Genomic DNA, 72,089 nt, shown 5'->3' on the forward strand with positions numbered 1-72,089 from the left:
CCTGATGAAGCTAGTTGTAATTACTGGCAAAACGTCGTACTCCAATTGTAAATGTTGTGGCTTGGCTCTCCAAAGTACCAGTGACGAATTGGCTTGTTCTGTTTCCGTGACAACCCTTACTAGTTGGCTGTGTCGAGTGGTGGCGGGTTTTAACGACACGTTTATATATGTATGCGATCTAATCCAAAAAACACCTCTATGGATGATATTGGGCGTGAAAGCCTACATGTTAAACCAAAATTTAAAATATATACAAAATAACAATAATTTCTAGTTTTCCTCATTCACATCGTGATTCGTATGAACAGACATGAGATGATTGAGACATGTTAAATCATAAACGTATTTATTAATATATATATACAGATAGTCCTCGACTGCAATGTCCTTGTCCACGTACAAACAGAGTTAGGATAGCAGCCTCCTTTAAAAGCCAGAGTAGATTTATACGCTGTAGAAGACAGTTGACGAATCCTCGTTGCTTGATTCCTCCTCGGATCCCTTCAGCAGTGAGTCGTCACCAGTCTTCTCTGCCTGCTCATTCTCCATGTGGCACGGCTGGGGTGGGTGCAATACGCCAGGAGACTCCTTATGCAGCGAGCAGCGAAGCAGGCCCATCTCTGCCTGCTCATCCTCAACGTGGAATTGAGGAGATGGCGGTGAGCTGGGGGCATCGGTGAGGAGGGTGTTACGGAGACGGCCCAGCTCTGCCTGCTGCAGAATCGTCTGTACGACGAAGCGCTCGCGGCGCCTGCAGGCGCGCACATGGGATGGCGTGTCCGGGATGATGTATGCAATGCAGGCCTTCGTGAGTAACACCACGTGCTGCACACGTCCACACACAGGTAAAGGATTTTCAGTTTCAGGATTTGCATGTAAAGGGTGCTTACTAAATATAATATGGCAGCATCTTAAAGTGCTTTACATCTCAGGTCAACTATTCCGGGGACCTGAAGCCCAGGGATATTATATTGTTACGTCGTTTTTCCCAATTAAATTAAGTCATTTGAGTAATTTTTGAACATTTGGCAAATTATACCGAGACACTTTTTTTGAATTACTTAATGGGTTTTTTACGTTCACTATGCAGCAGGCAACATTTATGATGTGCAGTTAATGCACCCACAGTATTCACCTGGGCAGCCGCAAATTACCGCAACAATCAGCAAACACACTCGGCCATGTCACCACTACAAAGATTCCCTGTGTAGCCTTTCACAGACTGAGACAAGTGCATCTATGAAGGGTGGCACAGTGCCTGTGGGGGTGGTGTGCACCTTTATCTCGCCAGTGATGATTTTCACACACTTCATCAAGTACTCATTTTAAGACAGAATCAACTTAAGGGAAGCTCAACACTGGTTCTAATATTTTCCACTGTTGTTGGCTGTGGCCAGAAATAGTACTCCGGTCACACAGGATTGGTAGCGCAGTTCACAAACAACTACGCAGCCGCTCCCCTTCCCACACGCACACATGCTTACGTGTGACAAATTGCATCAACAACATGAATCGTCTGCTGCATGATGAAAGTGAGTATTGTATTACCACTATTATTTGTGATCTCAGAAATACTGTGCAATTGTGAGGTGTAATAGCATTACTGGCATTATCTGTAATGACCCATTGACAATGATCACGGTTTGCTCTGCTGACCTTAACAACTGCTCACAGATGAGTCTATACGATGGTGCAGTAGTGTAAGGCTTTGCACACTAGACTTGCAATCCAGAGGTCACGGGTGTGAATTGATCTTTGATCGTGGGAGTGTAAACAACGGTGAAAGGTTTTTTTTTTACATTCCACTGCCTCTATCCACCAAGCAGTGTAAGTGGAATACATCCAGTCAATTGGTCGGCTGAGTTTGGTGCTGTTCAGTGCGGGAACTCCCAGCTCTTCCCAAGACGTCTGTCCAGTGTGGAAGAGCAGTTCAAATACATCTTAAGGGTCTCTCTTGAGCTCCCTATAGCAGGAGCCCTTTTGCCATCAGTGACATGAGCAAGTAATTGGAGGGCTGTACCTTTATCTTTCAATGGGTTTATGAATGTGTGTGTGTGTGCATGTTGATGTGTACCTGCATGGCAATGACGAAGGCCAGCTTTGCCGTCAGTACTTTCCAGTACTGCTTGGTGACGGAGTAGGCTTGGGGATGATCCGGCGGGTAGCGATGACCTGGATACCTACACACATACAACCACAAGCACGCATGGACTATATTGAGCAAAGTGCCTCGAAAGTAGAGTTGGCGCTAAATTGAACAAGTATGGTTGTGCACAAACGGTATATGCGTTCACAGCCCTTTAAAAAATCCGCTTCTGAAAGAGGGCCTTCCCACAACGTGCAGCTTGTGGGGGCTCTATTGACCATGGTTCACGCTGGTCCGTACCAGGTTGGTGAAGGTAGGGAGTACAGATAATGGGAGAACAATATAGCACAACTATTAATTTTTCTGATCTACCCACTGCTGACAACCTAGCTCCAAAGTCGCCTACTGCACCTGCATTGTGCATGGTGTTCATCAATCTAAGCACGAACAAGGCTCAAGCCTGCTTGACTTCCGGAATCTAAGATTAGCTGTATTCGTGGTGATTTGGTCATAGTCAAGTAAGGTTATATTAAATATCGATCAATATGGTTATATTGATTATAGTTGTGTATGCCAGCAATTCAAAAACGTTACAGAAAAGGGTTGGTAGATCGCATCAATTTCCTAACTAACTGTGCTGTGAGGTGACCAGAAGATGGCTGTAGAGCAAGTGGTTTCATGTCTGTGTGGACCTTTAAGCTTCATTTCATTATCATGGGTTCTCCAGGACCTCTTATTGCATCCCACATGCATAAGACCACCTTAAACTGGAATCCCAATGCACGGTCTTCCTGAAAAGGGATCTTGAGACTCAATTAAGCAGTCGTGGATCGATAGATAGATAAATAAATAAAATTACTCTTTAGCAAGGTAACAATGAGCTGTAATTTATATCAATCTATTATTATATTTCTCTAAGTGGGACTTTGGTTGTGAAGCCATCCCACCCGTACCCACTGCTCCCCCCCTCCAATTCCCCCCCCACCCCCTTTACTGTCCCCACCCACCATGCACACTCTTCCCCCAACCCTACCACAACCCCTTACTACCCAACTAAGCCAAACCCTGTGTCCACGGTAAGGGGCAGGGCATAAACAGAGGTGGGGCCTAGGGGAAGTGTGGGTCTTAAAAGGAAAGTCACGGAGTGAAAAGAGGAAGAAAACGAGCATAATCAGGAAGGGGCGGAGCCAGGAGGACGCCACACCCAGACATCAGTGCATCACATTCGCAGGGACGGCACCCCCGATAGCTGGGCATGACACTGAATGGCACAAACCTGCAGGTTGTGTGGATTGCCGGATCAAACCAGGCTGGCAGGATGTTGGGATAATTTTGCTCCTTGAAGTTGCTGATCTTGAAAATTGAAAAGCTGTCCTCCGTGTACCCATGCATTGTAGGCGAACCTGTGCCATACTCTGCTGAGTATCCATAATAATACACCAGGCGTGGGATGATGTCCGTTGTGAATGCCAAGATGCATGACTGTGGAATTAGCATACGGAGGCACAGCGATAGCGGTCACTTAGCATGCAATGATTTGACCAAGGCTTCTGAACATCTTACCTTGGCAATTACATTAATTTTCACAAATACAATTTGGGGGGTTGCTGCCAGAGTGAAATGGTTACCATATAAGGACTTGCAATCTGGCAGTCGTCAGTTCATTCTCCTGACACAACAGTTGAAGCAATGGATCATTTTCTTAAATCTCCCCCACCTCTGTCCAATTAGCAATATAAATGGGTTCATCACTGTTTTAGCGCAGGTAATTCCACATCTTACAACATGTCTGGTCATCATGGAAGAGTAGGCCAAATACCGTGTAGAGGGGTTCTCTAGAGCTACCTTTAGTTGAGGCCCTTCTGCCAGCAGTGACATGAGCAAGCAATGGCAAGGCTTTACCTTTTGCGATTTTGGGAGAGAGTGGATAGGAGCGGTGGTGCAGTGATTCGTGCACTGCACTTTGAATTCAGCACACATGCAATTGACTTCCAGCTACGACTAACATCAGTGACGAGTGATACCCGAACCGCTCCTGGTCCCCCACTACACCTCTTCTCAAACCTGCCAGGACCAGAATGGTGAAGTATGGTAAAAAGAACCCACACGGCTAACATGACATGTTATGTCACTCATAAGATGGGATATTGAGCGAGAAAGCGAGCGGACAATCTGGCGACTTACATTGGTGATTACAGAGAGGGTGGCAACGATACTCAAAATGTCGGCCCAGGCTCCAATTCCTCTTGCTCGTGAAACCACAGGCCTCCTCATCTTTGTTACGAGCTTCCACGCGTCGACCCGCACTTCGATGATGTTGTTGAGCAGTGCGAGCAATGGCGCAAGTGGAAATGATGCCACGAAGAGAGTGACAAACCCGAATTGGATAACTGGGGTATATTTTGAGAATGGGTAGGGGGACAAGGATAGGATAATGAGTGAAACAGGATATAGACATACACTCTTAATGCTGTTATGTTGTGATTACTTTAAGCAAACAAAACATGTTTTCAATGCATTGAATGTGTTTTAGTCAAAGGAGACCCCAAAATATGGTCACATTTTCGTGTCATTTGTTCACAAAATTATCGTGTCCATTACATTGGCCACTGAGATGCGACCAGCCACTACCATCTTTAATGCTAAGCTCTGGTTCACCTGGGTTTCTTTTGCACCATTTTCCACCACTAGGTGGCTATAATAACTAGATCACATCCTGTATTGAGGACTCCATTAACCGTACCACACATTTTTAGGCATATGCACTGTGGCTGAAATGCCAACAAATCACAGCAGTTAACCACAGTGGACATGATGCACAAGAGTTTTAAATAAATAGTAAGGGGGAAAAACGTCAATCCAAGCTGACCAATGTAGCTGCATTGGTTAGCAGACAAGAGGAGCAAATATGTGCTCCTATTGTTTCTAAAACTTAACTCCGTACATATGCACATACGCGCATGCTCAAAGACAATTGTGTTACAGTATATCCATAGATTGGTGCCTATGGCCAAATCACCCAGTATGCGTCAGATTTAATCAGATCCCAGAAGTTAAGGAGAGCTGAGCCTGAAAATTGGTTGGATGGGTGACCATGCAATAGTTATTGTGGGGTTGTGAGCAGCAGAGGACAGTGCAGCAAATTACATTGTTGTATTGTACATCTAAGCTCTTACATCTGTGCTCCCTGCCTTCAACAACCCGAAGTGTGGGTAATTTCCCTCCCACAACAATGTCCGACAGATACACAGGGGCCGTACACACGTGCCTATATAGTCAAATGATACCCAATTGTGTGTTTTTTGTTATAATAAAGTAAAACGCGTTGACTCCGTAGTGTGATCCTCTGAGCTCATTGTACCCATCTCGAGGTATTCATCAAAGAGTCCAAGTGGGCTCTGGGGCTGTAGTTCCAAGTGTTTGCTGGAAGAAGTGTTTGATAACTGGATAAGACCATCAATGAGAAGCCAGTTTAATCATGGTTCGGTGACAGAAAACCCAGAGTTTCACGGTTTAACCCAACATCCGAGCAGCACCACATCAGATCTCTAGACTCCTCAGCTCAGGCATACAGATATGGTCAACATATGCGTACATTAACTAATTTCTGAAATTATGAATTACATCCAAATTAAATGTAGTGTGTGCATTACTAGGACGTACCTAAAGGTGCCAGGTTGGGTTCATCCACCTTGGGGATGCTCTGCTCCACGCAGCCTCCTGCTTCCGTGCAGTCCATCCTCTTGATGTCCGAATTCTGGCTGTTGTTACTGCTGCAATTGGTGACACTGGTGGTGGTCTTCTTTCTTTTAATGGACTTAGGTCTACTTCGCTTTTCCTTCTTCTTCTGCTGCAAGGTCATCAACACTTTCATGCTCGTAATAGGATCGAGAGCAGCGTATGGTTTATTCTCACTGACTGGTGAAGCAGTTTGTTGACGTGGAACTAGGCCAAAGCATTCAAGAAATTTGGATTTCATGTCATTTATCTTAACGCCGCTATCTTTTGTCGAAGTGTAATCATGTTCAGGCTTCGGTCTGTACAAAAACTGTGCGTGAAGACTTTCATGAGTTTTCAGGATTTCAATAGGACTTAAAAATCCGCAGACTGAGCACATCTCATAGGGCGATGGTGGATTCAACACCGCATTGGCAAAACTGCCGTTATTCACCAAACCTGGTGCACCCTTTATCATATAATCCTTTTCATGGGTCTTCATGTGCCTTTTTAATTTTCCTGGCTGATTAAACCTTTGTCCACATATGCCGCTCCATTGCTCACGGGTCTCCTTATGCGTTCTTACGTGGGCTTCTAGGCACCATGCCAGTTGGAATTTTTTCCCACAGACGTCACAAGAGAAAAGTTTTTTCGCTCTTGTAACTCTACCGGATTGAGGTGGGGTTGAGACGGGTGCTGGTGAAGTGCCATCGATGGTGAAGGCAATTCTCCCAGCACCACCATGACTCGCAGCGGAGTTGCTCTCGCACATCTGAAACAAAAGACAAAGGTCACGCGCATGACACCCGTGTCACGAGTGTACTCACAAAGGCATACTTAAGGTGACATAAGATTCATATATACTACAACTCATTATACCAGAACTCCACAATATTGCAGTTCCTATCATGTACGATTTTACCCTCTTATCCACCCAAGTAATATTTTGTTTCTAAACAACAATGACTAACTACCTCCATTTTTCTAATGTTACCCACCAAATAGGTCTTTCTGTATATACACACCAACAATATAATGATTGCCCCACACGTTCATTCCACTATTCACAACACTCTGACTCGCAATCTCCATGTAAGATTGTAATATCATTTCTGTATGAGGGCCCGTTAAGAAGTTTTGGGAATGGACACTTTTTTACAAACAACTACGTAAAATAGTCTTCATTAAAAGTACAGGATAGTACTACTAATGGTACTTATAAGGGAACGTCATTATCTCTCATGCTAATTATTACAATGTTAACTAGTTACCCAGGAAAGCTTAATTGCGTCTAAGTACTGCATTTTCAGAAAGGTCCCATTGCATTGAGATGTTTGCGTGAGTGGAACCCAGAGAGACCCCACCTTGCATATTGGGAAATAACACAACTCCACACAGATGGATTCAACCCACAAGCTCAAAGCATTCCCTGTTCAACAAAGTACTCAGTGTAATGTTTAATATAATTTATTTGGTAATATACAGTATCGTAATTGTATAGTGAATCTACAGCAGTGAGGTATACAGTAGGGTTGGTAAAATAATACATAGTGTAATATTACAAGTCTAATATTATTATAATCTAACGTATAGGGTAGTGTATAGTAACGCAGTGTATAATTCAATGTTGGGGTCTGTCTATGGCAGTTTATAATAAAAAATATTATTTGGAGGCATATCATAATATTTTTTGCGACATAGAAGTGTAATGTATAATAACTTATTGTTAGTAGCTCAGCTTAGTGGAGAATATATTGAGTACATTGATTATATTGATGTAGTTTATATTTAGTTCTTTCACATCGGTTTATTGTATGATAGTTGGGTAGTTGCAGTTCTTTAGCGTCAATATACTAAATGCCTCTGTTGATATGTAAACTCTGACTTTAACATAGCTACTTCTGTCACCAGTTACATGCTAATTCCTCACATTAACATCATGCTAATCTCACAGTTACATGCTAATTTCTGACTTTAACATCCTGCTAATCTATCACATTAACACAGCTACTTCAATGCTAAATTCTTCTGTTGATATGTAAACTCCTTTGTCAAGGAGCTCTGCTCCTCCCACCCAGCTTAAAATATGCTGCCAAGCTTAGCAGTGTTCATTGGAGCGCTGTCTTTCCGACAGTTCTGTTTCTTCACCTGAGGAAGGCTACTTGTGTTGTGGCCGAAACGTCGTGAGAATTTTATTAATTAATTTTAATTATTTTATTATTTCCCTTCTACGTGACTTTACCGAAAGAACCAAGAAGATGAATCCCTGCAGTCACGAAAGCTTTAAATCGAAATTTATTCAAATCAAGTTGTTTTATTTTTACCACAGTACTTTATGGAATCCTCAAGAATGAATGCATTTTTATAAGTATTAAACTATACTTGAAGATGTGTGAGAATGTAATTCTGCAGATGCAAGCACAGGCTAACTCGTATCTGCATATACAAGTTTCTGGGCCTCCTCACTTCACCAAACCCGCATTGACCGGCATGGTGAAGTATGGTTAAACAACTCCCACGAACGACATGGTGTGGGGGAGGCCTCTATCAAAACGCTGGATCGACAAAGGGCTGATACATGTCACGACATTGTACGTTAAGATCGTTCTCTAGTCAGCACAAGCCGTCTATGTGGACAATAGAGGGCACGACACACGTGTACACGATGTTTGTGTGCGTATATTCAGCGTGTGTATCACGTAATAATTATATAAGGTCGCGATTATGCTCAAAACGAACCAAATTTATAACATCACGAATAACTTTGGAGGTCTCCAGAGCCTGAACAATATTTGAAGTAGACACTGACCCTTGTCACGAGTTCTTATGAACTATAAACTAAACTATAAACTATTTCTATTTTACCAGGTAAGGCCCACTGAGCTATATAACTCTTATCAGAAGCGACCTGGACACAAATGATAGCTCAACAAAAGTGGCTTATCATGTGGACATTTATAGCAGCCAAGTACTCTGAACTCACGTTTCTAAATGTGGAGGGGAAAACCGAAGGACCAGGAGAAGAATCTACGTGACCATAGGGGAAAAAAATAAACAAATACAGAGCAGGCGTCAGGGTCTGGATGGAACCTCCACACTGCTGTAGGCCTGGCGAGGTAGTTAACATCTCGACACCGCGGCGCCCCTTATTAAAAGCTTAGCCATGTCTAGCAAGGTTATTGACTCATTTCACTCGACTCACGGCACCACAAGTAATGTATTAAACAAATAAAACAATAATAAAGTAGAGAGGCGCTACTTACATTTAACAATGTTGTTGTTAACTTTAAAAGGAGCGCGCTTCTCTCTGGCTTGCATTCCGGCGATCGCGGTCTCCTTTGCGATTGGTCAGCGCAGGCGTCACCCAGGGTGACACTCCACGTCCCCTTTGTTATTGCACGCCCCCACGTAGGCTCGAGACTCCTCCTCCCACTTCCTGGATAAGCCACGCCTGTCGCGGCTGTGCCCCGCCCACTGTCGTGCAAGCCACGCCCCCGCGGATCGGGCCAAGCTCACCCCACGGTGAAAGCCCCACATCCACAATCGGAATCTTTATTTACAGGCAGTCCTCGACTTACGAACGCCCAAATTACAAACAGCCGCACTTCAGAACCAACTGGCATGAAATATAAATTATTTTATATCGCCTGAAAACGTGAACTCGCGCTTGTGAGTGAGTCCGCATGCGTGAGTGTGAGGAGGGGGCACAGGTGGTGCATCAGCCAGTCATCTCAGTCATCTCAGTCAGTCGACCAGTGGCACCCTTGGGTCTGCCCCGTGACCTCATGCCAGCGGGCGTTCGACACTTGACGTGGCCTCAAGGTGCACATGGCCTGGCACAAGCGTTGTGGTGATGTCACCGACACTTAGTGGCGAATGGCGGTTGTTGTTGTGAGACAGTGAGAGAGTGTGAGGTCGACTCAGCCTCAGATGAGTTCCTGGTGCGGTGTGGAGTGAACATCGCTACTGGGGGAGACAAAGGCGACCGTGGAGGCGAATCCTCCAGGTGCTCACCGACACACTCACTATGCAACTCACCAACATCACCAACCCAATCACCTCTCAAATCACACCTGGCAGCATCTGCACGCCACGTTGGTGGCCGGCAGGTGGCAGCATCTACACGCCGTATTCTTGGTTATGTCGGTAATGTCACGTCGATAGAAAATACAAATAATTAAATAAAATTGAAAATAATAAAAGCTTTTATTATTATTATTTTAAAAATAATAAAAGCTTTTATTATTTTCAATTTATCATTTGTATTTTTAAATGTAAAATAATAAAAAAATTTTTTATTATTAAATTCGATTATTTTATTTTCAAATCTACGTGACTTTACCAAAAGAACCGAGAATATTTTTCGATTTAAAGCTTTCGTGACTGCAAGGATTCATCTTCTTTGGTTCTTTCGGTAAAGTCACGTAGAATGAGAATAAAATAATAAATTGATAAAATAAAATAACAATAAAATTCTCACGACGTTTCGGCCTCAACACAAGCGCCTTCATCAGGTGAAGGGACGAGACTGTCTAGAGAACAGCGCTGGAGCGAACAAAGCCAAGCTCAGATCGCGACCTTTAAGCTGTGTGAGAAGAAACAGAGCGCCTTGACAAAGGAATTATCATAGAATTTAGCATTGAAATAGCTGAGTGATTAGCTTGTGACTGGTCACAGAAATGGCTATGTTAAAGTCAAAGCCTACACATCTGAGCTATTAACAGTAACTGGGTAAACACTACACTAAATAATGAATACTATATACAACATGGAGTATAACAGCGCCTCGCAGCTGTCTCTCTACCCCTCCTCTGTTCCGACCATGGATGAACTCGTCCGTCTGAACGGGGCTCGTAGCTGTCCGTGGTGCTAAAGTTAAGGGTAAGAATCCACCAATTTTTTCGCCATATAGCATTGTGATATATAACGACTTATTGTGTGGTAGCTTAGCTGATTGGAGAATATATATAGTTTATTAATAACATTGAGGTAATTTATATTTTAGTTTTTTATTGGTTTACTATGTAGTATTCATTATGTAGTGTAGTATATACCCAGTTACTGTGAATAGCTCAGATGTGTAGGCTTTGACTTTAACATAGCCATTTCTGTGACCAGTCACAAGCTAATCACTCAGCTATTTCAATGCTAAATTCTATGATAATTCCTTTGTCAAGGTGCTCTGTTTCTTCTCACACAGTTTAAAGGTCGCGATCTGAGCTTGGCTTTGTTCGCTCCAGCGCTGTCCTCCAGACAGTCTCGTCCCTTCACCTGATGAAGGCCGCTTGTGTTGTGGCCGAAACGTCGTGATAATTTTATTGTGTCATTTTATTTTATCAATTTATTATTTTATTCTCATTCTACGTGACTTTACCGAAAGAACCAAGATTATGGCGTGTAGATGCTGCCATCTGCCGGCCACCAACGTGGCGTGTAGATTCTGCCAATTGAAAAATGAAAATAATAAATTGAAAATAATAAGCAAAAATCCAGATTCATATTCTTGGTTCTTTCGGTAAAGTCATGTAGATTTAAAAATAATCAAATAAATTTAAAACAAAATAAATCGAAATAATAAAAGCTTTTATTATTTTCAATTTATTACTTTTATTTGTAATTTTTAAATTGGCATAATCTACACGCCATATTCTTGGTTCTTTCGGTAAAGTCACGTAGATTTGAAAATAAAAAAATTAAATGAAAAATCATGAATTGTTATTATTAAATTTTGATTTAAAGCTTTCGTGACTGCAGGGATTCATATTATTGGTTCTTTCAGTAAAGTCACGTAGAAGGGAAACAATAAAATAATTAAAAATATTTTTAAAAATATTGTTAAAAATTGTACTTTTCTTTTATTATTTATATTTTCTATCTACGTGACTTTACCCAAAGAACCAAGAAAATGGCGTGTAGATTCTGCCAATTTAAAAATACAAAAAAATAAATGGAAAATAATAAAAGCTTTTATTATTGTCAATTTATTATTTTAAAATCAAAATTTTGTTTCATTTTTTTATCTCTGTGACTTTACCGAAAGAACCAAGAATATGAATGTGGGTTTTTTGCTTTTATTATTTTCAATTTCACACTTTTGATTTGATTTGATTTTTTTTTCTATCAACGTGACTTTACCGATAGAACCAAGAATATGGCGTGTAGATGCTGCCAATTTAAAAATTAGAATAGATTGAAAATAATAATCAAAAATCCAGATTCATATTCTTGGTTCTTTCGGTAAAGCCATGTAGGTTGGAAATAAAAATAATAAAATTAAATAAAAAATACAAAAAATAAATGGAAAATAATGAAAGCTTTTATTATTTTCAATTTATTTTAATTTGTAATTTTTTTTTAAATTGGCAGAATATACACGCCATATTCTTGGTTCTTTTGGTAAAGTAACGTAGATTTGAAAATTAAAATAATAGAATTAAATGAAAAAATACTAAATCATGAATTGTTAGTTTTTTACTTTTCTATATTATTTATATTTTACCCAAAGAACCAAGAATATGGCGTGTAGATGCTGCCATCTGCCAACGTTTGTGGCCACCAGATGGCAGCATCTACACGCCAGATAATTGCTTCCTTCGGTAAAGTTATAATAAAATTAAAATAATAAATTGAAAATAATAAAAGCTTTTCTTATTTTCAATTTATTATAAAATAATAAAAGCTTTTATTATTTTAAATTTATTATTTGTATTTTATTTTTTTATATTTTAAAATTTCAAGTAATAAATTGAAAATAATAAAAGCTTTTATTAGTTTCAATATATAATTTATATTTTTCAATTGAATTGAATTATTTTTATTTTCAAATCTACGTGACTTTACCTGAAGAACCAAGAATATGGCGTGTAGATTCTGCCAATTTAAAAAACTTAAACAATAAATTGAAAATAATAAAAGCTTTTATTAGTTTCAATATATAATTTATATTTTTTAATTAAATTGAATTATTTTTATTTCAAATCTACGTTACTTTACCTGACGAACCAAGAATATGGCGTGTAGATTCTGCCAATTTAAAAACTTAATTAATAAATTGAAAATAATAAAAGCTTTCATTATTTAAAATTTATTTTTTGTATTTTTAATTAAAAAAAATAAATTGTATGTTATTATTTTAGTTTTATTTCTATCTACGTGACTTTACCGAAGCAACCAAGAATATGAATCTGGGTTTTTGCTTATTATTTTCAATTTCTTATTTTTATTAGTAACTTTTTAATTTGGCAGAATCTACACGCCACGTTGGTGGCCGGCAGGTGGCAGCAAAATAAAAATAATAAAATAATGATTTGTAAATAATCAAAGCTTTTATTATTTTCAATTTATTATTGTATTTCTTTTCATAACAAATTGAAATTTTATTATAATAAAAGCTTTAAGTATAGCTTTTATTATAATATTAATATAATATTACAATCAAAGTTTTTATTATAATAAAAGCTTTTATTATTTTAGGATTCTCCTCCACGGCGGCCTTTGTCTCCCCCAGTAGCGATGTTTACGACACACCGCACCAGGTACTCATCTGAGGCTGAGTCGACCTCACACTCTCTTACTGTCTCAAAACAACCGCCATTCGCCACTAAGTGGTGGTGACGTCACCACGACGCTTGTGCCAGGCCATGTGCACCTTGAGGCCACGTGAAGTGTCGATCGCCGGCTGGCAGGAGGTCACGGGGCAGACCCAGGTGCCAATGGTCGACTGACTGACATGACTGAGATGACTGGCTGATGCACCACCTGTGCCCCCTACTGTGCCAACTTGCTGAGCTTTAGCCACCCGACGCTCCGCTCGTTTTTCTGAGCGTCGCTCCTCCGCCCTCCGTTGTTGTTGGAGGGCGACTGCCTCCAACTGCCCAGTAGCGTCCTTCACAAGCCTCCTCCACAGAGGCTGATCTTGACACCGCTGGTACCAGTCATCGGCAAGTCCACTCAGCTCCACATCCTCCTGTACCACATCACTCCATCTCTTCTCAAGTCCGTGCCACGCCCGTTTAGCTCCATCAATCCGGCCGAACAAAAGCTGTTTGGGCATGCGGTGATTGGGCATGCGGGCTACATGCCCAGCCAACACAGCCTTGCCTGCTGGAGGAGCTCGCCGATGGGACTTTGTCCAGATCTTTCGAGAATTTGTGAGCTCCTCACACAATCCAGCCTGGTTAAACCTAGGATTGATCGTAGGCAGGCCAGCCTAAATGTTTCTAACCGGTGAAGATGCTGCATTAGGGGGGTCCACGTTTCGCAAGCGTAGAGAAGGGAGGGAATGACTGTGGCCGAGAAGACCCGAAGCTTCATGCGGAGCGACAGACCAGGTAGCTTCCACACGTTACACAACCGATGAAAAGATAATGCCGCTCGACTAATTCGGAGTGAGACCTCTTTTGTTAAACCGGAACCGATCATGAGCACACTGCCCAGGTATGGGAAACTCTCCACTCTCTTCCCAACTGCCCCATCACCGATTGGGAGTTGTGGGGGTGGAGTGCCCGATGGCACAAAATACCCAGGCAGGTGCTTCTTTTGGTGGGGCTGATGGTAAGGCCCCACCTCTTAGTGGCACACTCCAGTTTCAGCAGCAGCGCCTCCAACTCTTCCTCTGAATGAGCAGCAATTACCAGGTCGTCGGAATACATAATGTGGTTGACCAATAGGGAGCCATCCCTTGACCGCACCCGGGCATCGATCAGCCTCCCATTATATCTGTACCAGACGTAAATTGCTCTGGTACAGCTACTGAAGGCTTCACGAACTATGTGGTCGAAATAGATGTTAAATAATGTTGGAGCCAGAGGACATCCCTGTCGCAGGGAATGGCTCTGACTCCCGGCTACGTAGTTTTACCCGGGCCTGCTCACCATCATGAAGGTACTTAATGAGTGTGAGCAGAGGGTCAGGGACTCTGAAAGCACGAAGAAAAACCCAGAGCCCAGGCCTACTGATGGTATCATAGGCCTTGACCAGGTCAATAAAGCAGAGATGTAGGTCTTGTTGGAATTCCCTCCACCTCTGCTGTAGCAGACGGACAGAAAATATGACATCTGTGCAGGACCGCCCTTTCCTGAAACCGCATTGGGGCTCCGCAAGCCTCTGCTCAGCGTACCTAGCAAGGCGATGTTGAATAATCCTTACCAGGACCTTTCCCGGCACACTGAGTGAGATGCCCCTGTAGTTGTTACAGTCTGTGCGGTCCCCCTTCATAAAGAGGGGGGCCACCAGGGCATCCTTCCAATCCTGCGGAACCCATCCAGTGGCCCAGACTGTTGTTATGATGTCATGTAGGGCAGTCTACGCACAAACGCAACCCTCCCTCAGCATTTCGCTTGGGAGATCATCTCTGCTCGGTGCCTTTCCTGGTCTCAGACTCTGGATCGCCCTCAGTACTTCCTCAATGGATGGTACCTCAGCCAGCCACTCACAGGGGGTGACTTCCTCCTCTAATATTTGAGGCACCGCATCCTCAGCAGAGTCATCCCCACTTTGTCCCATGATGTTTTCCAGGCTGAGGGATTCCCCCTCCCCCAGGACCTCACAGAAATGCTCAGCAAATCTGCAAACCTGTCCCTGGGGGTCGGAGATTGGATCACCCTTCGTTTCCCTAATGGTGGTGTAGTGGGTATAAATTGACGAATACACTTCTGATGAGGCAACACGATATTTATTGTCTTCCTTACAAGTCTCTAACACAAAGGGTATATCGGTCCCTTTACCCGATACCTGGGGAGGTATGGCCTCCGGATTATGTGGGCCCTATCACTAGGTACCCCGTTACCCTTCGTCCTCCGGCTGGGACCCTAGGAGAGGCTATTTGACCTGACCGTACCCGGTCCGTGGGTCCTGACCACTGGCCTCACTGAGCTCCGGCCCTTAGAAGGACAACGGAGCTTGGGGTCCAGAGTCCTATCTTCAGCCCAGGTCTTCGTTCTTCAGCTTGCAGATGACTGAGCCAAACCTCTGAGAGGTCCGGCTTATGGTTCGTGGCTTGCTCCGCCCTAGCCACGCTTCCCTTCTAGAACGTTCTGGAAGGTGACATCATCCCCCGGTTCCCCCCTCCCGGGGCCCCGGGGAATGTGTCCCAGGATCCGTTTGCTAGGGTTTGTCGTTGGCCCCTTTTTGGGCCATGGACATTAGCCCTGGCGTGATAGCGCTTCCGCCCCCTATTGACGATAAGGGGAAGCTACCAGCCCACAGAGTGGTGAGTGACGATTACCCCTACAATGGTAATAGGTGTGGCGCTGTAGGTTACTTTTTTAATGGAGTTAAATAGGGATTTGTGATCGCGGGCCACTGAGGCAGACTCCATCTCCTCAGCAACCCGCGACCACCACCCATCCTTGCAGCGCCTCACGGCTCTCCGAACCTCCGAGCGAAGGCTGCGGTAAGCCTCCTCATTCTCTGACGTGGGATGCTGTAGACGATTAGAGTGGGCCTGTCGCTTTTTCTCAACCATCCTGAACACCTCCTCTGTCAGCCAGGGTCTCTGGGGAGGTCTGGACCGCGTACACAAAGCAGTCATTGCAGCTGCATGAGTCACAGACCTAAACCTCGCCCATTTACCCTCGACATCAGGAGGAGTGGGGGACGATGCTGTCCACTCACACTCACTCACAGCGCGAGGCCGACTCATTACATCTCGCGGAGGATCGCGCTGCTGAACAAAAAAAGTTCCGCGGTTTCAGTTTGCAAGTGCGAGTTCGCGTTTTAAGGCGATGGGGGCCGTCCATAAATGACGTCACGCACCTGGGGAGGGGGGGGTCAGACATTTGTGACGATGTGTGACGAGGAGGGGGGGGGTTTAAGAAATGTGACGTCACATCAAAATGTGCAACTTTAAATAAATATAGACAACACGTTCTACTTAGGTAAATAGATTTTTTAATGTTTTCTCCGACAACAACTGAGTGCAGCACCACATTAAATACGCACTACAATGACAATAGTCTAAAGCGATTTGAGTCATGTTTAATTTTCAAAATGTAAATATGATTTTGGGGGGGGGGGCAGAGCTTTGTGACGTCATATTTGAGGGGGGGGGTCTGACTTTTTGTGACGCCGTGTGACGAGGGGGGGGGGGTCAAAAATCGTCCAAAATCGCGTGACGTCATTTATGGACGACCCCATATAAAATAATTAATATTTCATGGCAGTTGGTTCTGAAGTGCGACTGTTTGTAATTTGGGCGCTCGTAAGTCGAGGACTGTCTGTAAATAAAAATTCCAATTGTGGATGTGGGACTTGCTGGTAACAGCTTCTCTTCACAAGGCAGCAGACATCGCGGCTGTCGCGATTTTCACCTGAAGACGATGGCTTGTGTTGCTATCGAAACGTCGTGATTTATTTTGTTTTATTTCTACCTACGTGACTTTACCGAAAGAACCAAAGAGTATGGATTCCTGCAGTCACAAAAGCTTCAAACCAAGATCGGTTTGAATTATTTATCGAGTGTGGGTAGAATCTGTGCAGAGTTGTGCTGTTTCCCCATGTGCAAGGTGGGGGTCTCTCTGGGTTCTACTCACACAGAGCCAAACGCTCATTAATGTAATTGCCAAATATCTCATTGCAATGGGAAACTTCTGAAAAAAAATCAGTCTTTAGACTCAATGAGGCTTTCCTGGGTAAATAGTTAATATTGTAATAATTAGCATGAGCAATAATGAAGTCCACTTATGAGTGCCACGAATAGTACTATACTGGACTTTTAATTAAGAATATTTTACGTAGTTTTTTTGAAAAAAGTGTCCATTCTCAACACTTTTTGACAGGCCCTCATGCAGAAATTATATTGCAATCTTACATGGGGATTGGGAGTCAAGTGTGTCATGAATAGGGACTGAACGTATGGTGCTATAATTAGCTTGCTGTTGTGTATATACAGAAAGGATCTCTGGTGGGTAACATTGGAAAAATAGAGATAATTAGTAATTGTTGTTCATATACAACATCTTATTTTGGTGGTGATTTGAAGCTTTCGTGACTGCAGAAATCCATACCCGTTTGTTCTTTCGGTAAAGTCACGTAGGTAGAAAAATAAAATAAAAAATAATATATTACGTTTCGATCGCAACACAAGCGGTCGTCCTCAGGCGGAAAAAATAATCCACTGCATCTCCGACCAGCGCCACCTAGCCAGTGAACTGGAGCACATATGTTGTGGGTAAATCATCGGCGGAGAACTTCTTGTGAGGCAACACGATATTTATTAACATTATTTTACAGGGTCCCTAACACAAAGGGGTAGCGGCCCCTTCACCCGATACCTGGGGAGGTATGGCCTCCGGACTACACGGGCCCTAACACTGGGAACCCGTTAATTCCCCGTCCTCCGGCTGGGGGCCCTAGGGGAGGCTATGCTGACCCGACCGTGCCAGGGTCTTCGGGTCCTGACCACTGGCCTCACTGAGCTCCGACCCTTGGAAGGACGACGGAGCTTGGGGTCCAGGGTCCTAACTTCAGCCCAGGTCTACAGTCTTCGGCTTGGAGATGCCTGAGCCGGACCCTTGAGAGGTCCGGCTTATATACTGGTTCGTGGCTTGCTCCGCCCTAGCCACGCCTCCCTTCCAAAACTTTCTGGAAGGTGACATCATCCCCCAGTCCCCCCTCCCGAGGTCCGGGAAATGTGTCTCAGGATCCACTTCCCAGGGATTGTCGTTGGCCGCTTGGGCCATAGTCATTAACAGTGGCGTGATAGCGCTTCCACCCCCTGTTGAAGAGAAGGGGGAGCTACTCGCTAACAGGATGGGCAGTGCCGATTAATGCCTCTACACATACACCAAGCCCTCAAGATGAATGGATACTCAGACCGCACAATCCGCAAAGCTGTATCTCCAGCTATGGAGAGACAACCATCTGAGGGCCCAATCAAAACCATCACCTTGCCATACATAGCAGGTGTTACCAAAAATATTTCCAAAATCTTAAACAAACACAAGATCCAGGTCCGATTCAATACAGAACACAAAATCCATGATTTTATCCCACCTGTGAAGGATGTCATTCCTGACATGCAATACCCAGGCGTCTACAAACTAAGCTGTGTCTGCAGCAGCAGTTATATTGGGGAAACGAAACGACATGTCTCAGACCGTGTTCGCGAACACAAGGCAGATTTGAAACATGGCAGAACCAATACCTCTGCCGTGGATGATCATTGTTATAACGCAGTGGGCTCGCACGATATTATTTTTTCCGAGACCAAGGTACTCTGCAAACCTTTGGGCTACCATAAAAGATTTGTCCATGAAGCCATCCAGAAAAATAAACACGGAGACAATTTCAACCGAGAAGATGGGTATAAGCTGAGCAATCATTGGAAGGACGTTATTAACCAAGCAAAGTCGTAACTTGATGTGGCGCTCCCATTCGTTCCTGCCGTTTGGCTGTTATCTCCGACTCTCTGAGTTGCATTGCCCTGTTAGGTGCCTCTGCATTAATGGGCTGCGGTCTCACTAACATGGCCACCTCTCAATTAAAAGCTTTCGTGACTGCAAGGATTCATCTTCAAGATGAAATAAATCATCAGGGAGTTCTCCGTGAGCATCGTGCGCGCTCCAAATCCAGAGTTGAGCCGTGGTCTCGGCACCCAGCCAGCCGCCTTCTCTTCTTGGTGCAGTCCGAGTCCAGCGCGCTATCGAAGGGCACGTGGTGAACGCTCAGGACGTGTCTCTTGAGCTTCGACTTCTGCGTCGCTCCGTACGATCAGTCGCTGCACGGGAAGGGCTTTTCCTCTGGAACACAAGACATCCACCGTTGAGCACACGCACGCGCTAATACATAATTTATTTATCACCATGCAGTGGATGCCATAGCATCACTATGCATATGGGACGTTTTATCAATCACGGTTGCTGACCACAGGCACAAAGGCCCAAAGGCCTAAAATGCCAAATGGCCAGCAACAAATACCTCCGATTAACACGGTTGGCTACGTATGGTATAAAAGAAGTTCAACATATTCTTGGTTCTTTTGGTAAAGTCACGTAGAATGAGAATAAAATAATAAATTGATAAAATAAAATAACACAATAATATTCTCACGACGTTTCGGCCACAACACAAGCGGCCTTCATCAGGTGAAGGGACGAGACTGTCTGGAGCACAGCACTGGAGTGAAAAAAGCCACGCTCAGATCACGACCTTTAAGCTGTGTGAGAAGAAACAGAGAGCCTTGACAAAGGAATTAGCATATAATTTAGCATTGAAATGGCTGAGTGATTAGCTTGTCACTGGTCACAGAAATGGCTATGTTAAAGCATACACATCCGCAAAGGCACCCCTTGACAAAGGAATTAGCATAGAATTTAGCATTGAAATAGCTAAGTTAAAGTATACACATCCACAGAGGCACCCCTTGACAAAGGAATTAGCATAGAATTTAGCATTGAAATAGCTGAGTGATTAGCTTGTGACTGCTCACAGAAATGGCTACACCACACACCGGTGTGCTGTACTAGTGATGAATTGGCATGTTCTGTTTACGTGACAACCCTTACTAGTTGGCTGTCGGGTGGTGGCGGGTTTAACGACACATTTAAATTGTAATAAGTTTTTACCCTTTTATCTGGCACCATAACTAACACCTTTATGCAAACATGATCCCTTGTATAAAGGTGTCAGTTTTGGTGCCAGATAAAAGGGTAAAAACCTATTACTATATCTTGCTACTGGCAAAGGAGGTCTCATAATGTAAATTCTTACCCCGAGCTCTCAATACTCTGATAGTGCGCTGTTTTTGAGTTGTATGCCTTTTGGCGTCATCTGGTCCAACACCAGTGGAGACTAGGCTCTAAGAAAAGCCATCTCGGGTGTGGACCAATCAGCTTCAAGGACAGTGTATATTATTATCAGAATTGTCTCTTTTTGTTTGCATTTTGACTGCTTGTGTTGTGGTTATTGCAAACATGATCCCTTGTATAAAGGTGTCAGTTTTGGTGCCAGATAAAAGGGTAAAAACCTATTACTATATCTTGCTACTGGCAAAGGTCTCATAATGACACGTATATTTATGCGATCCAACCCGTAAAACCTGTATTATGGATATTTGTCGCGAAAGCCTACGTGTTAAACTGCCATGTATTTTTACGTCTATTGCTGTATTTTCTTACGTGCAATATATTTAATAAACCATCCTAATTTATTAATATTTTTGTTCATAGTTATATCATTGTTGCGCGTGCGGTGTGGTCAGTGGATATTGTTCAGTGGATCAAACCGAGACAAATATTTTTGCAGCAGCTGTGGCTGCACATTGCAACAGCGCATTCCGAATGGTGTAGAACGCATCGCCCATAATCTGTATCTGTGTGCAAACACCAGGTATGGTTGGTAAGAAACACGTTTGGTTTTAAATGAACAGAACTCGAGCTTCAGCCATATTGTTCATTATAGACCCCACTATGTAAGCATTAATCACGCAAACCTTGCGCCTGATTCATTTGAGTCGCTGGGCTCATGAGCAACAGGGCATTTGTGGCAAGGTGTTAATGTACCACAGATTAGCACGGTTGGCTACATACACTGCAAAAGAAGTTCAACACATATTCTTTGGGTCTTTCCGTAAAGTCACGTAGATAGAACAATAAATAAAAATAAAGTGAATACAAAAGTAAAATATATCACGACGTTTCGATCGCAACACAAGCAATCGTCATCAGGCGAAAAATGATGAAGATTGCTTGTGTTGCGATCGAAACGTCGTGATATTTTTATTATTATTATTTTGTATTCACTTTATTTGTATTATTTTATTGTTCTATCTACGTGACTTTATCGAAAGACCCAAAGAATATTAATTCCTGCAGTCACGAAAGCTTTAAGTCAAGATTCAAGCACAACACACATTAATACATTTTGGAAAGCGAGTATCCTTGCACGTACAATGCACTGGACCGCATGTTCGTGTTAAGTGAGTCAGGGGCTTTGTCACTGCCTACCCCATGATATAAATAATCTCAGATAATTCAATTGCAAGTGTGCAATCTCCCTTCCGGTGGGCATCGAGGATGAGTCATACCCTGGCTTGCCAGGAGGCAGTGGAACACAACTGTGGAATCCTTTCCATCTGCACGGGATAGAACGTTGCCCCCTTGCTCACATTCGTTCGTTTTCTGCGAGTGTACTGGTTTCCCCCCACATGTAAACACTCAGTAAGTGGCTGCAAATATCGGAATGCAAAGAGAACCGCAGATCTTGGGCGATTGTTGGGAGTGCCGGCTCACCGCCTGGCTGCTGTCTCCCCGCTCGTCTGTGGGAGACATATAGAGGTACTGAATTAGATTTATATTCTCTACATAACATGATTCCTATCTACACAAAGAACTCACCGCGTGGAATACAGCAAGTGATATTCCACGAAATAAAAAATAAACGTACATGACCACAACAGAAGCCAATGGGTACAGCTGTGCATACACGTACACACATATACACGATTCCTACTGGTGGTTGGAACGATTCACCACTGCCGGAGAGTCAAGGAATTGTAATGATTCAGGATCATTAATGCAAACTGTCCCCGTTCTCAAACCTGAGTACGATTTAAAAGGTCATAGAACGCCTTTGTCGGAAGCAATTACTTCCCCATGTCACTGCGATGGGCAGATTCATGCCGTTGCAGTCGGCTTACACATTGTCAGTAGACCCCCATACGCAAGCGTACGCATTTGGGTTAACCCCTCCTCCCCCCTCCATGCATACATACTAAATGGATGCCCCCTAACAGCTACACCACCACTCCCCACACGAGACGAGCACGTGATTCTCGGTGTAAATGGAGCCGGAGCGCGAATACACATGCCGATGCCCCAAGTACAGTTGCCACCATTTCCACGACAGAGCAAACCCAGGCACATTTCTCAGCGAGCCCAGGTCTACTGTTAAAACTGTGCCGTTCACGGTGATAAAATTCAACCATAGTCATACCCGGGGTACCAGATCTCGACACAAATCAATTCCTGCTGCCACCCGAACACTGTCCGGGGGTCAAACACAGACAGGTGGCAGCCCCAGTCGCGAGGCCACATCTGCGCCAACTCACGGTAAATGTGTGCAGGGCCGGCAGGAAGAGCCCCGGGATCTCGGAGCGCAGCCACTGGTTCCACGCGCTGTCTCGGTCCACGTCCTCGCGTGACGACGACACTTCAAAATCACCTGACCGGAAGGAGGGGGTGGGAGGGAGAGTAAGAAGGTACGAAGGGGAACCTTCTAACACTTTCACAGTGACGCGTTCTTTGCGCGCATCACCCTGCAGCCAACCTCTCTGCTCTCGTGTGTGAACGTGGGTCAGTTTGGTTTAATCGTTCAGAATGAATGGGGCATGACCCTGGTCCTTGTGCAACTTATTATTTTCCATGAGATAATACCAAACACATCATTCATGTGTGTGTGTGTGTGGCCTGCAAGCAAAACCTACATGCTCTAGAGTCATATATCGGGAGCAGTCACAGGTGGGAAAGCATTGCCGAATTCCTAGAAAGGCTCAGCTCTCTCCAACTTATGTTGAAAGCGTTTATGCATTAGTTCTGCCCGTACCTCTTTGTGCCTGTGTAGTGGGCAGGCAAGTGTGGTGGAGCAGCAGGTCCAGCACACGGGGTGTCCAGCAAAGGAGAGGAACTCCCCGTGGCCGTGGCCGGGGAAGCAGAGGTCGGCGGCGCTGGGAGCGGCGTCAGTTGCGCGGCGTCTGTGGGAGAAGGCACAGGCCTCTGCTGAAGATTATCATCCGCAGACACATCACACGGCTTGCCAGACACGTCACACACTCGGCCCTGTGATTGTGGAGGTGAGACAGGTTCGCGCGTGGCAACGAATGGCTTGTCGCTGGACAAACATCGACGGCAACATCGGGAGAACGCGGCACGAACTCGTGCAGAGTTTCTGGCACCGTATGAATTTACACTCCTTGTAGGTATGTGCGTTGAACCTCTTTCGCGCCGTACGTCAGCCAGCCGTGCTAATCGGAGGTGCAGATGGATGCAATTGAAGGAAGTGGAGCAGAGATTTCAAAATGAAACAAAAAAAATTGATACAGAAATTACACAAGTCCAGGGGACTTCACCAAGGCCGTGTTATCCCAGAATCTGACAGAGCACAAAGGAAGATTGGCAATGACAAAAAATGGCTTCATAACTATCATTGTCAGATGGCACACTTGCATCTTCAGTCTTCAGTCAGCGTCAGTAATTTAAGAATGCACGCATTATGCGTGACACCAACTAAAATGGCATCGATGCTGACTAATCACATCCTCTCCAAGATGTGGAACTCAAGAGACATGGATGCCTCTTCCAAACAGGACTACCGTTGACAATTGAGTTGTCGCTTGGGTAAAAATAAAATGAACTAGGAGATTTCAACTTGAAAATCCAAACCATCGCACCAACAGTAATGGATGGAATCCTATATGAGGCGCACACTGCAGTAGCTTCAGGTGGACTCTGGTACCTGCTTTAACGTCTGTGTGAGAAGCATCTTCTCCCACTGAAATTCAAACAAAGTGGACAGTTAGACAAGACATGTTTTAAAACATCCGCAATAAAATTCAAGTATGTATACCATTAAAGTAAACTATTTTTTGTTTACCAGGTAAGGCCCATTGAGAGCTATATAGCTCTTTTTCAGAAGCGACCTGGCCACAAATTATAGCTTAACGAAGTGGCTTATCACGTGGAAATTTATAGTAGCCAAATACTCTAAACGCATTACTTACAAATAGCTCACAAAGCGGTTATCCTCCCACTACCCTTGGGTTACCTCCTGTCCCGGTCCAGCCGAGACAGTCTGTGAATTGGCATCTGTGTTTGGGTGGCATGAATTAATTTGTACCGAGATCTGGTACCGGTACTGTGCTGAACTTTACTACTGCATGGTTGTTGACAGACCTAGACAGACTGAAACATAGGTCTGGGTTTAATCTCCATAGTGGAAAAGGTGGTAACCCGAAAACTAACCCAAACCCTTCCACATTCAACGATAAACACTTCTAAAACCGAGTTCGCTCGGAAATGACCCCACTAAACCGCACGTATTTAAACGTTTGACTTCAGTGGTTCCTCTGCCGCGTGCGAACGATGAAGTGCACGGCCTCTCGTGATGATGACCTCACACCCGCATGGCTGCACGAAAGGCGGTGCTGACGAGCATGAGGCAGGTGGAAGAGGCAAAACGAGGAGGCAAGATTAGAGTGCTGTAGTCGGTGGGGAATAGTGGGGCCTATTTCCAAATGATTGATTTATGTGGAAATGAAATTGGTCAAGAGCCCGTTACTTTGTAAACATTAGCATGTATCTACTTTAATACCAAGTCTGCAGGGGTGGGAAAGATGAGGTCTATTCATTCTGGTGGGCAAAGAGAATTTAGACACTCCAAGTTAAGTCTGGTGGCAAACGGATAAAATGCACCTTACAAATGTAATTAATGATTATTAATCCATCTTCTTCTTCACTCCCACGGTGTTTCCAACCAGGGTTAGGCCATGTAATGATCTGACGTGCTGTACACTTGTACAGTGTTACTGAATTATTGTATCATTATGAATTCAGTGCCCCTTCTGTGACCTTTCCCTAGATCCCCCTCTTGTGTATAACCTGGCCTGCTGACGTCAGGGCCGTAAGCCTCAGATCCCTTTCCCTGCCAGCAGCAGGCGCTATGCTGTTACATTACCATTCTATGCCACTACACAGGGACTCCTCTACTTACGAACATTCGACTTACGAACTTTCAGAGATATGAACAAACCTGTCCGTATGTCCAGTTTCCTGTTCGGACCGAGAGTCGCAAGTTCAACCACCGCACAATAGGTGGTGATGGTGGCATCTACATCTGCAGAACGTGAAGAACCAGAGGCAACTGTTAAAGCCATTCCCCGTTTTTAGTGTACAAGTCGTAAAACGTGTTTGAAATCGACGGGAGTAAAGTTGGACTCACGAACAAATCGACTTACGAACAGACCTATGGAACCGAACTCGTTTGTACGTACAAGAGTCTGTATATGGTGGTCACTCTGAACAACACAGACCCAGCCTCCTTTTTACTAGTTTTGGTCCATTAGGACATTACCAGATGCATCTTTCTGTGCTAACGACCACACAATACACATTAGACGTGTCACAACAGGTCACGTTTAATTGTCTAACCTTGTCTGGAGTAAGTCGCATACGGTAGACATTTCTGCACATTTGCAGAATTACATGCCTATGACAAAGGAACCATGTCTATTGCATTAGACAGGGGTGCTTGATCATGTGTGGATGCAGATTCCCGCAGCAATAGAGGGAATAGGTTGTTCGCAGCGCCACTGATTAATCAGAATCAGAATCTTTTTTTATTTCCTGGAGGAATCCGATGAGCTATGAAGATCTTTTTCACATATGTCCAGTAGGGGCGGGTCACCGAGCTATTTCCAAAACCGATGAGAGGCAAGATGGAGAAAATGTAAGCAAATTGCTAAAAATACAAAGTACATACATTCCTGCCAATTTGTCAACAAATGCAAGCTTGGGCAAGGTAGCCACACAACAACCACAGCTCCAGACCACGACAAGACTCCACAAAGTCCCTCAATTGCATTGCATTAAAATTGAACGTTTAATGAGCGATATTTGAAATAGCGTTACCAAATGACAATATTCCCTTCGAATACCTGACTAATGAATGAGGCTAAGACGCTTGCAGTAATGTTCAAATATGCATCACAAGCCATTCAGAAGTGGTAGGCCTCACGTGACCACAGGGCACCACGGTGGCAATATGTTAACTACCTCGCCTGGTACGCAGGAGGCCGTGGATTCAATCCGGACCCTGTCGCCTGCTGTATATTTTGAGGTTGCATGTCTCTCTCACTACATTTAGAATAAACATCACGCGTTTAGAGTATTTGGCCTCTATAAAATTCCACGGGATAAGCCACTTCGTTGAAGATAACATTTGTGATAGCCAGGTTGCTTCTGAAAAATAGCTCCATAGCTCAGTGGGGCCTCAAACTGGTAAAATAAAAAATATAGTTTGTATTCTTGGTTCTTTCGGTAAAGTCGCATAGAAGCGAAACAATAAAATAATAAAAATATAAAACAATAAAATTCTCACGACGTTTCGACTGCAACACAAGCAATCATCAGGTGATGATGATCATCATCAGGTGATGATGATTGCTTGTGTTGCAGTCGAAACGTCGTGAGAATTTTATTGTTTTATATTTTTATTATTTTATTGTTTCCCTTCTACGTGACTTTACGGAAAGAACCAAGAATATGAATCCCTGCATTCACGAAAGCTTTAAATCAAAATATAGTTTACTTTAAAAGTCATAGTTTGAGAATGGCGGTCCGATGGGAGGGAGTGAAGGGGTATTGTGAGGAGGCGTCATCGGGAGTGGAAGCTGCTGGTGGGAGCATGGGAGGTGTGGGGAGTGTGAGGTGCATCGGCATTGTGGAGAGGGAAGGGGTGAGAGTGTTGTAAGCGATGGGTCTGGGGGAGGAGTGGTGGATATGACGATGTGGAAGCTTTCGATTTAAAGCTTTCGTGACTGCAATGATTAATCTTCTTTGGTTCTTTCGGTAAAGTCACGTAGAATGAGAATAAAATAATAAATTGATAAAATAAAATAACACAATAATATTCTCACGACGTTTCGGCCACAACACAAGCGGCCTTCATCAGGTGAAGGGGGCGAGACTGTCTGGTAGGATAGCATAGCTATTTCTGTGACCAGTCACAAGCAAATCACCCAGTTATTTCAATGCTAAATTCGCCTAGTTATTTCAATGCTAAATTCTCCTGTTTGATTTGTACTAAGTGCCTCGGTGAATGTGTATGCTCTGACTTCAACGTAGCTATTTCTGTAGCAGTTACAAGCGAATCACTCAGCCATTTCAATGCTAAATTCTATGCTAATCCCATTGTCAAGGGGTGCCTCTGCGGATGTGTATGCCTTAACTTAGCTATTTCAATGCTAAATTCTATGCTAATTCCTTTTAACAATGGGTGCCTCTGCGGATGTGTATGCTTTAACTTTTAACATAGCTATTTCTGTGACCAGTCACAAGCTAATCATTCAGCCATTTCAATGCTAAATTTTATGCTAATTCCTGTGTCAAGGCTCTTTGTTCCTCTCACACAGCTTAAAAGCCGTGATCTGAACGTGGCTCTCTCACTCCAGCGCTGTCCTACCAGACAGTCTCGCCCCCTTCACCTGATGAAGGCCGCTTGTGTTGTGGCCGAAACGTCGTGAGAATATTATTGTGTTATTTTATTTTATCAATTTATTATTTTATTCTCATTCTACGTGACTTTACCGAAAGAACCAAAGAAGATGTGGAAGCTGTGTCGGTGATGAGGTGTGTGCTTGAAGTGAGGATTACATGGGGAGCAGTGCCGAAGTGGTTAGCGCACCGAGCGACGGGATCCGGCGACCCGAGTTCTATTCCCACTCACGGCCAACATTGGTGACGAGTATCTGAACCAATCTCGGTCCCATCCCAGGTCTATTCTGCCTTAAAATGAGTATCCAGGTTCGGTGAATGGGAGGAGACAAAGGCGGCCAGGCGTGGTGCTGGCCACCCATCCCATCTCAGCGTGTCACCCCATGGCACCTGGGTAATGGAGGTGGTGATGAAGATGGTGACGACGGTGATGATGATGTTGATGACGATGGTGATGACGAGTCACTCACTCAGACTCACAGAGCCACACTCAGAGACTCACAGCCACACTCAAGAGACTCACAGCCACTCACTCAGACTCACAGAGCCACACTCAAGAGACTCACAGCCACACTCAAGAGACTCACAGTCACTCACTCAGACTCACAGAGCCACACTCAAGAGACTCACTGAGTCACTCAGAGAATCACAGTCACTCACACAGACTTACACTCACTCAAGGAGACCCACAGACTCACTCACAGACTCACTCACACAGACTCACAGAGTAACTCATACACAGACTCACACTCACAGACTAATTCTGACACACACAGACTCGCAGAGTAACACGCACACAGAGACTCACAGAGTCACACTCAGTCATTCACTCAGGGACTCACAGCCACTCACTCAGAGACTCGCACGCACTCACAGAGCCACACTCAGAGATTCAGTCACTCACTCAGAGACTCACAAAGTCACTCACTCAGAGAATCAGAGCCACACTCAGAGACTCGCAAAGTCACTCACTCAGAGACTCAGAGCCACAGACTCACAGAGACACACTCAGAGACTCAGAGCCACACTCAGGGACTCACAGTCACTCACTCAGAGACGATCACTCAGACTCAGAACCACAGACTCACAGAGCCGGACTCAGAGACGCACACTCACACTCAGAGACTCACAAAGTCACTCACACACTCACAGACTTACACAGTAACTCACAGTCACTGCCACTGAACTAAGTCTCACCGGGTAACACACTCACAGACTCGGAGTAACTCACATGAACTCACAAAGTAACTCACTCACACAGACTCACAGAGCCACAGACACACACGGAGTCAATCACTCAGAGACTCACATAGTCACTCACTCTGACACTCGGAGACTCACTCAGACTCACACAGACTCAGAGTAACTCACACACTCACAGACTTACACAGTAACTCACAGTCGCTCCCACTCAACTCAGTCTCACCGGGTAACACACTCACAGACTCGGAGTAACTCACATGAACTCACAAAGTAACTCACTCACACAGACTCACAGACTAACAAACAAAAACAAAGATCCCCAGTGAACCCTTAACAGACTGTAGGGGCAAGTGCTGTTAGCGAGCACCTACGAAGGCCGGCACGGCACACGAGGGGGTGGGTGGCCAGCACCACGCCCGGCCGCCTTTGTCTCCCCCATTGGCGATGTTTACACACCGCAACCAGGTACTCATTTGAGGCCGAGTCGACCTAGGGGAGGCCCAAGACCTGTTCAGATAATCGTCACCGGTTTTGGTGGCCGTGAGCGGGAATGGAACTCGGGTCGCCGGGTTCGTAGCGCAGCGTAGCGCTAACCGCTGCGCCACCGCTCCCCACACCCTCGCTCACAAACACAACGCAGGCAGCGTGGGCAGCCCTGGTCCATCCACTGCTGGATGAGGGCCTTGCCATGCCGTGCGAGTTATTTGACCAGAAGCGCAGTGCGTGTTGTTAACATTCCCCGTGTGGTGGATAGAATCGGAGGGCTTTCCCCAGCCCTCACCCACCAGGAATGGTGAAGTATAGTCAAATACTTCCTATGACCAACACGGCGTTAGGAGACATTCATACAACCCACAGATGGACTAATAATTATTGTAAGCACTGTGGTGTACTTAAAATAATGTGTGGAGGAGGAGGAAGAAGCTCCAGAAGTCGCACTTCAGCAGCCACCACTGCCCCTTCGCAGTATCAACAACCATGCAGACAAATGCACTGCCACATCCTACAACACGCGTTTGTTCCTTCAAAGTAGTGAATTAGCGTCCCAACACGCTGGTTCACGAAGATGGAGCGGTCATATAATGAGCTGGACAGCGACAACAACTTAAATCAGCGGTAATAATGCGGCAGACACGCAGGAAGCAATACTTAGGTAGGCCGCGATGAGACCACGGGGCTCGGATGGCGACCCTGCCTGGGAAGGTGCACACAAACTCCTCACAGAGTGAGCACCACAATGTTGTCCTTACAACACACAGTGGTCTCGCTTTTCTTTCATATCCACGAGCACAGCAACATCCAGCAACACATATCTCCTCACATTGTGCCCAGGACTGCTTTAAATAAAGATTTTAAATAAACTTTCCCGCCAAAAAATTTAATTGAGGCATGTGTGGGTATCGATGTGGAACTTGTGATCACATTGCTAAGAGCCGAAACACAAGGCACCCACCACCCCACACATCCTACTACTGCTGCTGTTGTTGCTGCCTTGTGAAGTCTATGATGATGATGATGAGCAGCAGCAGCAGCGAGATAATGAGGAGGTTGAATGTGATGATGATAATGTGGAGTAGAGTCAGGGGGGTTATGCCCAAAGTTCTCTGTCCTCACCTCCCCACCACCGCCACGTCCCAACTCTGAACATCCACACATCATCATCATCATCGACCAGCAATGACCAACAGCAGCTCACAGCCCATTAAATACACCACCAGTAGGACAATTGTATGGAAGAGGCCAAACAAACATCTAAAACTAACAAAATAACAATTGCCACCGAGAACTGTTTCACATAACTCGTGCACTCAAAGTCCTCAGACAATTGCAGTTATATTTCGATTTAAAGCTTTCGTGACTGCAAGGATTCATCTTCTTTGGTTCTTTCGGTAAAGTAACGTAGAATGAGAATAAAATAATAAATTGATTAAATAAAATAACACAATAATATTCTCACGACGTTTCGGCCACAACACAAGCAGCCTTCATCAGGTGAAGGGACGAGACTGTCTGGTAGGACAGCGCTGGAGTGAAAAAAGCCACGTTCAGATCACGACCTTTAAGCTGTGTCAGAAGAAACAAAGCGCCTTGACAAAGGAATTAGCATATAATTTAGCATTGAAATGGCGAGTGATTAGCTTGTGACTGGTCACAGAAATGGCTATGTTAAAGTTAAAGCATACACATCCGCAGAGGCACCCCTTGACAAAGGAATTAGCATATAATTTAGCATTGAAATAGCTGAGTGATTAGCTTGTAACTGGTCACAGAAATAGCTATGTTTAAAGTCAGAGCATACACATTCACCGAGGTACCTAGTACAAATCAAACAGGAGAATTTAGCATTGAAATAACAAGGCGAATTTAGCATTGAAATAACTGAGTGATTAGCTAGTGACTGGTCACAGAAATGGCTATGTTGAAGTCAAGGTCTACACATCTGAGCTATTCACAGTAACTGGGTATACAATACAATGTATAATGAATGCTATATAGTGAACCAATACAAAACTAAAATAGAAATTACCTTAATGTTATCAATAAACTCTATATTCTCCAATCAGCTAAGCTACCAACAATAAGTCGTTATATATCACAATGCTATATGGCGAAAAAAATGGGTGGATTCTTACCCTCAACTTTAGCAACACGGATAGCTACGGGCCCCATTCAGACGGACGAGTTCATCCAAGGTCGAAACAGAGGAGGGGGAGAGAGACAGCTGCGAGGCGCTATTATACTCCATGTTGTAAACCATACCATTAACCGTGGTGTGAGAGGTATTAAGAGTCAATGCTGGTGAAAGAGCTGCGGTCTGAAGGTCATCGTAAAATACAATTAATTAAGAACGGAAATGGTTTAAATCATCTTTCCAATGGTTACTAAGCCAGAATCCATCTTCTCGGTTGAAATTGTCTCTGTGCTTGTATATGTGAATGGCCTCATGAACGAATTTCTCATGGCAGCCGGTTGGTTTGCAAAAAACCTCCGTCTTGGAGAAGTCAATGTCATGTGAGCCCACTGAATTATAACAGTGATCTGCTACGGCAGACCGCAGCTCTTTCACCAGCATTGACTCTTAATACCTCTCACACCACGGTTAATGGTATGGTTTACAACATGGAGTATACTAGGGCCTCGCAGCTGTCTCTCTCCCCCTCCTCTGTTCCGACCTTGGATGAACTCGTCCGTCTGAATGGGGCCCGTAGCTATCCGTGTTGCTAAAGTTGAGGGTAAGAATCCACCCATTTTTTTCGCCATATAGCATTGTGATATATAACGACTTATTGTTGGTAGCTTAGCTGATTGGAGAATATAGAGTTTATTGATAACATTAAGGTAATTTCTATTTTAGTTTTTTTATTGGTTCACTATGTAGTATTCATTATACATTGTATTGTATACCCAGTTACTGTGAATAGCTCAGATGTGTAGACCTTGACTTCAACATAGCCATTTCTGTGACCAGTCACTAGCTAAATTCTCCTAGTTATTTCAATGCTAAATTCTCCTGTTTGATTTGTACTAGGTGCCTCGGTGAATGTGTATGCTCTGACTTTAAACATAGCTATTTCTGTGACCAGTAACAAGCTAATCACTCAGCTATTTCAATGCTAAATTCTATGCTAATTCCTTTGTCAAGGGGTGCCTCTGCGGATGTGTATGCTTTAACTTAGCAATTTCAATGCTAAATTCTATGCTAATTCCTTTGTCAAGGGGTGCCTCTGCGAATGTATATGCTTTAACTTTAACATAGCCATTTCTGTGACCAGTCACAAGATAATCACTCGGCCATTTCAATGCTAAATTATATGCTAATTCCTTTGTTAAGGCGCTTTGTTTCTTCTGACACAGCTTAAAGGTCGTGATCTGAACGTGGCTTTTTTCACTCCAGCGCTGTCCTACCAGACAGTCTCGTCTCTTCACCTGATGAAGGCCGCTTGTGTTGTGGCCGAAACGTCGTGAGAATATTATTGTGTTATTTTATTTTATCAATTTATTATTTTATTCTCATTCTACCGAAAGAACCAAAGAAGATGAATCCTTGCAGTCACGAAAGCTTTAAATCGAAATATAACTGCAATTGTCTGAGGACTTTGAGTGCACGAGTTACGTGAAACAGTTCTCGGTGGCAATTGTTATTTTGTTAGTTTTTGATGTTTGTTTGGCCTCCTCCATACAATTGTCCTACTGGTGGTGTATTTAATGGGCTGTGAGCTGCTGTTGGTCATTGCTGGTCGATGATGATGATGATGTGTGGATGTTCAGAGTTGGGACGTGGCGGTGGTGGGGAGGTGAGGACAGAGAACTTTGGGCATAACCCCCCTGACTCTACTCCATATTATCATCATCACATTCAACCTCCTCATTATCTCGCTGCTGCTGCTGCTCATCATCATCATCATAGACTTCACAAGGCAGCAACAACAGCAGCAGTAGTAGGATGTGTGTGGTGGTGGGTGCCTTGTGTTTCGGCTCTTAGCAATGTGATCACAAGTTCCACATCGATACCCACACATGCCTCAATTAAATTTTTTGGCGGGAAAGTTTATTTAAAATCTTTATTTAAAGCAGTCCTGGGCACAATGTGAGGAGATATGTGTTGCTGGATGTTGCTGTGCTCGTGGATATGAAAGAAAAGCGAGACCACTGTGTGTTGTAAGGACAACATTGTGGTGCTCACTCTGTGAGGAGTTTGTGTGCACCTTCCCAGGCAGGGTCGCCATCCGAGCCCCGTGGTCTCATCGCGGCCTACCTAAGTATTGCTTCCTGCGTGTCTGCCGCATTATTACCGCTGATTTAAGTTGTTGTCGCTGTCCAGCTCATTATATGACCGCTCCATCTTCGTGAACCAGCGTGTTGGGACGCTAATTCACTACTTTGAAGGAACAAACGCGTGTTGTAGGATGTGGCAGTGCATTTGTCTGCGTGGTTGTTGATACTGCGAAGGGGCAGTGGTGGCTGCTGAAGTGCGACTTCTGGAGCTTCTTCCTCCTCCTCATCCACACATTATTTTAAGTACACCACAGTACTTACAATAATTATTAGTCCATCTGTGGGTTGTATGAATGTCTCCTAACGCCGTGTTGGTCACAGGAAGTATTTGACTATACTTCACCATTCCTGGTGGGTGAGGGCTGGGGAAAGCCCTCCGATTCTATCCACCACACGGGGAATGTTAACAACACGCACTGCGCTTCTGGTCAAATAACTCGCACGGCATGGCAAGGCCCTCATCCAGCAGTGGATGGACCAGGGCTGCCCACGCTGCCTGCGTTGTGTTTGTGAGCGAGGGTGTGGGGAGCGGTGGCGCAGCGGTTAGCGCTATGCTGCGCTACGAACCCGGCGACCCGAGTTCCATTCCCGCTCACGGCCACCAACACCGGTGACGATTATCTGAACAGGTCTTGGGCCTCCCCTAGGTCGACTCGGCCTCAAATGAGTACCTGGTTGCGGTGTGTAAACATCGCCAATGGGGGAGACAAAGGCGGCCGGGCGTGGTGCTGGCCACCCACCCCCTCGTGTGCCGTGCCGGCCTTCGTAGGTGCTCGCTAACAGCACTTGCCCCTACAGTCTGTTAAGGGTTCACTGGGGATCTTTGTTTTTGTTTGTTAGTCTGTGTGAGTCTGTGTGAGTGAGTTACTTTGTGAGTTCATGTGAGTTACTCCGAGTCTGTGAGTGTGTTACCCGGTGAGACTGAGTTGAGTGGGAGTGACTGTGAGTTACCGTGTAAGTCTGTGAGTGTGTGAGTTACTCTGAGTCTGTGTGAGTGAGTGAGTCTCCGAGTGTCAGAGTGAGTGACTATGTGAGTCTCTGAGTGAGTGACTCCGTGTGTCTCTGTGGCTCTGTGAGTCTGTGTGAGTGAGTTACTTTGTGAGTTCATGTGAGTTACTCCGAGTCTGTGTGAGTGAGTTACTTTGTGAGTTCATGTGAGTTACTCCGAGTCTGTGAGTGTGTTACCCGGTGAGACTGAGTTCTGTGGCAGTGACTGTGAGTTACTGTGTAAGTCTGTGAGTGTGTGAGTGAGTGACTTTGTGAGTCTCTGAGTGTGAGTGTTGCGTCTCTGAGTGTGGCTCTGTGAGTCTGTGGTTCTGAGTCTGAGTGTGCGTCTCTGAGTGAGTGACTGTGAGTCCCTGAGTGTGGCTCTGAGTCTGAGTGTGGCTCTGTGAGTCTGTGGCTCTGCGTCTCTGAGTGAGTGACTCTGAGTCTCTGAGTGAGTGACTTTGCGAGTCTCTGAGTGTGGCTCTGATTCTCTGAGTGAGTGACTTTGTGAGTCTCTGAGTGAGTGACTGGATCTCTGAGTGTGGCTCTGTGAGTGCGTGCGAGTCTCTGAGTGAGTGGCTGTGAGTCCCTGAGTGAGTGACTGAGTGTGACTCTGTGAGTCTCTGAGTGCGTGTTACTCTGCGAGTCTGTGTGTGTCAGAATTAGTCTGTGAGTGTGAGTCTGTGTATGAGTTACTCTGTGAGTCTGTGTGAGTGAGTCTGTGAGTGAGTCTGTGGGTCTCCTTGAGTGAGTGTAAGTCTGTGTGAGTGACTGTGATTCTCTGAGTGACTCAGTGAGTCTCTTGAGTGTGGCTCTGTGAGTCTGAGTGAGTGACTGTGAGTCTCTTGAGTGTGGCTGTGAGTCTCTTGAGTGTGGCTCTGTGATTTTGAGTGAGTGACTCTGTGAGTCTCTTGAGTGTGGCTCTGTGAGTCTGAGTGAGTGACTGTGAGTCTCTTGAGTGTGGCTGTGAGTCTCTTGAGTGTGGCTCTGTGAGTCTGAGTGAGTGACTGTGAGTCTCTTGAGTGTGGCTGTGAGTCTCTGAGTGTGGCTCTGTGAGTCTGAGTGAGTGACTCGTCATCACCATCGTCAACAACATCATCATCACCGTCGTCACCATCTTCATCACCACCTCCATTACCCAGGTGCCATGGGGTCGACTCGCTGAGATGGGATGGGTGGCCAGCACCACGCCTGGCCGCCTTTGTCTCCTCCCATTCACCGAACCTGAATACTCATTTTAAGGCAGAATAGACCTGGGATGGGACCGAGATTGGTTCAGATACTCGTCACCGATGTTGGCCGTGAGTGGGAATAGAACTCGGGTCGCCGGATCCCGTCGCTCGGTGCGCTAACCACTTCGGCACCGCTCCCCATGTAATCCTCACTTCAAGCACACACCTCATCACCGACACAGCTTCCACATCGTCATATCCACCACTCCTCCCCCAGCCCCATCGCTTACAACACTCTCACCCCTTCCCTCTCCACAATGCCGATGCACCTCACACTCCCCACACCTCCCATGCTCCCACCAGCAGCTTCCACTCCCGATGACGCCTCCTCACAATACCCCTTCACTCCCTCCCATCGGAACGCCATTTTCAAACTATAACTTTTAAACTAAACTATATTTTGATTTAAAGCTTTCGTGACTGCAGGGATTCATATCCTTGGTTCTTTCGGTAAAGTCACGTAGAAGGGAAACAATTAAATAATAAAAATATAAGACAAAATTCTCCCGACGTTTCGACTGCAACACAAGCAATCATCAGGTGATGATGATCATCAGGTGATGTTGCAGTCGAAACGTCGTGAGAATTTTATTGTTTTATATTTTTATTATTTTATTGTTTCCCTTCTACGTGACTTTACCGAAAGAACCAAGAATATAAACTATATTTTTTTATTTTACCAGTTTGAGGCCCCACTGAGCTATGGAGCTATTTTTCAGAAGCAACCTGGCTATCAAAAATGTTATCTTCAACGAAGTGGCTTATCCCGTGGAAATTTATAGATGCCAAATACTCTAAACGCGTGATGTTTATTCTAAATGTAGTGAAAGAGACATGCAACCTCAAAATATACAGCAGGCGACAGGGTCCGCATTGAATCCACGGCCTCCTGCGTACCAGGCGAGGTAGTTAACATATTGCCACTGTGGTGCCCTGTGGTCACGTGAGGCCTACCACTTCTGAATGGCTTGTGATGCATATTTGAACATTACTGCAAGCGTCTTAGCCTCATTCATTAGTCAGGTATTCGAAGGGAATATTGTCATTTGGTAACGCTATTTCATATATCGCTCATTAAACGTTCAATTTTAATGCAATGCAATTGAGGGACTTTGTGGAGTCTTGTTGTGGGCTGAAGCTGTGGTTGTTGTGTTGCTACCTTGCCGAAGCTTGCATTTGTTGACAAATTGGCAGGAATGTATGTACTTTGTATTTTTAGCAATTTGCTTACATTTTCTCCATCTTGCCTCTCATCGGTTTTGGAAATAGCTCGCTGACCCGCCCCTACTGGACATATGTGAAAAAGATCTTCATAGCTCATCGTATTCCTCCAGGATATAAAAAAGATTCTGATTCTGATTAATCAGTGGCGCTGCGAACAACCTATTCCCTGTATTGCTGCGGGAATCTGCATCCACACATGTTCAAGCACCCCTGTGTAATGCAATACACATGGTTCCTTTATCATAAACATGTAATTCTGCAAATGTGCAAAAATGTCTTCCGTATGCGACTTACTCCAGACAAGTTTAGACTATTAAACGTGACCTGTTATGACTCGTCTAATGTGTATTGTGTGGTCGTTAGCACAGAAAGATGTGTCTGGTAATGTCCTAATGGACCAAAAATAGTAAAAAGGAGGCTGGGTCTGTGTTGTTCAGAGTGACCACCATATACAGACTCTTGTACGTACAAACGAGTTCGGTTCCAGAGGTCTGTTCGTAAGTCGATTTGTTCGTGAGTCCAACTTTACTCCCGTCGATTTCAAACACGTTTTACGGCTTGTACACTAAACACGGTGAATGGCTTTAAAAGTTGCCTCTGGTTCTTCACGTTCTGCAGATGTAGATGCCACCTTGAACTTGTGACTCTCGGTCCAAACAGGAAACTGGACATACGGACAGGTTTGATCATATCTCTGTATGTTCGTAAGTCGAATGTTCGTAAGTAGAGGAGTCCCTGTGTAGTGGCATAGAATGGTAATGTAACAGTATTGCGCTGGCTGCTGGCAGGGAAAGGGATCTGCGGCTTACAGCCCTGACGTCAGCAGGCCAGGTTATACACCAGAGGGGATCTAGGGAAAGGTCGCAGAAGGGGCACTGAATTCATAATGATACAATAATTCAGTAACACTGTACAAGTGTACAGCACGTCAGATCATTACATGGCCTAACCCTGGTTGGAAACACCGTGGGAGTGAAGAAGATGCATTAATAATCATTATTATTTACATTTGTAAGGTGCATTTCATCCGTATGCCACCAGACTTAACTTGGAGTGTCTAAATTCTCTTTGCCCACCAGAATGAACAGACCTCATCTTTCCCACCCCTGCAGACTTGGTATTAAAGTAGATACATGCTAATGTTTACAAAGTAACGGACTCTTGACCAATTTCATTTCCACTATAATCAATCATTCGGAAATAGCCCCCACTATACCCCACCGACTACAGCACTCAAATCTTGCCTCCTCGTTTTGCCTCTTCCACCTGCCTCATGCTCGTCAGCACCGCCTTTCGTGCAGCCATGCGGGTGTGAGGTCATCATCACGAGAGGCCGTGCACTTCATCGTTCGCATGCAGCGGAGGAACCACTGAAGTCAAACGTTTACATACGTGCGGTTTAGTGGGGTCATTTCCGAGCGAACTCGGTTTGAAAGTGTTTATCGTTGAATGTGGAAGGGTTTGTGTTAGTTTTCGGGTTACCACCTTTTCCACTATGGAGATCAAACCCAGACCTATGTTTCAGTCGGTCTAGGTCTGTCAACAACCATGCAGTAGTAAAGTTCAGCACAGTACCGGTACCAGATCTCGATACAAATTAATTCATGCCACCCAAACACAGATGCCAATTCACAGACTGTCTCGGCTGGACCGGGACAGGAGGTAACCCAAGGGTAGTGGGAGGATAACCGCTTTGTGAGCTATTTGTAAGTAATGCGATTAGAGTATTTGGCTGCTATAAATTTCCACGTGATAAGCTACTTCGTTAAGCTATAATTTGTGGCCAGGTCGCTTCTGAAAAAGAGCTTAATAGCTCTCAATGGGCCTAACCTGGTAAATAAAAAATAGTTTACTTTAATGGTATACATACTTGAATTTTACTGCGGATGTTTTAAAACATGTCCTGTCTAACTGTCAACTTTGTTTGATTTTCAGTGGGAGAAGATGCTTCTCACACAGACGTTAAAGCAGGTACCAGAGTCCACCTGAAGCTCCTGCAGTGTGCGCCTCATATAGGATTCCGTCCATTACTGTTGGTGCGATGGTTTGGATTTTCAAGTTGAAATCTCCTAGTTCATTTTATTTTTACCCAGGCGACAACTCAATTGTCAAGGGTAGTCCTGTTTGGAAGAGGCTATCCTCGTCTCTTGAGTTCCACATCTTGGAGAGGATGTGATTAGTCAGCATCGATGCCATTTTAGTTGGTGTCACGCATCATGCGTGCATTCTTAAATTACTGACGCCGACTGAAGACTGAAGATGCAAGTGTGCCATCTGACAATGAAAGTTATGAAGCCATTTTTTGTCATTGCCAATCTTCATTTGTGCTCTGTCAGAGTCTGGGATAACACGGCCTTGGTGAAGTCCCCTGGACTTGTGTAATTTCTGTATCAATAATTTTTTTCATTTTGACACCTCTGCTCCACGTCCTTCAATTGCATCCATCTGCACCTCCGATTAGCACGGCTGGCTGACGTATGGCGCGAACGAGGTTCAACATACATACCTACAAGGAGTGTAAATTCATACGGTGCCAGAAACTCTGCACGAGTTCGTGCCGCGTTCTCCCGATGTTGCCGTCGATGTTTGTCCAGCGACAAGTCATTCGTTGCCACACGCGAACCTGTCTCACCTCCACAATCACAGGGCCGAGTGTGTGACGTGTCCGGCAAGCCGTGTGATGTGTCTGCGGATGATAATCTTCAGCAGAGGCCTGTGCCTTCTCCCACAGACGCCGCGCAACTGACGCCGCTCCCAGCGCCGCCGACCTCTGCTTCCCCGGCCACGGCCACGGGGAGTTCCTCTCCTCTGCTGGACACCCCGTGTGCTGGACCTGCTGCTCCACCACACTTGCCTGCCCACTACACAGGCACAAAGAGGTACGGGCAGAACTAATGCATACAGTGAGGGGAAAAAGTATTTGATCCCCTGCTGATTTTGTACGTTTGCCCACTGACAAAGAAATTATTAGTCTATAATTTTAATGGCAGGTTTATTTGAACAGTGAGAGGCAGAATAACAACAAAAAAATCCAGAAAAACGCATGTCAAAAATGTAATAAATTGATTTGCATTTTAATGAGGGAAATAAGTATTTGACCCCCTCTCAATCAGAAAGATTTCTGGCTCCCAGGTGTCTTTTATACAGCTAACGAGCTGAGATTAGGAGCACACTCTTAAAGGGAGTGCTCCTAATCTCAGCTTGTTACCTGTATAAAAGACACCTGTCCACAGAAGCAATCAATCAATCAGATTCCAAACTCTCCACCATGGCCAAGACCAAAGAGCTCTCCAAGGATGTCAGGGACAAGATTGTAGACCTACACAAGGCTGGAATGGGCTACAAGACCATTGCCAAGCAGCTTGTGGAGAAGGTGACAACAGTTGGTGCGATTATTCGCAAATGGAAGAAACAAAATAACTGTCAATCTCCCTCTGCCTGGGGCTCCATGCAAGATATCACCTCGTGGAGTTGCAATGATCATGAGAACGGTGAGGAATCAGCCCAGACCTATACGGGAGGATCTTGTCAATGATCTCAAGGCAGCTGGCACCATACCAAGAAAACAATTGGTAACACACTACACCTTGAAGGACTGAAATCCTGCAGCACCCGCAAGGTCCCCCTGCTCAAGAAAGCACATATACATGCCCGTCTGAAGTTTGCCAATGAACATCTGAATGAATCAGAGGACAACTGGGTGAAAGTGTTGTGGTCAGATGAGACCAAAATGGAGCTCTTTGGCATAAACTCAACTCGCCGTGTTTGGAGGAGGAGGAATGCTGCCTATGACCCCAAGAACACCATCCCCACCGTCAAACATGGAGGTAGAAACATTATGCTTTGGGGGTGTTTTTCTGCTAAGGGGACAGGACATCTTCACCGCATCAAAGGGATGATGGACGGGGCCATGTACCGTCAAATCTTGGGTGATAACCTCCTTCCCTCAGCCAGGGCATTGAAAATGGGTCGTGGATGGGTATTCCAGCATGACAATGACCCAAAACATACGGCCAAGGCAACAAAGGAGTGGCTCAAGAAGAAGCACATTAAGGTCCTAGAGTGGCCTAGCCAGTCTCCAGACTTTAATCCCATAGAAAATCTGTGGAGGGAGCTGAAGGTTCGAGTTGCCAAACGTCAGCCTCCACACCTTAATGACTTGGAGAAGATCTGCAAAGAGGAGTGGGACAAAATCCCTCCTGAGATGTGTGCAAACCTGGTAGCCAACTACAAAAAAACGTCTGACCTCTGTGATTGCCAACAAGGGTTTTTTCACCAAGTACTAAGTCATGTTTTGCAGAGGGGTCAAGTACTTATTCCCCTAATTAAAATGCAAATCAATTTAGAACATTTTTTACATGCATTTTTCTGGATTTTGTTGTTGTTATTCTGTCTCTCTTACTGTTCAAATATACCTACCATTAAAATTATAGACTGATCATTTCTTTGTCAGTGGGCAAACGTACAAAATCAGCAGGGGATCAAATACTTTTTTCCTCACTGTAAATGCTTTCAACATAAGTTGGAGAGAGTTGAGCCTTTCAAGGAATTCGGCAATGCTTTCCCACCTGTGACTGCTCCCGATATATGACTCGAGAGAATGTAGGTTTTGCTTGCAGGCCACAGACACACTCACACATGAATTATGTGTTTGGTATTATCTCATGGAAAATAATAAGTTGCACAAGGGCCAGGGTCATGCCCCATTCATTCTGAACGATTAAACCAAACTGACCCACGTTCACACACGAGAGCAGAGAGGTTGGCTGCAGGGTGACGCACGCGAAGAACGCGTCGCTGTGAAAGAGTTAGAAGGTTCCCCTTCGTACCTTCTTACTCTCCCTCCCCCCTCCTTCCGGTCAGGTGATTTTGAAGTGTCGTCGTCGTCACGCGAGGACGTGGACCGAGACAGCACGTGGAACCAGTGGCTGCGCTCCGAGATCCCGGGGCTCTTCCTGCTGGCCCTGCACACATTTACCTTGAGTCGGCGCAGATGTGGCCTCTCGACTGGGGCTGCCACCTGTCCGTCTCCGGCAGTGGTGAATCGTTCCAACCATCAGTAGGAATCGTGTATATGTGTGTATGTGTATGCACAGCTGTACCCATTGGCTTCTGTTATGGTCATGTACGTTTATTTTTTATTTCGTGGAATATCACTTGCTGTACTCCACGCGGTGAGTGCTTTGTGTAGATAGGAATCATGTTATGTAGAGAATATAAATCTAATTCAGTACCTCTATATGTCTCCCACAGACGAGCGGGGAGACAGCAGCCAGGCGGTGAGCCGGCACTCCCAACAATCGCCCAAGCTCTGCGGTTCTCTTTACATTCCGATATTTGCAGCCACTTACTGAGTGTTTACATGTGGGGGGAAACCAGTACACTCGCAGAAAACGAAAGAATGTGAGCAAGGGGGCAACGTTCTATCCCGTGCAGATGGAAAGGATTCCACAGTTGTGTTCCACTGCCTCCTGGCAAGCCAGGGTATGACTCATCCTCGATGCCCACCGGAAGGGAGATTGCACACTTGCAATTGAATTCCCTGAGATTATTTATATCATGGGGTAGGCAGTGACAAAGCCCCTGAATCACTTAACACGAACATGTGGTCCAGTGCATTGTACGTGCAAGGATGCTTGCTTTACAAAATGTATGAATGTATGTTGAACTTGAATCTTGACTTAAAGCTTTCGTGACTGCAGGAATTCATATTCTTTGGGTCTTTCGGTAAAGTCACGCAGATAGAACAATAAAATAATAAAAATAAAGTGAATACAAAATAATAATACAAATATCACGACGTTTTGATCACAACACAAGCAATCGTTATCATTTTTCTCCTGATGACGATTGCTTGTGTTGCGATCGAAACGTCGTGATATATTTTACTTTTTTATTCAATTTATTTTCATTATTTTATTGTTCTATCTACGTGACTTTACGGAAAAACCCAAAGAATATGTGTTGAACTTCTTTCGCAGTGTACGTAGCCAACCGTGCTAATCTGTGGTACATTAACACCTTGCCACAAATGCCCTGTTGCTCATGAGCACACCGACTCAAATGAATCAGGTGCAAGGTTTGCGTGATTAATGCTTACAAAGTGGGGTCTATAATGAACAATATGGCTGAAGCTCGAGTTCTATTCATTTAAAACCAAACGTGTTTCTTACCAACCATACCTGGTGTTTGCACACAGATACAGATTCTGGGCGATGCGTTCTACACCATTCGGAATGTGCTGTTGCAATGTGCAGCCACAGCTGCTGCAAAAATATTTGTCTCGGTTTGATCCACTGAACAATATCCACTGACCACACCGCACGCGCAACAATGATATAACTATGAACAAAAATATGAATAAATTAGGATGGTTTATTAAATATATTGCACGTAAGAAAATACAGCAATAGACGTAAAAATACATGGCAGTTTAACACGTAGGCTTTCGCGACAAATATCCATAATACAGGTTGTATGGGTTGGATCGCGTAAATATATGTGCCATTATGAGACCTTTGCCAGTAGCAAGATATAGTAATAGGTTTTTACCCTTTTATCTGGCACCAAAACTGACACCTTTATACAAGGGATCATGTTTGCAATAACCACAACACAAGCAGTCAAAATGCAAACAAAAAGAGACAACTCTGATAATGATATACACTGTCCTTGAAGCTGATTGGTGCACACCCGAGACGGCTTTTCTTAGAGCCTAGTCTCCACTGGTGTTGGACCAGATGATGCCAAAAGGCATACAACTCAAAAACAGCGCACTATCAGAGTATTGAGAGCTCGGGGTAAGAATTTACATTATGAGACCTCCTTTGCCAGTAGCAAGATATAGTAATAGGTTTTTACCCTTTTATCTGGCACCAAAACTGACACCTTTATACAAGGGATCATGTTTGCATAAAGGTGTCAGTTTTGGTGCCAGATAAAAGGGTAAAAACCTATTACAATTTAAATGTGTCGTTAAACCCGCCACCACCCGACAGCCCACTAGTAAGGGTTGTCACGTAAACAAAACATGCCAATTCATCACTAGTACAGCACACCGGTGTGTGGTGTGTTGGAGAGCCAAGCCACAACATTTACCATCGGAGTACGGCGTTTCAGTAATTACAACTAGCTTCATCAGGCAACAGCAAGGTTTGGGAGAAGTCCACCTGTTTAATTCCTTATATAGAGGCGTAGATGTGGTGACAACACTTGTGCTCTCTTTGAGCGCAAACTGGGGGGGGATTAATGAATCAACATACATTATACATGCGCATTATGCTAGCCCATTGATCTTGTACTTAGTGTCCATTGTGTGTATTAAAATAGCCGTACAAATGGTAATTTGATGATTCTCTTCCATGCAGCACTAAGTCAGTAGCTATCCAAACGATTACAATTATTTTTATTTCTTTAAATTTCGATAGATTCTGGAATTAGTCTTGGCCAGTAGTAACAAGTTTTGCACAGAACTTCAACATTATCAAATTCAATTGAGTGTCCTTGTGGGCACGTGTGTTCTGCTACTGCTGACAGTTGTATTTGTGAGCATTTCATATTTCTGTGGTGTTCTTATAGTCTTGTGCTGATCATTCATCCTGTTTGCCCAACATAGCATTCCACAAGTGCAATTAATCCGGTACACACCTTCTGTTGATAGCTTCAGTAATAGAACAGCAAAGAAATATCCAATAGTCCTTTTCGTAGGTTTCCATATGCCTTCTGAATTTGCCTGGCTGATCAAAGTTTCGACCGCAGATGCCATTGGTCAGGGGTCTCTTTGTCCGTTCTCATGTGGGACTCTAGGCATGATGGCAGTTGGAATGCTTTCCCACAGACTTGGCAAGACATTTGTTTTCTCACTCTAGTGACTATGGGAGTGAGGTGGAGTCGAGACGGGCGCTGGTCAGGCGTGGCGTTTCCCAGCAGGCGCCTTCGTTCCATGCGTGATCGCTGTGATAGCAATAACTTTGTTGCATGCAGGTGCGCCCTTTGCAGAAGGTGGCATTGTCTGCAACTCTGCCTCCTCACCACCAGGACTCGACAAGCTGCTGCTGCTGGAGCTGCTGGTGCCATCCATGGCAAAGGCAATTCTTTCAGCACCATGACTCGCAGCCGAGTAGCTCTGACACACCTTTAACACCGCATTGGCAAAATTGCCGTCATTCACCATGCCACGTGCGCCCCTTGAGTTCTTTCCGTGGGTCTCCATATGCCTTCTGAGTTTGTAGGGCTGATCAAAGCTTTGATCGCAGATGTGGCAGCTTTGACCACCGGTCTTGTGCATTCTCATGTGGGACTCTAGGCACCATGCCAGTTGGAATGTTTTCCTGCAGACGTCGCAAGAGATTCGTTTTCTCACTCTAGTGACTCTATCGGATTCCAGTGGCTCTATCAGATTCAACACCGCATTGGCAAAACTGCCGTTATTCACCAAGCCTGGTGCACCCTTTATCATGTAATACTTTTCGTGGGTCTTCATATGCCTTTTGAATTTCCCTGGCTGATCAAAACTTCGTCCGCATATGCCGCACCATTGATCACGGGTCTCCTTGTGCGTTCTTACGTGGGATTCTAGGCACCATGCCAGTTGGAATTTTTTCCCACAGACGTCACAAGAGATGAGTTTTTTCGCTCTTGTAACTCTACCGGATTGAGGTGGGGTCGAGACGGGTGCTGGTGAAGTGCCATCGATGGTAAAGGCAATTCTCCCAGCACCACCATGACTCGCAGCGGAGTTGCTCTCGCACATCTGATACAAAAGACAAAGGTCACGCGCATGACACCCGTGTCACGAGTGTACTCACAAAGGCATACTTAAGGTGACATAAGATTCATTACAACAGATTCATTATAACAGAACTCCTCAATAGTGCAGATCCTATCATCTACTATTTTACTCCTTATCCACCCAACTAATTACTCTTTGGTTCTTTCAGTAAAGTCACGTAGGTAGGAAAAATAAAATAAAAAATAATATATCACGACCATAAATGACGTCACGCGATTTTGGACGATTTTTGACCCCCCCCCCTCGTCACACGGCGTCACAAAAAGTCAGACCCCCCCCTCAAGTATGACGTCACAAAGCTCTGCCCCCCCCCCCCAAAACCATATTTTCATTTTGAAAATAAAACATGCTTCAAATCGCTTTAAACTATTGTCATTGTATTTAATGTGGCGCTGCACTCTGATGTTGTAGGAGAAAACATTTATTAAAAAGTCTATTTAACTAAATAGAACGTGTCGTCTATATTTATTTAAAGTTGCGCATTTTGACGTGACGTCACATTTCTCAAACCCCCCCTCCTCGTCACAAATGTCTGACCCCCCCTCCCCAGGTGTGTGACGTCATTTATGGACGGCCCCCATCGCCTTAAAACGCGAACTCGCGCTTGCAAACTGAAACCGCGGAACTTTTTTTGTTCAGCAGCGCGATCCTCCGCGAGATGTAATGAGTCGGCCTCGCGCTGTGAGTGAGTGTGAGTGAGACAGCATCGTCCCCCATTCCTCCTGATGTCGAGGGTAAATGGGCGAGGTTTAAGCCTGTGACTCATGCAGCTGCAATGACTGCTTTGTGTACGCGGTCCAGACCTCCCCAGAGACCCTGGCTGACAGAGGAGGTGTTCAGGATTGTTGAGAAAAAGCGACAGGCTTACTCTAATCGTCTACAGCATCCCACGTCAGAGAATGAGGAGGCTTACCGCAGCCTTCGCTCGGAGGTTCGGAGAGCCGTGAGGCGCTGCAAGGATGGGTGGTGATCGCGGGTTGCTGAGGAGATGGAGTCTGCCTCAATGGCCCGCGATCACAAATCCCTATTTAACTCCATCAAAAAAGTAACCTACAGCGCCACACCTATTACCATTGTAGGGGTAATCGTCACTCACCACTCTGTGGGCTGGTAGCTTCCCCTTATCGTCAATAGGGGGCGGAAGCGCTATCACGCCAGGGCTAATGTCCATGGCCCAAAAAGGGGCCAACGACAAACCCTAGCAAACGGATCCTGGGACACATTCCCCGGGGCCCCGGGAGGGGGGAACCGGGGGATGATGTCACCTTCCAGAACGTTCTAGAAGGGAAGCGTGGCTAGGGCGGAGCAAGCCACGAACCATAAGCCGGACCTCTCAGAGGTCTGGCTCAGTCATCTGCAAGCTGAAGAACGAAGACCTGGAATGAAGATAGGACTCTGGATCCCAAGTACCATTGTCCTTCTAAGGGCCGGAGCTCAGTGAGGCCAGTGGTCAGGACCCACGGACCGGGTACGGTCAGGTCAAATAGCCTCTCCTAGGGTCCCAGCCGGAGGAAGGGTAACGGGGTACCCAGTGATAGGGCCCGCATAATCCGGAGGCCATACCTCCCCAGGTATCGGGTAAAGGGACCGATATACCCTTTGTGTTAGAGACTTGTAAGGAAGACAATAAATATCGTGTTACCTCATCAGAACTTTATTCGTCAATTTATACCCACTACACCACCATTAGGGGAACGAAGGGTGATCCAAGCTCCGACCCCCAGGGACAGGTTTGCAGATTTGCTGAGCATTTCTGTGAGGTCCTGGGGGAGGGGGAATCCCTCAGCCTGGAAAACATCATGGGACAAAGTGGGGATGACCCTGCTGAGGATGCGGTACCTCAAATATTAGAGGAGGAAGTCACCCCCTGTGAGTGGCTGGCTGAGGTACCATCCATTGAGGAAGTACTGAGGGCGATCCAGAGTCCGAGAACAGGAAAGGCACCGAGCAGAGATGATCTCCAAAGCGAAATGCTGAGGGAGGGTGGCGTTTGTGCGTAGACTGCCCTACATGACATCATAACAACAGTCTGGGCACTGGACGGGTTCCGCAGGATTGGAAGGATGCCCTGGCGGTCCCCCTCTTTAAGAAGGGGGACCGCACAGACTGTAACAACTACAGGGGCATCTAACTCCTCAGTGTGCCGGGAAAGGTCCTGGCAAGGATTATTCAACATCGCCTTGCTAGGTACGCTAAGGAGAGGCTTGCGGAGCCCCAATGCGGTTTCAAAAAGGGCGGTCCTGCAAAAATGTCATATTTTCTGTCCGTCTGCTACAGCAGAGGTGGAGGGAATTCCAACTAGACCTACATCTCTGCTTTATTGACCTGGTTAAGGCCTATGATACCATCAGTAGGCCTGGGCTCTGGGTTGTTCTTCGTGCTTTCAGAGTCCCTGACCCTCTGCTCACACTCATTAAGGACCTTCATGATGGTGAGCAGACCCGAGTAAAACTACATAGCCGGGAGTCAGAGCCATTCCCTGCAACAGGGATGTCCTCTGGCTCCAACATTATTTAACATCTATTTCGACCACATAGTTCGTGAAGCCTTCAGTAGCTGTACCAGAGGAATTTACGTCTGGTACAGATACAATGGGAGGCTGATCGATGCCCAGGTGCGGTCAAGGGATGTCTCCCTATTGGTCAACCACATTATGTATGCCGACGACCTGGTAATTGCTGCTCATTCAGAGGAGGAGTTGGAGGCGCTGCTGCTGAAACTGAAGTGTGCCACTAAGAGGTGGGGCCTTACCATCAGCCCCACCAAAACGAAGCACCTGCCTGGGTATTTTGTGCCATCGGGCACTCTACCCCCACAACTCCCAATCGGTGATGGGGCAGTTGGGGAGAGAGTGGAGAGTTTTCCATACCTGGGCAGTGTGCTCATGATCGGCTCCGGTTTAACAGCAGAGGTCTCACTCCGAATTAGTCGAGCGGCATTATCTTTTCATCGGTTGTGTAACGTTGTGTGAAAGCTACCTGGTCTGTCGCTCCGCATGAAGCTTCGGTTCTTCTCGGCCACAGTCATTCCCTCCCTTCTCTATGCTTACAAAACGTGGACCCCCCCTAATGCAGCATCTTCACCGGTTAGAAACATTTAGGCTGGCCTGCCTACGATCAATCCTGGGTTTAACCAGGCTGGATTGTGTGAGGAGCTCACAAATCCTCGAAAGATCTGGACAAAGTCCCATCGGTGGGCTCCTCCAGCAGGCAAGGCTGCGTTGGCTGGGCCATGTAGCCCGCATGCCCAATCACCGCATGCCCAAACAGATCGAGGGAGCTAAACGGGCGTGGCACGGACTAGAGAAGAGATGAGTGATGTGGTACAGGAGGATGTGGAGCTGAGTGGACTTGCCAATGACTGGTACCAGCGGTGTCTCTACTGGGCAGTTGGAGGCAGTCGCCCTCCAACAACAACGGAGGGCGGAGGAGCGACGCTCAGAAAAACGAGCGGAGCGTCGGGTGGCTAAAGCTCAGCAAGTTGGCACAGTAGGGGGCACAGGTGGTGCATCAGCCAGTAATCTCAGTCATCTCAGTCAGTCGACCAGTGGCACCTGGGTCTGCCCCGTGACCTCCTGCCAGCCGGCGATCGACACTTCACGTAGCCTCAAGGTGCACATAGCCTGGCATAAGCGTCGTGGTGACGTCACCGCCACTTAGTGGCGCATGGCGGTTGTTGTTTTGAGACAGTAAGAGAGTGTGAGGTCGACTCAGCCTCAGATGAGTACCTGGTGCGGTGTGTCGTAAACATCGCTACTGGGGGAGACAAAGGCCGCCGTGGAGGAGAATCCTAAAATAATAAAAGCTTTGATTATAATAAAAGCTTTGATTATAATATTATGATATTATAATAAAAGCTATACTAAAAGCTTTTAAATTAAAAATACAAAACATTTTGAAATAATGAAAGCTTTTATTATAAAAAAATGTATTATTTAATTTTTTAAATTGGCAGAATCTACACGCCATATTCTTGGTTCTTCAGGTAAAGTCACGTAGATTTGAAAATAAAAATAATTAAATTTAATTTAAAAATATAAATTATAATATTTAAACTAATAAAAGCTTTATTATTTTCAATTTATTATTTGAAATTTTAAAATACAAAAAAATAAAATACAAATAATAAATTGAAAATAATAAAGGTTTTATTATTTCATAATAAATTTAAAATAAAAGCTTTTATTATTTTCAATTTATTATTTTAATTTTATTAACAGGTCCCTGCAGGGTGGGCTGGTAGGGCAAGTCTCTGCGCTGCCTATTGCTGATTTTACACCCAACAGCACGAGATTTCACTTCGTTAAAGTATTGAAAGGGGACGGACGGACACATTAATATATTGCAGGCTGGTACACTCAGTTTACAACTTCGTTCCTACCAGTATTATGACTTTACCGAAGGAAGCAATAATCTGGCGTGTAGATGCTGCCATCTGCTGGCCACCATTGTTGGGTGTAGATTGTGACTTAAAACTTTCGTGACTTCAGGAATTCATATTCTTGGTTCTTTCGGTAGTCACGTCCATAGAAAATAAAAAAAATATCAAATCAAATAAAAATGTGAAATTTTAAATAATAAAAGCAAAAAACCCACATTCATATTCTTGGTTCTTTCGGTAAAGTCACGGAGATAAAAAAAAATACAATTTTAAAATAATCAATTGAATAAAAGCTTTTAATATTATTTAAGCTTTTGTTATATTCAATTTATTATTTTAATTTTTAAATTGGCAGAATCTACACGCCACGTTGGTGGCCGGCAGGTGGCAACATCTACACGCCGAATTCTTGTTTTTTTCGTTAAAGTCACGTAGATTTTAAAATAAAAATAATATAATTTAATTTAAAAATACAAATAATAAATTGAAAATAATAAAAGCTTTCATAATTTTCATTTTTTTATTTTATTATTATTTTCTATCTACGTGACTTTACCGAAGGAAGCAATAATATGGAGTGTAGATGCTGCCATCTGGTGGCCAACAACGTTGGCAGGTGGCAGCATCTACACGCCAGATTCTTGGTTCTTTGGGTAAAATATAACTAATAAAGAAAAGTAAAAAAATAATAATTCATGATTTAGTATTATTTCATTTAATTCTATTATTTTCATTTTCAAATCTACGTTACTCTACCGAAAGAACCAAGAATATGGCGTGTAGATTCTGCCAATTTTAAAAAAAATTACAAATTAAAATAATAAATTTAAATAATAAAAGCTTTCATTATTTTCCATTTATCTTTTGTATTTTTTATTTAATTTTATTGTTTTTATTTTCAACCTACATGGCTTTACCGAAAGAACCAAGAATATGAATCTGGATTTTGATTATTATTTTCAATCTATTTTAATTTTTAAATTGGCAGCATCTACACGCCATATTCCTGGTTCTATCGGTAAAGTCACGTCGATAGAAAATAAAAAAAATAATCAAATCAAATCAAATTAAAAGTGTGAAATGGAAAATAATAAAAGCAAAAAACCCACATTCATATTCTTGGTTCTTTCAGTAAAGTCACAGAGAAAAAAAAAATGAAACAAAATTTTGATTTTAAAATAATAAATTGAAAATAATAAAAGCTTTTATTATTTTCCATTTATTTTTTTGTATTTTTAAATTGGTAGAATCGACACGCTACATTCTTAGTTCTTTGGGTAAAGTGACGTAGATAGAAAATATAAATAATAAAAGAAAAGTAAACATTTTAATAATATTTTAAAAAATATTTATTTTATTTTATTGCTTCCCTTCTACGTGACTTTACTGAAAGAACCAATAATATGAATCACTGCAGTCACGAAAGCTTTAAATCAAAATATAATAATAACAATTCATGATTTTCATTTAATTATTTTCTTTTTATTTTCAAATCTACGTGACTTTACCGAAAGAACCAAGAATATGGCGTGTAGATTATGCCAATTGAAAAATTACAAATAAAAGTAATTTTATTATTTCCGTTTTTTTCATTCAATTTATTTAATTATTTTTAAATATACGTGACTTTTCCGAAAGAACCAAGAATATGAATCTGGATTTTTGCTTATTATTTTCAATTTATTATTTTAATTTTTCAATTTGCAGAATCTACACGCCACGTTGGTGGCCGGCAGATGGCAGCATCTACACGCCATAATCTTGGTTCATCTTCTTTGGTTCTTTCGGTAAAGTCACGTAGCATGAGAATAAAATAATAAATTGATCAAATAAAATAACAGAATAAAATTCTCACGACGTTTCGGCCACAACACAAGCGGCCTTCATCAGGTGAAGGGATGAGACTGTCTGGAGGACAGCGCTGGAGCGAACAAAGCCAAGCTCAGATCGAGACCTTTAAGCTGTGTGAGAAGAAACAAAGCGCCTTGACAAAGGAATTAGCATTGAATTTAGCATTGAAATGGCTGAGTGATTAGCTTGTGACTGGTCACAGATATGGCTATGTTAAAGTCAAAGCATACACATCCACAGAGGCACCCCTTGACAAAGGAATTAGCATAGAATTTAGCATTGAAATAGCTGAGTGATTAGCTTGTGACTGGTCACAGAAATGGCTATGTTAAAGTCAAAGCATACACATTCACAGAGGCACCTAGTAAAAATCAAACAGGAAAATTTAGCATTGAAATAACTAGGAGAATTTAGCATTGAAATGGCTGAGTGATTAGCTTGTGACTGGTCACAGATATGGCTATGTTAAAGTCAAAGCATACACATCCACAGAGGCACCCCTTGACAAAGGAATTAGCATAGAATTTAGCATTGAAATAGCTGAGTGATTAGCTTGTGACTGGTGACAGAAATGGCTATGTTAAAGTCAAAGCATACACATTCACAGAGGCACCTAGTAAAAATCAAACAGGAAAATTTAGCATTGAAATAACTAGGAGAATTTAGCATTGAAATGGCTGAGTGATTAGCTTGTGACTGGTCACAGATATGGCTATGTTAAAGTCAAAGCATACACATCCACAGAGGCACCCCTTGACAAAGGAATTAGCATAGAATTTAGCATTGAAATAGCTGAGTGATTAGCTTGTGACTGGTGACAGAAATGGCTATGTTAAAGTCAAAGCATACACATTCACAGAGGCACCTAGTAAAAATCAAACAGGAAAATTTAGCATTGAAATAACTAGGAGAATTTAGCATTGAAATAACTGAGTGATTAGCTTGTGACTGGTCACAGATATGGCTATGTTAAAGTCAAAGCATACACATCCACAGAGGCACCCCTTGACAAAGGAATTAGCATAGAATTTAGCATTGAAATAGCTGAGTGATTAGCTTGTGACTGGTGACAGAAATGGCTATGTTAAAGTCAAAGCATACACATTCACAGAGGCACCTAGTAAAAATCAAACAGGAAAATTTAGCATTGAAATAACTAGGAGAATTTAGCATTGAAATAACTGAGTGATTAGCTTGTGACTGGTCACAGAAATGGCTATGTTAAATTCAAAGCCTACACATCTGAGCTATTAATAGTAACTGGGTCAGTGTCTACTTCAAATATTGTTCAGGCTCTGGAGACTTCCAAAGTTATTCGTGATGTTATACATTTGGTTCGTTTTGAGCATAATCGCGACCTTATATAATTATGACGTGATACACACGCTGAATATACGCACACAAACATCGTGTACACGTGTGTCGTGCCATCTATTGTCCACATAGACGGCTTGTGCTGACTAGAGAACGATCTTAACGTACAATGCCGTGACATGTATCAGCCCTTTGTCGATCCAGCGTTTTGATAGAGGCCTCCCCCACACCATGTCGTTCGTGGGAGTTGTTTAACCATACTTCACCATGCCGGTCAATGCGGGTTTGGTGAAGTGAGGAGGCCCAGAAACTTGTATATGCAGATACGAGTTTGCCTGTGCTTGCATCTGCAGAATTACATTCTCACACATCTTCAAGTGCAGTTTAATACTTCTAAAAATGCATTTATTCTTCAGGATTCCATAAAGTACTGTGGTAAAAAGAAAACAACTTGATTTGAATAAATTTCGATTTAAAGCTTTCGTGACTGCAGAGATTAATCTTCTTGGTTCTTTCGGTAAAGTCACGTAGAAGGGAAATAATAAACTAATAAAAATAAAACATAATAAAATACAATTCTCACGACGTTTCGGCCACAACACAAGCAGCCGTCCTCAGGTGAAGCAACAGAACTGTCAGAAAGACAGCGCTCCAATGAACACTGCTAAGCTTGGCAGCGTATTTTAAGCTGGGTGGGAGGAGCAGAGCGCCTTGCCAAAAGAGTTTACATATCAACAGAATAATTTAGCAGTGTTAATGTGAGATATTAGCAGGATGTTAAAGTCAGAAATTAGCATGTAACTGGGAGATTAGCATGATGTTAATGTGAGGAATTAGCATGTAACTGGTCACGGAAGTAGCTATGTTAAAGTCAGAGTTTACATATCAACAGAGGCATTTAGTATATTGACGCTAAAGAACTGCAACTACCCAACTATCATACAATAAACCGATGTGAAAGAACTAAATATAAACTACATCAATATAATCAATGTACTCAATATATTCTCCACTAAGCTGAGCTACTAACAATAAGTTATTATACATTACACTTCTATGTCGCAAAAAATATTATAATATGCCTCCAAATAATATTTTTATTATAAACTGGCATAGACAGACCACAACATTGAATTATACACTGAGTTACTATACACTACCCTATACGTTAGATTATAATAATATTAGACTTGTAATATTACACTATGTATTATTTTACCAACCCTACTGTATACCACACTGCTGTAGATTCACTATACAATTACGATACTATAAATTACCAAAAAATTTTATTAAACATTACACTGAGTACTTTGTTGAACAGGGAATGCTTTGAGCTTGTGGGTTGAATCCATCTGTGTGGAGTTGTGTTATTTCCCAATATGCAAGGTGGGGTCTCTCTGGGTTCCACTCACACAAACATCTCAATGCAATGGGACCTTTATGAAAATGCAGTACTTAGACTCAATGAAGCTTTCCTGGGTAACTAGTTAACATTGTAATATTAGCATGAGAGATAATGACGTTCACTTATAAGTGCCATTAATAGTACTATACTGTACTTTTAATGAAGACTATTTTACGTAGTTTTTTGTAAAAAAGTGTCCATTCTCAAAACTTTTTGATCGGCCCTCGTACAGAAATTATATTACAATCTTATATGGAGATTGCGAGTCAGAGTGTTGTGAATAGTGGAGTGAACGTGTAGTGCCATCATTATATTGTTGGTGTGTATATACAGAAAGGCCTATTGGGTGGGTAACATTAGGAAATTGTAGGTAGATAGTCATTGTTGTTTAGAAACAAAATATTACTTGGGTGGATAAGAGGGTAAAATCGTACATGATAGGAACTGCAATATTGTGGAGTTCTGGTATAATGAGTTGTGGTATATATGAATCTTATGTCACCTTAAGTATGCCTGTGTGAGTACACTCGTGACACGGGTGTCATGCGCGTGACCTTTGTCTTTTGTATCAGATGTGCGAGAGCAACTCCGCTGCGAGTCATGGTGGTGCTGGGAGAATTGCCTTTACCATTGATGGCACTTCACCAGCACCCGTCTCAACCCCACCTCAATCCGGTAGAGTTACAAGAGCTAAAAAACTCATCTCTTGTGACGTCTGTGGGAAAAAATTCCAGCTGGCATGGTGCCTAGAAGCCCACGTAAGAACGCATAAGGAGATCCGTGAGCAATGGTGCGGCATATGTGGACAAAGGTTTGATCAGCCAGGAAAATTCAAAAGGCATTTGAAGAGCCACAAAAAGGATTATATGATAAAGCAGGGGTCGGGAACCTATGGCTCGCGAGCCAGATGTGGCTCTTTTGATGATTGCATATGGCTCGCAGATAAAACAAAATATTCTCACTTGTTTTAATCCATCCATCGATTTTTCACTGCGCATGTCCTGTTCAGGGCTGCAGGAGCAATTGTCCATTATTTTAATTGGATGATACTGGCCTACGTTTGCCGTTGCTGGGTAAAACAGGTAAACGCCCCCTTTTGAATCAGTCTGAGACTGCGTCTGCTCGGTCATTAGCTCAAAGCTAACCCTTCGACGAAGAAGATGGCGAAAAGAAAAAAAGACGACGAGTATCGTACATTTCAGGACGAATGGACCGAAGAATTCGCCTTTGTGGAGAGAGCGGGTTCTGCGGTTTGTCTAATTTGCAATGACAAAATTACATCGTTGAAACGGTCGAATGTAAAGCGGCACTTCGACACGCGCCACGCTACCTTTGCATCAAAATACCCTGCGGGAGACAGCAGAAAGAAAGCGTGCCAAGAGCTTCTGAGCAGGGTGCAAGCTAGCCAGCAGCAACTCCGCGTATGGACCCGGCAAGGTGACTATAATTCGGCTAGCTTTGCTGGTTCTTTAGCAATAGTGAGGAACGGAAAACCATTCACAGATGGCGAGTATGCTAAAACGTTCATGCTGGATGTAGCCAATGAACTTTTTGATGATCTTCCGAACAAAGACAAGATAATCAAACGGATACAAGACATGCCTCTGTCGGCAAGAACTGTTCATGATCGTACCATCGTGATGGCAAACAAAGTGGAGGAAACGCAAGTGAAGGACATAAATGCAGCGCCGTTCTTTTCTCTGGCTTTGGATGAGTCAACAGACGTGAGCCATTTGTCGCAGTTCAGCGTGATTGCAAGATATGCTGTTGGTGACACACTGCGCGAAGAAAGTCTTGCTGTTCTGCCATTAAAAGGGTCCACAAGAGGTGAGGATTTATTCAAGTCTTTCATGGAGTTTGCTCAAGAAAAAAGTCTACCTATGGATAAACTTCTCTCAGTGTGTACTGATGGTGCTCCGTGTATGGTGGGGAAAAACAAAGGATTTGTGGCGCTTCTCCGTGAACATGAAAATAGACCCATCCTAAGTTTCCATTGCATTATACACCAGGAGGCACTTTGTGCTCAGATGTGTGACAGGCAGTTTGGCGAAGTGATGTCGCTGGTCATTCGTGTGATCAACTTTATTGTTGCCCGAGCCTTAAATGATCGCCAGTTTAAAACACTGCTGGATGAAGTTGTAAATAACTATCCTGGTCTGCTTTTGCACAGCAATGTGCGTTGGTTGTCAAGAGGGAAGGTGCTTAGCCGTTTTGCGGCTTGCCTGAACGAAATCCGGACTTTCCTTGAAATGAAAGGCGTCGGGCATCCTGAGCTAGCCGACACCGAGTGGCTCCTCAAGTTTTACTATCTCGTAGATCTGACTGAACATCTGAACCAGCTCAACGTGAAAATGCAAGGCATTGGAAATACAGTGTTATCCCTTCAACAAGCTGTATTTGCTTTTGAAAACAAGCTGGAGCTTTTCATCACGGATCTTGAAACAGGTCGTTTACTACATTTTGAAAAACTGAGCCAATTTAAAGATGCATGCACAGCAAGTGAGCCCATTCAAAACCTTGATCTCCACCAGCTAGCTGGCTGCACATCCAGTCTCCTACAGTCCTTCAAAGCACGCTTTGGAGAATTTCGTGAGCACACTCGTCTTTTTAAGTTCATCACCCATCCAAACGAGTGTTCACTGAACACAGCCGACCTGAATTACATCCCTGGTGTCTCCGTCAGAGATTTTGAAGCAGAAGTGGCTGACCTGAAGGCCTCAGACATGTGGGTGAATAAGTTCAAGTCACTGAATGAAGATTTGGAAAGAATCACACGACAGAAAGCGGAGTTGGCGAGCAAGCACATGTGGACAGAAATGAAAAAACTCCAACCCGAAGACCAGCTGATTCTCAAAACTTGGAACGCGCTTCCTGTCACATACCACACACTGCAGCGTGTGAGTATTGCTGTATTGACCATGTTTGGATCTACGTATGCATGTGAGCAGTCATTCTCACATCTTAAAAACATCAAGTCCAACCTACGATCACGTTTAACGGATGAAAGCCTCAACGCTTGCATGAAGCTTAACCTCACCAAGTACCAACCCGACTACAAAGACATCAGCAAATCCATGCAGCACCAGAAGTCGCATTAATGGTGAGTGTTATAACAACATTATTTAAAAGAATAAATTCAGAGGCTTATTATACTGACATTTAGTTGAATTCACTTTTAAAATATATTATATGGCTCTCACTGAAATAAATTTCCAAATTTTTTGCTTTCATGGCTCTCTTAGTCAAAAAGGTTCCCGACCCCTGTGATAAAGGGTGCACCAGGCTTGGTGAATAACAGCAGTTTTGCCAATGCGGTGTTGAATCCACCATCGCCCTTTGATATGTGCTCAGTCTGCGGATTTTTAAGTCCTATTGAAATCCTGAAAACTCATGAAAGTCTTCACGCACAGTTCTTGTACAGACCGAAGCCTGAACATGATTACACTTCGACAAAAGATAGCGGCGTTAAGATAAATGACATGAAATCCAATTTTCTTGAATGCTTTGGCCTAGTTCCACATCAACAAACTGCTTCACCAGTCAGTGAGCATAAACCATACGCTGCTCTTGATCCTATTACGAGCATGAAAGTGTTGATGGCCTTGCAGCAGAAAAAGAAGGAAAAGCGAAGTAGACCTAAGCCCATTAAAATAAAGAAGACCACCACCAGCGTCACCAATTGCAGCAGTAGCAACAGCCAGAATTCGGACATCAAGAGGATGGACTGCACGGAAGCAGGAGGCTGCGTGGAGCAGAGCATCCCCAAGGTGGATGAACCCAACCTGGCACCTTTAGGTACGTCCTAGTAATGCACACACTACATTTCATTTGGATGTAATTCATAATTTCACAAATGTGTTAATGTACGCATATGTTGACCATATTTGTATGCCTGCGCTGAGGAGTCTAGAGATCTGATGTGGTGCTGCTCGGATGTTGGGTTAAACCGTGAACCGGGAACCGGGAAAATGTTCCCGGTTAAACCGGGAACATTTTTGAATGTATAGACCGAGTCATTTCCACAATGGGAATTTCCTCTTCATTGTACTAACACCTAACTTCCATGCACATTTACTCATTCTTTTGCAGGTTATTATTGTGTAATAAATGAGCTGTAATAGAATAATCTGGCTCAACCACCTCAATGTTAAATTATAGTTGTTGCTCTGCATCAACATCAACCACACGAAGAAGTGCAAAATGTTGGGGCTTCAAAATATGCCCCAAAAATGTGTTCTTCTGATATTTTGCAGGAAATCAGTATCTTGCTTTTCTACTATTTGTACGTATGTTGAACTTCTTTCGTACCATACATAGCCACCCGTGCTAATCGGAGGTATTTGTTGCTGGCCATTTGGCATTTTGGGCCTTTGGGCCTGTGGTTAGCAACCGTGATTGATAAAACGTCCCATATACATAGTGATGCAATGGCATCCACTGCATGATGATGAATAAATTATGTATTAGCACGTGCGTGTGCTCAACGGTGGATGTCTTGTGTTCCAGAGGAAAAGCCCTTCCCGTGCAGTGACTGCTCGTACGGAGCGACGCAGAAGTCGAAGCTCAAGAGACACGTCCTGAGCGTTCACCACGTGCCCTTCGATAGCGCGCTGGACTCCGACTGCCCCAAGAAGAGAAGGCGGCTGGCTGGGTGCCGAGACCGCGGCTCAACTCTGGATTTGGAGCGCACACGATGCTCACGGAGAACTCCCTGATGATTTATTTCATCCTGAGGCTGAGGTACCACATGTGGGGCGATATTTCCATGATTAAATTTCGTCACGTTCACTGCTGCGAGGTTACATCTATTGCCGTATATTTCTAGTCAATTGCTGTATTTTCTTGTATTCAATATATTTAATAAATTGTCCTAATTTCATAACAAAGGTTTTTGGGTTAGATCGTGTAAGCATAAATGTGTCATAACTCTCCACCACCTGACACAGCCAATTAGTAAGGAATTTGTCACGTAAACAAAACTCCACTTAGTTACTACTTCAGCCCACCGGTGTTTTGGAGAGTAAATCCACAAGATGAGTACGACGTTTCACTGGTAATTACATCCAGCATCATCGGGCGATTTGCCAGAATAGTGAAGCCATCTCCCTGCTTCCGGTCTTAAATAGAGAAAGGCAATGTCATCACTGAACCCATCAGGTGCAGAAATCAGAGGCGGGGAGGGGGATTATTGAAATTATATAATTGATTAGTAATAATTAAATTAGTATGTTTCCTCTATAAGTAATGATAAATGTGAGATGTCTTCTTCCTCCACGCGTTTGTTCCAATCACGTGGGGTCCGCCGTCCTTGCCACCTTCTCCACACCGCCCCGTCCCGCGCCATCTCTCCCTCCGCTCCTCGGGCCACCACATTCGACCGCATCACCACATCGCCCCACGTCTTCTTCTTCTGCCTTCATCTCCTCATCTTACAATCACAATTACTTAATAATACGCTTCCAGGCCGCACTAAGCCTGTAGCTGTCAGAGAGGTTAAAATAATACAAATTTTCTCAGTTTCAATGGATTCTCGAATTAGTCTTGGCCAGTAATAATGAGTTTTACACAACACTTCATCGTTATCAAAATACATTAAGTCAGGGGTCGGGAACCTTTTTGACTAAGAGAGCCATGAAAGCAAAAAATTTGGAAATTTATTTCAGTGAGAGCCATATAATATATTTTAAAAGTGAATTCAACTAAATGTCAGTATAATAAGCCTCTGAATTTATTCTTTTAAATAATGTTGTTATAACACTCACCATTAATGCGACTTCTGGTGCTGCATGGATTTGCTGATGTCTTTGTAGTCGGGTTGGTACTTGGTGAGGTTAAGCTTCATGCAAGCGTTGAGGCTTTCATCCGTTAAACGTGATCGTAGGTTGGACTTGATGTTTTTAAGATGTGAGAATGACTGCTCACATGCATACGTAGATCCAAACATGGTCAATACAGCAATACTCACACGCTGCAGTGTGTGGTATGTGACAGGAAGCGCGTTCCAAGTTTTGAGAATCAGCTGGTCTTCGGGTTGGAGTTTTTTCATTTCTGTCCACATGTGCTTGCTCGCCAACTCCGCTTTCTGTCGTGTGATTCTTTCCAAATCTTCATTCAGTGACTTGAACTTATTCACCCACATGTCTGAGGCCTTCAGGTCAGCCACTTCTGCTTCAAAATCTCTGACGGAGACACCAGGGATGTAATTCAGGTCGGCTGTGTTCAGTGAACACTCGTTTGGATGGGTGATGAACTTAGAAAGACGAGTGTGCTCACGAAATTCTCCAAAGCGTGCTTTGAAGGACTGTAGGAGACTGGATGTGCAGCCAGCTAGCTGGTGGAGATCAAGGTTTTGAATGGGCTCACTTGCTGTGCATGCATCTTTAAATTGGCTCAGTTTTTAAAAATGTAGTAAACGACCTGTTTCAAGATCCGTGATGAAAAGCTCCAGCTTGTTTTCAAAAACAAATACAGCTTGTTGAAGGGATAACACTGTATTTCCAATGCCTTGCATTTTCACGTTGAGCTGGTTCAGATGTTCAGTCAGATCTACGAGATAGTAAAACTTGAGGAGCCACTCGGTGTCGGCTAGCTCAGGATGCCCGACGCCTTTCATTTCAAGGAAAGTCCGGATTTCGTTCAGGCAAGCCGCAAAACGGCTAAGCACCTTCCCTCTTGACAACCAACGCACATTGCTGTGCAAAAGCAGACCAGGATAGTTATTTACAACTTCATCCAGCAGTGTTTTAAACTGGCGATCATTTAAGGCTCGGGCAACAATAAAGTTGATCACACGAATGACCAGCGACATCACTTCGCCAAACTGCCTGTCACACATCTGAGCACAAAGTGCCTCCTGGTGTATAATACAATGGAAACTTAGGATGGGTCTATTTTCATGTTCACGGAGAAGCGCCACAAATCCTTTGTTTTTCCCCACCATACACGGAGCACCATCAGTACACACTGAGAGAAGTTTATCCATAGGTAGACTTTTTTCTTGAGCAAACTCCATGAAAGACTTGAATAAATCCTCACCTCTTGTGGACCCTTTTAATGGCAGAACAGCAAGACTTTCTTCGCGCAGTGTGTCACCAACAGCATATCTTGCAATCACGCTGAACTGCGACAAATGGCTCACGTCTGTTGACTCATCCAAAGCCAGAGAAAAGAACGGCGCTGCATTTATGTCCTTCACTTGCGTTTCCTCCACTTTGTTTGCCATCATGATGGTACGATCATGAACAGTTCTTGCCGACAGAGGCATGTCTTGTATCCGTTTGATTATCTTGTCTTTGTTCGGAAGATCATCAAAAAGTTCATTGGCTACATCCAGCATGAACGTTTTAGCATACTCGCCATCTGTGAATGGTTTTCCGTTCCTCACTATTGCTAAAGAACCAGCAAAGCTAGCCGAATTATAGTCACCTTGCCGGGTCCATACGCGGAGTTGCTGCTGGCTAGCTTGCACCCTGCTCAGAAGCTCTTGGCACGCTTTCTTTCTGCTGTCTCCCGCAGGGTATTTTGATGCAAAGGTAGTGTGGCGCGTGTCGAAGTGCCGCTTTACATTCGACCGTTTCAACGATGTAATTTTGTCATTGCAAATTAGACACACCGCAGAACCCGCTCTCTCCACAAAGGCGAATTCTTCGGTCCATTCGTCCTGAAATGTACGATACTCGTCGTCTTTTTTTCTTTTCGCCATCTTCTTCGTCGAAGGGTTAGCTTTGAGCTAATGACCGAGCAGACGCAGTCTCAGACTGATTCAAAAGGGGGCGTTTACCTGTTTTACCCAGCAACGGCAAACGTAGGCCAGTATCATCCAATTAAAATAATGGACAATTGCTCCTGCAGCCCTGAACAGGACATGCGCAGTGAAAAATCGATGGATGGATTAAAACAAGTGAGAATATTTTGTTTTATCTGCGAGCCATATGCAATCATCAAAAGAGCCACATCTGGCTCGCGAGCCATAGGTTCCCGACCCCTGCATTAAGTGTTCTTGTTGGCAAGCATGTACTGCAACTTCCGACAGTTATGTTTGAGTGTGTTTAATATTTATTTGGTGTTCTTTTAGTCTTGCGCTGTTACATCCCGTCTGTGCAATGTAACATCTGCCACGTAAGGCATTAATCCGATACACACCATCCGTTGATGACTTAAGCAATCAATCTTTAGTACAAGATACAATTTTTTGAATTTTGTGTACCGTGCCAAATCGTACTTAGATTTTTAGCTTTTTGCTTTTCCAAAACTCGCGCTAATTTGTCAGTTACTCCCATGATATGTGGTATTTTAATTGTTTAATAACCTGATCACTTTCAGCAGTATTGCTGCTCGATCTTGGTTTGGCATTCACTGCTCTGTTAATTTGAGCATTATTGTAGACATTCAATCGTCGCATTTCTTTGACATGTTTAATCTCTCTCCTCAGACTTTCACCATCTGACACTGTTTTAGCCAGATGTATGAGCATCTTGATGAGAGAGGTTTTCTGTGCGGGGTGATGATCCGAATCTGCATTCAGATAGGCATCAGTGTGTGTTATACCATTTGAGCCTCGTCCGAGAAATCACCTCTCCAAAGGAAATAAGTATGTAGAGGCCACACGGGACCCGGGGAGGGGGGGGGGGGGAGTTTATTGTTGTGTCTGTTGCTGAGAGCAGATAGCGCGCAATGGAGAGCTTGCTCAGAGCGGAGCTGCGCACGGACTCGGTGAGGACGCTGGGCGCTTCGGCCGGTGGAGGCTGCATCAGCACCGGGCAGAGCTACGAGACGGGGCACGAACACGTGTTCACCAAGATCAACGCCAAGAGCAGGGCACCCTCCTCTACGCCTCCTCACCACGCCACCTCAACACCTCACCTCCTGTACCCTCCTCTTTGCCTCCTCTACACCATCTTGCATCCATGCCTCAACCTTCATTCATTCAGCCCTGTATCACTTTTTTTTTCACTGCGACTACTAGCACCACCGTGGTGAATGTTGCAGTGAACTTCCCCTCGTTGATTCCCCCCTGCACCCACGTTAAGGGACTCGGTCTACCAGAAACTTTGACCACTTCGTCTCATTCACTCCGCGTTCAACCACCGCGCCTCACTGCAGGTCACAACAACGCACTCAACTAAACAACTCGGTCACCCACTCATCCAGTCACTAACTCATCCAGTCACTAACTCAATCACCCTATCACACACTCATCCAGTCACCCACGCATCCAGTCGCCCACTCATCCAGTCACCCACGCATCCAGTCACCCACGCATCCAGTCACCCACGCAATCACCCTATCATCCAGTCACCCACTAACTCAATCACCCGATCACACATTCATCTCGTCACTAATTCAATCACACACTCAGCTAGTCACTCAGTCAATCATCCTATCACACACTCATCCAATCACCCACTCATCCAGTCACCCATTCATCCAGTCACCCATTCAATCATGCACTCATCCACTCACCCACTCATTCAGTCACCCACTCATTCAGTCACCCACTCATTCAGTCACCCACGCAATCATCCTATCACCTACGCATCCAGTCACCCACGCATCCAGTCACTCACGCATCCGGTCACTGACTCAATCACCCTATCACTCACTCCTCCACTCGTTTACTCAAACACTCACCCATTTACTCACCCACCCGCTCACCACCATGCAGGTCACCTCACTCTTCTTTTCAGCTTCATCAGTTTGCACTGCTCCACTCTGGAATCCACACCCGGTCTTCCTGTTTTTCCAAACTCTTGCAACAATAAACTTGATCAATTTAAGGAACACGTTTCTTTGATCTTAATTATCTAATTTCTCATTGGACAGTTATGTATTATTATTTTTGTTGTTGCTGGCCGCTTGGCGTTTTGTATTGTGTGGGGTTTGCATCGCTGTCAACCCCTTATCAGTGCCTTCCTTATTACAGGACAATTCAGACCTTGTTGGTCACCCCGTGCCCCTTATAAGTCCCATGACAAGGGAGAAACACACAAATAAACTTAACAAAAATGTTGCCCGTATTGAAACGGCCGTGTGCCGTATGGACCTGAAAACTCACTTTCCCCCAACAGAATACGGGTAAACCGTGTGGGTTGGCGGCTATGGGTTTTGTTGTGTTTGCAAGTCCAAGTTATAGGACTGCACCATGGGTTGTGCGTGGTTCTTATTGGTGGGAGATTCCCTTCGCTGTGTTGCACGCCAGTGGCTGGGGGCTGCCTGGGGCCAGTGACGTGTGAGCCGGTCCCAATGTGCACCGGCAAACATTTACCGCCAGGTGGCCCCAGTCCACACGTGGACACCTGAAGCCCTTGGATTTCTCCAGGTGCTCCGATTTCCTCCCACATGTAAACACTCATTAATCTTGATTTGAAGCTTTCGTGACTGCAGGAATCCTTACTCTTTGGTTCTTTCGGTAAAGTCACGTAGGTAGAAAAAATAATAATGGATCACGACGTTTCGATCGCCACAAAGCAATCTCACTGAGTCTCAAGACTCTTGTTCAGGAGGGGCCTGCCAACTTTTCGCTGGAGTAATTTGAATGTTTGGCTAGTACCAGTTACATTGTATGTTGTTGTTTTGCTATGGGAGTAAATCCACACAGAGAAAGGGACCAGAATGAGGAAAGCGAAGCCAGGCAGTCCTTCAGAAGATGTCATGCACGGGCGTGACCACTGCACCACCCTGCCGCCCAAACAAATGTAATTTAAATAATGTACAATACTGGCAAATAAACCCTATTAGTATCAACTGAATTTCTGGACAATGTGGCACGTGTATAGCTGCATCGGTGTTTCTAAAAGTCGTGTTCACATTGCCTGAAATTAATCATATTATAAAGTACAGGTTTCCCACCTCTGGTTTCGTTTTACTTACTGGTTGTCCTCATTATGTGTGTCACAGGTAATATGGCAAGGAACATTACGCAGCACGAGTTGTAGGATTAGGGCAATTATGGTGACACACGTGACCCCCTCTACACAAGAAACAGCTGAGAGTCAATGCTGTGGTGTTGTGCGATTGGTGCAAGCGACCCATCATTGTGTTTTGATGTTGAGCTGTTAAAATTGCACTGTTGTGAGGTGAGGTCAACGCCGAAGGACTTCTTCCAGCGGTGTCAAGATCAGCATTTTGAAGAGGCTCGCGGAGGATGATACTGGGCACTAGGGTGCAGTCTCCCTCCATGAACAACAGAGGGCAGAGGAGCGACACTCACAACAATTATTGGCGTAGCACTGGGCGTATAAAACACAAAGTTGGAAGAAAGTTTATCTCGGGGAGTTAACCCACAACACCTGGGTCTGTCCCGCGTGTTCACACGATAACGCGTTTTCACTGCGTTGAGATTTATAAGGGCACGGGGTGACCAATAAAGTCTGAATTGGTCTGTGATAAGCTCGGCCCTGATAAGGGGTTAACAGATATGAAATAATCGAGCAGACAGACAAGGGCCTGACTTCATCCACAGATGCCTTGTTGAGTCTCTAATTTTTAGGATTCTGCTTGAGATGTCTTGCCAATTCCTCACCAAATAATGTGTACGTGTGAGTAACCAGACCTACCTGAGATACCACGCCTCGTAGAGAGCCAACATAAATATCGTACGTTTATAGATTGCTCGGTAACCTCCGTTCCATGCTGCCATCGACTGGCCAAGAATGTGGCCTGTAGATGCTGCCATCTGCTGGCCACTGATGTAGATGGCAGCATGGAAGGTGGTGAATTGCGGTCGTTGAGATGAGTTTTGATTGGTGAGATGAGTGAGGTTGGTGCAGTGGATGAGATGGGTGCAGTCAGTCTGGTGACTGTGTGGTTGGTGTGGTGAATGTAGTGGGTGGTGTGGTGAATGTAGTGGTTGGTGTGGTGAATGTGGTGGTTGGTGTAGTGAATGTAGTGGGTTGTGTGGTGAATGTAGTGGTTGGTGTGGTGAATGTAGTGGTTGGTGTGGTGAATGTAGTGGGTGGTGTGGTGACTGTGTGGTTGGTGTGGTGAATGTAGTGGGTGGTGTGGTGAATGTAGTGGTTGGTGTGGTGAATGTAGTGGGTGGTGTGGTGACTGTGTGGTTGGTGTGGTGAATGTAGTGGGTGGTGTGGTGAATGTAGTGGGTGGTGTGGTGAATGTAGTGGTTGGTGTGGTGAATGTAGTAGTTGGTGTGGTGAATGTAGTGGTTGGTGTGGTGAATGTAGTGGTTGGTGTGGTGAATGTAGTGGTTGGTGTGGTGAATGTAGTGGTTGGTGTGGTGAATGTAGTGGTTGGTGTGGTGAATGTAGTGGGTGGGATGAGTGTAGTAGGTGTTATGAGTGCCATTTGTGCGGTAAGTGGAGTTGGTGTTTGGTGAGTGAGGTGAGTGTGGTGTGATTGGTGAGGTGTAATTGGTGAGGTTAGGTGTGTGAGGTGTAATTGGGGTGGTGAGGTGGGTGAGGTGTAATTGGTGAGGTAAAGTTGGTGAGTGTATCAGTGAGCACCTGGAGGATTCTCCTCCACGGTCGCCTTTGTCTCCCCCAGTAGCGATGTTCACTCCACACCGCACCAGGAACTCATCTGAGGCTGAGTCGACCTCACACTCTCTCACTGTCTCACAACAACAACAACCGCCATTCGCCACTAAGTGGCGGTGACGTCACCACGACGCTTGTGCCAGGCCATGTGCACCTTGAGGCCACGTGAAGTGTCGAACGCCCGCTGACAGGAGGTCACGGGGCAGATCCAGGTGGTGCCACGGGTCGACTGACTGAGATGACTGAGATGACTGGCTGATGCACCACCTGTGCCCCCTGCTCACACTCACGCACGCGCACTCACTCACAAGCGCGAGTTCGCGTTTTCAGGCGATATAAAATAATTTATATTTCATGCCAGTTGGTTCTGAAGGGCGGCTGTTTGTAATTTGGGCGTTCGTAAGTCGAGGACTGTCTGTAAATAAAGATTCCGATTGTGGGGCTTTCACCGTGGGATGAGCTTGGCCCGATCCGCAGGGGCGTGGCTTGCACGACAGTGGGCGGGGCATAGCCGCGACGGGCGTGGCTTATCCAGGAAGTGGAGACCGCGATCGCCGGACTGCAAGCCAGACAGAAGCGCGCTCCTTTTAAAGTTAACAACAACATTGTTAAATGTAAGTAGCGCCTCTCTACTTTATTATTGTTTTATTTGTTTAATACATTACTTGTGGTGCCGTGAGTCGAGTGAAATCAGTCAATAACCTTGCTAGACATGGTTAATCTTTTAATAAGGGGCGCCGCGGTGTCGAGATGTTAACTACCTCGCTAGGCCTACAGCAGCGTGGAGGTTCCATCGAGACCCTGACGCCTGCTCTGTATTTGTTTATTTTTTTCCCCTGTGGTCGCGTAGATTCTTCTCCTGGTCCTTCGGTTTTCCCCTCCACATTTAGAAACGTGAGTTTAGAGTACTTGACTGCTATAAATGTCGACATGATAAGCCACTTTCGTTGAGCTATCATTTGTGTCCAGGTCGCTTCTGATAAGAGTTATATAGCTCAGTGGGCCTTACCTGGATAAATAAAAATAGTTTATAGTTTAGTTTATAGTTCATAAGAACTCGTGACAAGGGTCAGTGTCTACTTCAAATATTGTTCAGGCTCTGGAGACCTCCAAAGTTATTCGTGATGTTATACATTTGGTTCGTTTTGAGCATAATCGCGACCTTATATAATTATGACGTGATGCACACGCTGAATATACGCACACAAACATCGTGTACACGTGTGTCGTGCCCTCTATTGTCCACATAGACGGCTTGTGCTGACGAGAGAACGGTCTTAATGTACAATGTCGTGACATGTATCAGCCCTTTGTCGATCCAGCGTTTTGATAGAGGCCTCCCCCACACCATGTCATTCGTGGGAGTTGTTTAACCATACTTCACCATGCCGGTCAATGCGGGTTTGGTGAAGTGAGGAGGCCCAGAAACTTGTATATGCAGATACGAGTTTGCCTGTGCTTGCATCTGCAGAATTACATTCTCACACATCTTCAAGTATAGTTTAATACTTCTAAAATGCATTAATTATTGAGGATTCCATAAAGTACTGTGGTAAAAAGAAAATAACTTGATTTGAATACTTTGTTGAACAGGGAATGCTTTGAGTTTGTGGGTTGAATCCATTAGTGCGGAGTTGTGTTATTTCCCCATTTGCAAGGTGGGGTCTCTCTGGGTTCCACTCACACAAACATCTCAATGCAATGGGACCTTTCTGAAAATGCAGTACTTAGACTCAATTAAGCTTTCCTGGGTAACTATTTAACATTGTAATAATTAGCATGAGAGATAATGACGTTCACGTATAAGTGCCATTAATAGTACTATACTGTACTTTTATTGAAGACTATTTTACGTAGTTGTTTGTAAAAAAAGTGTCCATTCTCAAAACTTTTTAACTGGCCCTCGTACATAAATGATATTACAATCTTTATGGAGATTGCAAGTCAGAGTGTTGTGAATAGTGGAGTGAACGTGTGGTGCAATCATTATATTGTTGGTGTGTATATACAGAAAGGCCTATTTGGTGGGTAACATTAGGAAAATGGAGGTAGTTGGTCATTGTTGTTTAGAAACAAAATATTATTTGGGTGGATAAGAGGAGTAAAATCGTACATGATAGGAACTGCAATATTGTGGAGTTCTGGTATAATGAGTTGTAGTATATATGAATCTTATGTCACCTTAAGTATGCCTTTGTGAGTACACTCGTGACACGGGTGTCATGCGCGTGACCTTTGTCTTTGTTTCAGATGTGCGAGAGCTACTCCGCTGTGAGTCATGGTGGTGCTGGGAGAATTGCCTTTACCATCGATGGCACTTCATCAGCACCCGTCTCAACCCCACCTCAATCCGGTAGAGTTACAAGACCGAAAAAACTTATCTCTTGTGACGTCTGTGGGAAAAAATTCCAACTGGCATGGTGCCTAGAAGCCCACGTAACAACGCACAAAGAGACCCATGACCAATGGTGCCGCATATGTGGACAAAGGTTTGAACAGCTAGGAAAATTTAAAAGGCATGTGAAGACCCACGAGAAGGATTACGTGATAAAGGGTGCACCAGGCTTGGTGAATAACGGCAGTTTTGCCAATGCGGTGTTGAATCCACCATCGCCCTATGAGATGTGCTCAGTCTGCGGAGTTTTATGTCCTATTGAAATCCTGAAAACTCATGAAAGTCTTCACGCACAGTTCTTGTACAGACCGAAGCCTGAACATGATTACGCTTCGACAAAAGATAGCGGCGTTAAGATAAATGACATGAAATCCAATTTTCCTGAATGCGTTGGCCTAGTTCCACATCAACAAACTGCTTCACCAGTCAGTGAGAATAAACCATACGCTGCTCTCGATCCTATTACGAGCATGAAAGTGTTGATGGCCTTGCAGCAGAAGAAGAAGGAAAAGCGACGTAGACCTAAGTCCATTAAAAGAAAGAAGACCACCACCAGCGTCACCAATTGCAGCAGTAGCAACAGCCAGAATTCGGACATCAAGAGGATGGACTGCACGGAAGCAGGAGGCTGCGTGGAGCGGAACATCCCCAAGGTGGATGAACCCAACCTGGCACCTTTCGGTACGTCCGAGTAATGCACACACTACATTTCATTTGGATGTAATTCATAATTTCACAAATTAGTTAATGTACGCATATGTTGACCATATCTGTATGCCTGCGCTGAGGAGTCTAGAGATCTGATGTGGTGCTGCTCGGATGTTGGGTTAAACCATGAAACTCTGGGTTTCAGTCACCGAGCCATGATTAAACTGGCTTCTCATTGATGGTCTTATCCAGTTACCAAACACTTCTTCCAGCAAACACTTCTGATGTCGCGTGATGTGTAGGAAATTGCAATAACCTCCTAGTGGATAAAAAACGGTCACGAAGGGATGTTATGAGCAGTGCAATGATATCTCCTTCCACGAGCTGTTCCCTTACATGAGGTGGTTCACTGCTGTGTGAGAGTTGCACAGGGATACTTCATCTCATGACATGGAGCCAATAGCACCATTGGAAGGAAACTGAGAAAAATACATTGCTTGACAAATTCCAAAAATTATCTATTTCTTAACCGGGGTAAATTTTACTTAAACAAGTGGGTAAATTTAGGGAACATTTTTGAATGTATAGACCGAGTCATTTCCACGATGGGAATTTCCTCTTCATTGTACTCACACCTAACTTCCATGTGTATTTACTCGTTCTATTGCAGGTAATTATTGTGTAATTAATGAGCTGTAATAGAATAATCTGGCTCAACCACCTCAATGTTAATTATAGTTGTTGCTCTGCATCAACATCAACCACACGAAGAAGTGCAAAATGTTGGGGCTTCAAAATAAGCCCCAAAAATGTATTATGATATTTTTCAGGAAATCAGTATCTTGCTTTTTTACTATTTGTACGTATGTTGAACTTCTTTCGTACCATACGTAGCCAACCGTGCTAATCGGAGGTATTTGTTGCTGGCCATTTGGCATTTTGGGCCTTTGGGCCTGTGCTCAGCAACCGTGATTGATAAAACGTCCCATATACATAGTAATGCTATGGCATCCACTGCATGGTGATAAATAAATTATGTATTAGCGCGTGCGTGTGCTCAACGGTGGATGTCTTGTGTTCCAGAGGAAAAGCCCTTCCCGTGCATTGACTGCTCGTACGGAGCGATGCAGAAGTCGAAGCTCAAGAGACACGTCCTGAGCGTTCACCACGTGCCCTTCGATAGCGCGCTGGACTCCGACTGCCCCAAGAAGAGAAGGCGTCTGGCTGGGTGCCGAGACCACGGCTCAACTCTGGATTTGGAGCGCGCACGATGCTCACGGAGAACTCCCTGATGATTTATTTCATCCTGAGGCTGAGGTACCACGTGTGGGGCGATGAACTCAAGGTTTTGTGCAGCGGACATTTCCATGATGAAATTTCG

General features: G+C 44.4%; 1 long non-coding RNA gene across 1 annotated transcript; it reads right to left on the reverse strand.

The window, feature by feature from the left end:
* Positions 1–23,338: 23,338 nt before the first annotated feature.
* Positions 23,339–30,640, reverse strand: LOC142930130 (uncharacterized). The gene is made up of 3 exons (XR_012946087.1): positions 30,361–30,640; positions 24,254–24,289; positions 23,339–23,492 (listed from the first exon to the last, which is right to left on the reverse strand). It is a non-coding gene; the product is annotated as an uncharacterized LOC142930130 (long non-coding RNA).
* Between the last annotated feature and the right edge of the window lie 41,449 nt (positions 30,641–72,089).

This window comes from Petromyzon marinus, chromosome 37, assembly GCF_048934315.1.
Source record: "Petromyzon marinus isolate PM22_M1 ecotype Great Lakes invasive population chromosome 37, UKy_Petmar_22M1.pri1.0, whole genome shotgun sequence".
Taxonomy (NCBI): Eukaryota; Metazoa; Chordata; class Hyperoartia; order Petromyzontiformes; family Petromyzontidae; genus Petromyzon; species Petromyzon marinus.